This window comes from Mastigoproctus giganteus, chromosome 2, assembly GCF_048544385.1.
Source record: "Mastigoproctus giganteus isolate SK-2022 chromosome 2, ASM4854438v1, whole genome shotgun sequence".
Taxonomy (NCBI): Eukaryota; Metazoa; Arthropoda; class Arachnida; order Uropygi; family Thelyphonidae; genus Mastigoproctus; species Mastigoproctus giganteus.
Genome location: NC_143576.1, coordinates 105,747,461 through 105,819,549, shown reverse-complemented (window position 1 = coordinate 105,819,549; position 72,089 = coordinate 105,747,461). Strand labels below are relative to the sequence as shown.

Sequence of the window (72,089 nt, the reverse complement as noted above, 5' to 3'; positions counted from 1 at the left end):
TCATCATCTGGACTTGAAATGGGGTCTGGTTGGTAATCATATGGTTGTGTGATGTTGTCTTGGAATCTGGCTACATAGTTGATCCATTCAACTGGATTGAAATTGGAATCTGGTTCAGAGTTACGGGTATATGGCACTTTGCCTTTGGATAAGGTCTTGTCAGTGTATTCTTTAATGGCTTGCGATTTCAGTCTGTTAAACAGTGCTCTAGCTTTGGAGTACTGAGTTCGGTCATATGCTGTACCAGACTGTTTCCATTGTTTATGGAGGGACTGTTTGCACTTGAAACTGTAATTTAGCTCCGAAGACCACCAAGCATTAGTTCTAGCGGAGATACTGACCTGTTTAGCTGCTGAGAACATAGTAACAGTGTGCAACCATCTAGTTAATATGTCTAGAGCCAGTTCCGGATCTCCTGATTCGAGAACTTCCCAGGGAATTAATCTTGTTGCATAAAGGCATCTGTTCGGTTGTAGGAAGGTGGGAGAGGTGATGATCTTCCTTTTGACGTAGTGGGAGACATTAAAGTTGGGTGTTGGGAGCTGCAATAGGACTACGATGGGTTCATGATCTGATTCAAAGTGAGTTTCGGGTTTAATGTCGACGCTACATGAACCAGACGATAATATGAGATCCAGGCGATGAAGACCTCTAGTTGGGCCTTCGTTTATGATCCTGAGGCCACTAGGTGCAATCTTAGCCATAAGTGACTCATGAAGATGTTGGAGATTTGGTGGTAAGTTGAAATCTCCACAGATGAGGTGGATAGCAGATGTGTGAAGCGTATTTATTAGCCAGGATGCAATATCATTGATTGTCTGAGCATCGGGGGTTGGGGGTGTATATATTGCACCGAGATCTAATAAGCAAGAGTTGATCTTGACCGTTACTATCACTGCTTCGAATAGATTGGATTTGCTGGAGACTACATGTACGAACTCAAGTCTACTGGCATTTATGATAACAGCAACGCCCCCACCGCAGGTATGAGAGCGGGAGGTGAAGAAAGATTTGTAACCAGCAGCTTGGGCGGAGGCAATTGATTCTTGTTGTGGTTCCAGCCAGGTTTCAGACATGCAGATGACGTCAGCCATTTGGGACAGAAGCATCTGCTCAAGTGTCTCGAGCTTATTCCGAATACTACGAACATTTTGATAAAAAATCTTGAGTGTAAGGTGACACGAGACCTTCACGAGTGCTGATTCGAGGACATTATTTATTTTCTTTGTTGGCTTTTTAGCACGGTTGGTTATAATAGTTGGTATGAGCTGAGGGTGGATTTCATTGCAGCTGTGGTATTGCAGAGATTGATCAGAGGTTTTGTCATTGGGGTATGTATAGGGCTCATCATCATGTGACCCTGATTCCTGGTTTTGGGGCTTCTGAGAATAGGAATGCCTATCAAACCGTCACGCTTGGGAGCAGTCTTGGTGGGATAGCGCATTAGCCATGACTAGGCGTGGGGTGATATTGGATTTAGGTTCATAGTATGGCCTGAGTAGTGATCCAGACGGCCAGAGAGCAGTCGCTGATATGGAGCTGAAATTCTGTGCATCGCACTCAACTTTGAACGATGTATGCAGGGGTGTTTTCTTAAGAAGTGTGACGGACACAGTAAAGTGCAGCTCATGCATTATGTATGACTCGATATCATCGGGAGTTGTATTTGGGGCCAGTCGGGAAACGAATAGACTTCGTCGAAGACGGACAGTTGGTGGATTCATCGCCTGCAGCCTGGAGGTGGCCGAGGTGCCCATTTTAAATGATCGCCTTCTCTTTAGTACATTTGGGGTTCCCATTTGACCCTCTTCAGGGTGGCGAGGCTTACTGTAGTAACTCTGGGCCACAAGTGTACGAGGAGGTGCAGCTACAACTTCCGCCCGGGATGGTTGTAATGTTAGCAGTGGGGGGCCGCAATTGTGGATTTCGGGTTTCTTCGGCATTGTAGGTTGATACACTCGGCTTGAGTACGAGTAAGGCTCGACGATAGTTTCAGGATTGGGTTTCCATTGCAATGTAGTAGATGGCTTCTGTGATTTGTGGAGTGGGACACTAAGTGGTTTATCTGGATTAGCTGATTCTTCCGTAGGATTGGCAGGGTTTCTGGTCTGGTTTTCCTGGCAAGGAAGTTCTTTGGCTATCTGGATCTCGGGGCAATTTAGTGTTTGGCCTGAATTCAGTGCATTAGTGCTGTAGGATAAGTTATTGTGATCCTGATTAGTAGCGCAGGTCTGAGTCGTAGCGCATTTAATAGCTGGACCACCTTCATTACATGTACACAAACTTGGATCTTGAGAAAAGTTATCAGCTATGGCGGATACGTAGTTATTAGTAGTGCAGAGCATACGGTGTTTGATATCTTCAAGTATTGATGTTATAATAATTTCAAGTGATTTACGGTTCTTGAAGAGGCACGTGGAGTGGCTAGGAAACAAAGATTCAGCAAGCGAAAAATCAGTTTGTGTAGACACATTAGTAAACATGATAGAAGGTGGGGAGTTCCTTCTTTGGGGATCTGCATGCATTGTTGGCTGTGCATGCGGGATATTGGCGAAGTCTTCTGTTTGAGTTGCTACAGTGGCGACACTGCGATGGTGGGACTTATCCTTTGCATCTGTTATGTTAGAGAAGCTAGAGTCTTTATCATCAGGGTCAACCGAACAGGTTGCGGCGTTAGTGATATCACACTGGGAAATAAGCCGTTCCACGGATCCGGCCCTTATATCTGGGAAGCAGTCAGTTGGATGAGATGTATCAGCAGCTGAGGTGCTGGAAGTTGGTGATGTATCATTATCATCTGCTAATGGAACTGCGATCGCTTCACCAACTTGATTATCTGTGCAACTGGTAAACTGCTCGCAGGACCTAAATTTTTTCGGCTGGTTGTTCTTGCAAGGAACGCACGTGAAATTCTTGCGACGCGGGGCATTTAATTTATGTAGGGATTTTAGGCCCGAACATGATTCGCAAAGCAAGGCGAAACATAATTTACACGAGACCACTTCACTGACTTCTTTGTTGCAGCGGCTGCAAACGACAGTAGTCGTCTTTAGTTGATTTTTGGTGTTCCTGGTCGGCATTGCAGAATGACGGAAAGCAACAGTAATGATTTTAGTAGTTACCCTACCAGGGCGGAAAAACGAAGGCGAAGCAGAACACTTTTGACAATTGCTCTAAAGGGATTAGGCGGTGTTTGTGGTAGCACAACTCCCTAGTTTATTTCAGGCGAAGTCTTTAAAACAGCCGGAGGCAATGACCTAGATACCAAGAGGTGGGAGCACTCACAGTCGTCGAACACTGGTTGTCAATAGCCAACTGCTTTTGTTCTACAGTTGGACAATGGAAGTACTGTATCGTATTGATACAGTCAGTCAAGAAAATATATTAAAAAAACATTACCTGAGGAAGATGTAGGCGATTTGGCATCATTACCGGACAGATCATCACCAGAGGAATTCTTTAGAACATCTTTCTCGAAAATCAAAACAGTATAACCGCACAAATTACTAACTTTAATCGGAGCTTATTCGCATGCTGCCACACACTATACGCGCACGAGTGCCTGATCAAAATAGACTGCTGATTCGGCTGAGATAATTAAACGAAATACGTTCGGTGATTGATATGCAAATAAAACAGATTGAACGAAAATAGGGAAGTGGCAAAAAGTAATCATTCCAATAATGCACCTTAGTCGAAACGGTTTTATTAATTTTTTTTTCTGAGATCTTCTTCAAGAGTGCAATTTACTAAATGACTTATTTCCTGTCTTATAGATAAACACCCTCATAAAAACTGTAAACGATATATTGTATACGATGTATGCAAACAGATAGTCAAACATGTTTCGTTTCAATTGTTCTATTTCTGCCTGAATCAAAAGGATATTATAAAGAGTGATAACTCTTTATAATATATAAACAACCAAAAACTTGCCACTCACTACATACAAACATGTCTTGTCCCGATTCCCATGTATGCCTCGACGATCTGGTCCTCTGCTTCCCTCACTAACATCAAAAAATTCATGGGTATCGAGTACTGGATTTTAAGGTGGTTGAACCGTGTTAATGGCCACCCTTTCACCATCTCGAGATCAGTCATGTATGCTAACCTTGGTTGCACCCCTTGGAATCAGTTGCTCATCACAAGAAATCTGCGTAATCTCTGCCAACTCCTCACCGATCGCTTTGATGTTCCAAATGTCCATAATCTTGTTGCAGGCCCTAGGCTTTCCCGCGCCCTTTGCAATAGTGCTTGAATCCCTAAGAAGCTCATTACAGAATTTAACTATGCTTAGACGATGTTTTCCGTCAAACATCCTTGAAACGTACAACACCCTGAAGATTGATCCCCACAAGTTCTGTGATGAGAAAGCGTACAGATCTGAGAAGATACAGGACATGTACCACCACATACAACTGTAGAAGTTTCCTTATTATCTCCTTCAGGATGGAATCTCCCATGAACTCTACTTTACTGATGAATTCATTTGTTTTAAATCATTATGTGTTTTGTATGTATATGTATTAGCTGTAAATGCATATATTAGGACGCGTATGTTTTTATATGTCTCTATCTTTTGCTTGTGCCATTGTATATATTTATATCTGCTTCATTTGCTCACTTTAGATGTACGATTTCTATGTTTGCTCTCTAACTTATAATGTATAAATGTATATAGGCACCCTCCTAGCTGAAGGCTGTTCAGGGGTGAAGCATATGTAATAAAATGAATAAATAATAATAATAATAACTCTAATGGTTATCAAGCTGTAGAAAGATTGAACACTGCATAGGCGAACATAAATCCCAGACATCCTTGAAGTAAAGAGACCTTTCAGGAAGCATTGCCCGCTGAACATCTGGATCAAAGCAATGAAACGAAATCCTCTGTAGAAGTTGCTGTCTGTGGAATCCATGTTCAGAATAGATAATAACCTCCGTTCGCCTGTGACACTTCTCTACCAGAAGTTGATGTAAAATGAATGAAGTTTAAATTACTTGCTTTTTGGCCACGTGGCGTATCATCGATTTTTGTTATTATTTTTAATAACCGTACCAGGCGATTTTATTTTAATAGAAAGGAAGGGCGCCACAATGTTTACACGTATTTTTCCTTTCTTCTTTAGAATATAGTAGTGTGACAGCCTTTGTGATGTTAGAAGTCACTCTGTGTACATTTCTTTCATTCATGCTGATGGGCGGAAGTCAAATTTTTGGGTTAGTTGGAATTTCGAAATGACTCATAAAGGAAGGTAGCAGACGTTTTTAATTGTTGTATATGCAAGGAATAATTGAATACATCACTCTGTAAGGCAGAATATTTAATAGGCAAAATATTCCCATAGAGCTGAAAAACCACATAGAAATATGATGCATACATTTAAAGAGCGATGCTAAGTAAAATTGGTGCCATCACCTAATTTTAAAACAGTTACATCACAAGTGTTATTTTCAAATTATCATTGTGGATCACAAACATTATGATCGTAATGAAGAATTGCATTTTCAATTAATCAATTGAATTCACCTCTTCTGAACTTTTCAAACTGTGCTGTAACCTATTTATATTTTGTCTCTGACTTTTGGATAGTCCAACGATTAGAAGATCATGAATTGAGAAAAGTAACGAATCGATTTGATTCTCATTCAGCAGCGATCGAAAAACGCATCCTAAAAAAACTGTTGCTTAGAGGACGAAAATACAGAGTTCTGGTTTCCCATTTTGGATTAAAACGTTTGAACCAAAGTAACCACTTGCTAGAAGTTTAGGAGAATATCGTGCGGAAAATGAATTTTCGACAATGTTAATTAATCAGGCTATTTCTCTTTGGACCAGCTGAAACCTACTCAAACAATCAGGGATAATGCAAAAATTTTCGATGTAATTACAACATGAAATAACATGTTAAGAAAGCAATGGATATTTGTGACACTCATTTACCATTATCATGGAATGATGTTTAAACATACGGACTGCCAACCTTCCACATGTAAAAGTGCCATTTCATGGCACTTTTACATGTGGAAGGTTGGCAGTCCGTATGTTTTTACAAGTGAGATGTGATTTGCCTAATTTGTTTAACAAATGAGGATTTCGGATGAAAGCAAACCTTTCGTTCATAAGAGTAAACGAGTACTATTTTAATTATGTACATTAACGCATTCTTACTTATGGAGTTACGATAAAATAGTAAAAGATCCCAACATAGAATTGAATTTTTCAAATCACGTACTTCCGCACCAACAGATGGAAGCTCCCCACTTCAAGCCCCAGGTCGAGAATCGTATCTGTAAAAAGAGATCAGATTGGTAGAGCTTGTTGTGGTATTCTTCACCCCACTGCTGTTTAAACGAATTTCATTTTAAGCTAGCTGTCATTGTTTTCTGCAAGAATACTGCAGTTTTAATTTCGAAGGGTTATGTTAGATGGCCAACGTATAGGACGAAAAGACTACATTCAAACAAGCATACTGAGACGTGTTGGCAAGAAATAAGCGATATAAATTCATTGCCCACTGATATTTGAATTACTAAATACTTATATATACATTTTGTTCCCCGCCATATAATTTTCAATCATTTTCGTTATGACATCACTCACCTTGGAGCTCAATTTCCGCAAAATCAAAAAAGATTTATATATATATATATATATATATATATATATATATATATATATATATATATAAGTAAGAAAAGTTTAGAGTGAAGGAAAGAGAAATTAATCAAATACGTAGGAAAAAAAACTGTCTAGTGAAGAAAAAAATAGCATAAAAATTAGAAGAAAAATTATTATACATATAAAGAAATAAGACAATAATATATATTAAATATATACATGGTTATAAATAATTATATGTCGTATATCGCAAGATTCCGTTGTTTTCAAGTGTGAACCACCAGAAGTGCCCCACACAATTGGACGAAACAGTGTTTCAAGCAGGTTTATAATAGATTGTTTTTGTTATTGTAGATTGGTGATGCACTGAGGTATGGAGATGTGATGGCCTGTCACTGAAGTACTGGTCTATTATTTCAAGAAGTAATAGCTTTTCAACTATTTTCAGGAGAGAGCATCCGACGAATATTGGACGGAAATTAGGAAATCAGCCGGTAATTTTGGACATTTTTTTTTTCTTTTTGGAACCAGTTCGACGTAGTAAATCTTCCATAGAGTTGGGACAGTCCCAGTTTCCAATATGCGCTGGAAAATGTGTAACATGATTTCAACAATATAAATTGAGGATAATTTGGTGGCAAAAAGGTTGAAGCCATATCATGCCTCAAAGTAGCGTTATTTGGTAAGGTGTTGATAACATTAATTAACTGGTCTTTAAAAATGGTGATTTCCTTCATGGACCTCGGGAGGTAATGGTCCACATAAGGTAGGAGTCTGATAGTTAGTAATCCAAATTAGTAATCGCAGTGATTGAGAAATCTGCCTACAATATAACTGCTGAATCATTAGTAAATGCATAGTTTCATGAAATAGAAATCAAATTTACAGGACTTAGAAAACGGAAACGAAATAGAAGAACACAGGAAAAGCTGAAAACAAGAAAGCGAGGATATAATCTTCTGATGATGTTCCTTTATTGATATTTTTTTTATTGCACTCAGGGTGGAAAAGCGCTGGTTCGAATTCCACCAATGACGCGAGAATGTTTAGTGGACTTTTTTCGTTTTTTAATTTTTTTTTTATGAAAATTCAAGCACGAGGTTATTACACCTTAAAACACTTAGCACCCTACGTGGGTTGGAGGGCGAGAAGACGAAAGAATATACTTGTTGACATTAGACTTGAATTTCTTTAGATTAAAACTTTCAAGAAATACGTGTGAAGGGAGGTTGTTCCAGAAAACGGAAGTTGAAGGAATAACTGAAGAAGAAGAAAAGTTGATTCGAGAGTTTGAAGTTGGACATTAAAAGGATGTTGCCTGGTTGCAGCACGTGTTTGGACTGCTTTGAAAGAATCAGCTGGAATTATAGAAGTGATTTTAGAAGAACAGTGCCCGTGGAGTATCTATAGAAAAGACATGCAACAGAAACAGAACATCTATGAAATAGAGAGGGAAGAGACTCTGCTAGAGACGAGTCATTAATTTACCTAACTGCCCTCTTTTGAATGGAAACTAGAAGCCTGAGAGAGGTTTGGGAGTTCCCCCCCCCCAGATGTGGGAACAATATTCCACGGTAGGGTGGATTTTCTATTTGTACACAATGCACAGCTGTTTGGAAGAAAAGAAGTGCTGAGAACGATAGAGAAAACCCTGTTTTTTGAATGCAGATGAAGAAATATTTGTAACATGCTTATGCCAAGAGAGATTAGAAGTCAGCATAATCCCCAACAGAGATATATGTTATTGCCTAGAAATGGGAATGCAATCGAGATAAGCATAGGAGCAGAAGAATCCTTTTAGCGAGATATAAGTCAGGACCTAGTTTTAAAAGAATTGAAACTAAGTTATCTTTGCCCCATTGGAGAACTACCTGGAGATCAGCATTTAAGGAATTGGTAGTGGACATTCGAGAAGTTGAAGCTGTTTGTGCAGAGAAAGGTTTCTCAAACTGGAAAGTGGAATGCAATGTGCTTTCATCAGCAAAACTATGGATAGGATTTGGGGAACACCAGCATTAGTGGAGAAGTTAGAAGACAGAGAGCCCTCTATCATCACCCTCAGTGAGCGGTCAGAGAAAACTGGATAACCAATTACAAAAAACAGTTGGCAAACCGTAAGATCAAAGCATATTTAGAACCCCTTTATGCCAAACACGATCAAAAGCTTCTGAATTGTCAGGAGCCTTGAGTTTCATCAAACTTTTCCATTGAATTTGTCCATATGGATGGGTAACATAAGACAGAATATCACCAGTGACGACACTGACGGAATAAATCCATACTGGCAATCGTTGATCAATGGAAGGTTTCTAGATAGTTTAAAAGTGGGCAGTTAATTGATTTCTCTATTATTTTAGAAAGAGAAGAAGTAAGTACAATGGGACGATAATTTTATGGAAGGGATTTAACACCATTTTTAGGAATTGGCTGGATATTAGCAAATTTCCAATCAGAGGGAATGTGCTGGGAATGGTAGGAGTCTCATCAATAGGAGTTAGAAGAAAAGTAGGATGCTGGTAGGTCAGCTTTATTTTTAGCTGAGGTAGCAATATAATGAACCATCCGGTTTTGAAGAAGGTGAGAAACTCTAAGCCCATTGGGCGTAGAGTAGGAACTTGCTTCTTTTCCAAATTTTTTCACTGTTCACGGCTTCACTGTTCTAAATTTAATTGGAACTGGTTAATAATTGCTTTACAATTGTTTAGAGCCTTGGTGTTGGCAGAAAATGAACATGTAGATTTGAATGTAGGCATATTGAAATATACCACATTCTTATCTTGACAACCTTAGCACATTTACTGGAAAATCAAAGTTTAGTAAAGTTCAAACTTTTAACGTTGTAGCATGAAGGATTTCATCCATCCAAGAATAATTTGACTGTCACGAATGAGGAAACATTTACATCAGAAAATTTAATTCGTTCAAGGAAAAGAAGAAACGAAATTTCGCATATCATCCCATTCTCTGTGATTAAAAATCGGAATCCAGTTGGAGTTGTCAAAACAATAAAATCACTAAGGAAAAGAGAGAGAGAGAAAGGGAGGGAGGGAGGGAGGGAAAGAGAGAGAGAGAGAGAGAGAGAGAGAGAGAGAGAGAGAGAGAGAGAGAGAGAGAGAGAGAGACGATTAAAAAGAGGAGATTCCAAATTTCTAAGTCTCTTATAGGATATATCGGAGCAGATATATGCCAAAGTACCACTTTCAAACGAACAGAATCATACAGCGAATAATTTAGGGAAACTAAGATGGGCAGTGGTTCAATCAACCGATAATTGTGATGCTTTCAGAAAAACGATCTGATGTGGGGATTTGGCAGACTGTAAGTGGAAATGGACATCATTGAGATTGCAAGTGAGACCATGTATATTGGTGAAATGAACGAGGAAGTATTTGAGAGGTGTACATCTTTTCGCAGATCAGTTTGTTTATTAGGAAGGACATGTTGTATGAAGCAATGGAATTTTTGGATATGAGTACATACGAAAAGAATATACCCAGTTCCTTGACATAACATGGCCTCTACAATGCCCCGCCCATACAGACTACGAGGACTCCGTCCAGTAATGTTCTGACAGAGTAGAGCCAGTGGGATTATACACTAGCTGATCCAGAAGCCTCCTAGAGAGTTGCCAGTAGGTTCAGTCCGGTGGACTATCTGGTAGCCGGCTTGCGAAGACTGTTTTAGAGCTGTACCGTCGAAAGATCTCGCATGCAAAAAACATGCAGATAGAAAAATGAATTAAAACTAATAGAGTAGGAATAATAGAACCTGAACTCCATGAAGGATATAATTTATATCTTGCATTGTCTTTAAGCTGTCCTACACTTTTTGTTCTTATTTCTCCGAAATTATTAGGGTAATCCGAGGATGTAGGATAAACTACTTTTTATTTCTACTAGTATATTTCCGCCTTCATCGAGTTCAGGTTCTATTATTCCTACTCTATTAGTTTTTATTCATCTCACTATCTGCATGTTTCTCTTTGCGTTAACTTAATTTTAATTAATTATTTATTTTTACCATATCCATCACATAGGTGTCACCACATATATATTAACTCACTAGAGGGATTATTATTTCATGACGAATTATTATTTCATGACAACATTATACCGTATCCAGGATATAATTTTGTTACTACATTATGTCCTGGATACGGTAGATATGCTTTATACTTTACATTTATTCTTATTTTAACTATTAAATTACGTTTTCTGTCGGGTCAAAGATGTTCAATATATGCTTACATTTATACTATCCTTCTTTTGATTCTAAACATTTTTAACTATCTTTAAATGGTTTAGATTCAAATTACTTAATCTCTGAATTTATATATCTTAGCAGATATTGATCATTACAGAAACAGAGAACTCCTTGTCGTTCTTTGCCTTCCGTTGGGGGTGGTTGGACCCAGTTGAAGTCACCTTGATTGTGGGTAGACAGCGACAAGTTTTATGAATATATATATATATATATATATACTATCATTAAATGTTATTAAATAAAGTTAAATTATAATGAAATGAGTAAATAATTAAGCATTCATTAGAGGCAGCGACATGCAATTCCTCCATATGAAGCTGAAATACATCCAATATTTTAAATTAAATAAATATTTTTTATTTAAAAAATATTTTATAAAATAGCGGGGGTACCGCTGAATTAATAACTAATTGGCATTATCCTAAATTTTGTATAGTTTTTGTTAATTGGATTTAAAGATCGAAATTATATACTAGGGTTTCTGGGCTACTATTTATATCTATTCTTTCTTTATGTTTGATTGTTTATTTGGGTTATTTTTATGTTAATTTTCGCTCTACAGTTTTTGCCATACTACTGGCTTATGTTTTATTTTATTTAATTTAAAATATTGGATATATATATATATATATTTTTTTTTTTTTTATTATTATTATTTTTAAATATATTTATATACCATACCTTACTTTATCCCTTGCGTTTCTTTAAATCCATCTTGGTAGTGTCTGCTGGAATTATCTTCAATATTATACAACATATTATGGTCGTAATACATAATTGCTCTAGCAAGTGTATTGGCCCATAAGTACTAATTACGGTTTGTTCAATTTATTGACTTTCTTTCTTTATTTCTTAACATAATACTCATATAAATATATATAAGTATATATATATATATATATATATATATATATACTTATATATACATTTTTGAGACACCTGTATATATATATATATATACAGCGACAAGTTTTGAGACGCCCTTGTATATATACAAATTTGTATATATATATATATATATATATATATATATATATACAGGGTGTCTCAAAAATGTTGGTACAAACGTTTATGGGAGGTAGGTAACACCTAAAGGAATGTGAATAGCATAGGAACCCATAACCGGAAATGTCACCGTAAGTCGGTAGACGGCGCTGTTCATCAGTTCGCGAGAGGGAAAATTTCTGGTTTACTCATTCAAGCAGTAGTCGCCGCACGAAGAGTATGCATCGATATACGAACTGTGAGCTGGCAGACATGCACCTAGTGTATGGATTAGAAGAGGGCCCACACGGTGTGCCACCACATGCGGCACAACATCGCTTCGTAGCAAATGTTTGCGCAGGTATGGTCGGTGACTGCTTAGTCGCCCATACCTGTTACCATCCCGCATGAACTCCGCTAAATATTGGATCTTTCTTGAACAAGTTCTACCAGGGTTACTTGACGATGTTCCAGCAAACGTGAGACGCAACATTTGGTTTCAACATGAGGGGGGTTTGCCCATTATGAAAGGTGTGTTCGCGCCATTTGAACAGGCGTTTTGGGCGTCGATGGATTGGCCGTGGTGGGCCCCTTGCCTGGCCCCACGCTCACCTGATTTATCGACCCTTGGTTTCTTTATGTGGGGGGGCCCTCATTATCTATCGTTGACTCGCCTGTGGAGACGGAAATGGAGCTCGTGGCGAGACTCGTCTGCGCTGTTGCTACTGTCAAAGAAACTCCAGGTGTGTTCGACCGTGTCCGCCAATCCATGCTGCGTCAGTGTCACGCATGCATCGCGTCTCATGGTGGAACCTTCGAGCATCTGTTGTAACATCATGAAACGCATCCATCTCGTACTCCATTGTTAATATTATGTCAAATAAATGTTTGCCACTGATTACTGTCTTGTGTCATTTATGCTTCTTGTGCCTCTGCTACTACTTTCCCGTGACATTTCCGGTTATGGGTTCCTAAGCGATTCACATTCCTTTAGATGTTACCTACCTCCCCTAAACGTTTGTTCCAATATTTTTGAGACGCCCTGTATATACACAGGGTTATTCAAAATGAAGTCCGGGGTTTCAAACAATTCCTGTACACACATGAGCAGGCATAGGAAGAAAGAAATATTTCCAGAATGAAAGTATAGTAATGAAGTTTTTTTATATACCTCATAAATGTTCAGTATGAGAGCCTTTAGTGAAATCGAACTGAAATCGCCCAAAACCGCACATTCTGCTTATTCACTTTCCCCGACAAATGGAAGGTCGATTCATCAGAAAAAATCACTCTGTCCGAAAGTGGTGTTGCACAACGGTAACAGATTTACTTACATGAAACTCCAGGACAGTAAAAGCTTTCTCATTACATTCCGAAGCCGAGTCACAACAGAGCAGAACTAGCGTCACAGGCAAACGAACGACTGCACGTCGGTATGCGTCCAACGCCATCTGGTGGTTAGCCGTGCAGCATACCGAACATCGCGAGCGTGGGATCGAAACATAAGATATTATGCGTTCTTTCGCGATGGCTACAAATGATTATGACACATGCAATATCCAAAAAAAAAATTCTGAAACCCCGGACTTCATTTTGAATAACTCTGTATATTTCATTCTGTATCAGTAGTGGACAGCAAGGATTTTTCTCCAAGACACTGGATTTTCGTCAAGCAAAACAGGCAAGTTGACCAGAGAACACGCGTAATTTATGGGCATATTAATCATAGAGAGATGGATCTGTTCTCGGGTGACCTTAATGTTACAGTTTTATGTAGTAGTAGTGGCATGTGATGTAAGAAAGCAAGCGTATGAGCTTAAGCAGCATCAGCAAAAAAAAAAAAAAAAAAATTACAAAACAATCCCCTTTAAATATTTCTCCAGTTCCTCCTTAAATTTATTTAACCTATCAACTTCCACAACGACAGATGGAAGTTTGTTCCAGCAATTAATCACCCGCTGGCTAAAGGCAAATTTCCGCACAACTATTCTACATCTGTCCTTCCTCAATTTCAATTTATGCCCCTTTAGGCTCGTAATCTGAACAAGTGGAAGAATCCCATCAGAATTCAGCGTGCTCAACCCATTCAAGGTCTTATACACCTCAATCAGATCACCTCGCAGGTGCCTAGTCTCCAGCTGCTGCAATTTGCAGAACTTAGCCTTTCCTGGTAAGAGGATCCCTTCATTCCCCTCACCAATCTTGTTGCCCTTCTCTGTACACGCTTAACCAAATCTACATCCTTCCTAAAATGAGGCCTCCAGACCTGCACGCAGTACTCAAAGCGTGGCCTGACTATTGCCTTATACAGAGGGACAATCACCTCCTTTTCCCTGCTAGAAAAATTCCTGTATATCATTGACAACACCCCATTACCTGCCCTGGCAGCCTGTCTATATTGCTCAGAAAACTTCATATCTGACTGCACAATTACTCCCAGGTCTTTTTCATTTTCTACCACCTTAAGTGTAGTACCACACAGTTGGTACGTTTCTCTGGGGTTACTTCTACCTAAATCCAGTACTTTGCATTTGTCAAGGTTAAACTTCAATTGACACTTCTCAGCCCATCTGCCCAAATTTTTTAGATTCTGTTGCAGTAGCACTCTAACATTACTGTCATTAACAACCCTGTCAACCTTTGTATCATCTGCAAACTTCGATACTAAGCCTCATATACCTTCATCAATATCATTGATAAATATACAAAACAACAGAGGACCCAACCCCGAACCCTGTGGGACTCCACTAATAGCATTAGTCCACGAAGAGCAGCACCCATTGATTACCACCCTCTGTCTTCTCCCACTCAACCATCCTTTTATCCATTGTAGCAACTTACCCTTAATACCATTCTGCTGCAATTTGTACGGTAGTCTTCCATGCGCAACAGTGTCAAAAGCTTTCCTGAAATCAAAATATATGATATCAAAATTATTTTTTGCGTCCAGTTCCTTTGTAACCACATCATAATATCCTATCAAATTTGTCAGACAAGACTTTCCCTTAACAAACCCATGCTGTGTCTGAATCATTGCTGCAGTCTTGTCTAGATGATCCTGCAATGCATCTTTAACCAGTGACTTCATTATTTTACCCAGAACAGAAGTTAAACTAACTGGTCTGTAATTACTCGTGTCACCCTTCGATACCCCTTTGTGAATTGGGGACACATTTGCACATTTCCAGTCCGTGGGGAACTCCCCTGAGCCCAAGGATGCTCTCATAATTATGGCTAAGGGTGTGTTTACTTCCTTTCCCGCCTCCTTTAATATAACTGGATAGATTCCATCCACCCCAGGTGCCTTTCTTATGTTTAACTTCAACAATTTCTCCCCCACTTTGTTCTCAGTTGTTACAAAGTCATTAAGCGCCCTGTTACAATTGGTAACCTTGTGGCATTTTCAAACCTTAATAACTCCTCATGTGTGAATGTAGATGCAAAATACTCATTCAGTTTGTTTGCTATCTGAGCAGGATCATCAACAGTCGAACCAGCGATATCAAGTGGACCAATCAGATTCATCCCCTTCTTTTTAGTGTTTTTGTATAAGTAAAGAAATCCTTGCTGTTTTTCTTAGCATCATTTGCCAAAGATTTCTCGTAATGTGCCTTCGTCTGCCTAACCTCATAGTCTTAATCTGCCTTCGTCTGCCTGCATATATCATAGGCTTCTGTGTAGCCTGATAATTTATGTTCTTCTCTGCCACGAGTCTCATTAGTTCATTTGACAACTATTTGGCCTAAACCTTGAAGAATATTTCTTGATAGGTACGAAACGTTTAGTAGCTTCCTCGATTAATTCTTTGAATGCTTCTCACTTAGAATTTACTGTTGATAACATTATCAGTTGGTCCCACTGTACAGAATTTAAAAACTGTCTGAGACCACTGTAGTCACTTTTACGGAAGCAAAAACCCTTGATGGTAATTATATATATTTAAGTAAATCCCGCATGAGTACACTGTGATCACTGCCACCTAATGGTTCCTTTATCTGCAAATTCTTCATACACGAATGATCACTGCTGATAACCAGATCAACAGTATTACTCTCCCTGGTTGCCTCTGGAACATGCTGCTGAAGAAAACAATCATCCAATAAATCCACAAAAGTGTTACTACTATCTAATCCATAAGTTCCAGTCTATATCTGGGAAGTTAAAATCCCCCATTATAAGACATTCTGATTTACTAGTCCACTCTATTTCTCTGTTCAATTGTTCATTGTAGTCGTTCGAGTCATTAGGCCCATAACACACTCCTACTCTTATTTTTGCTTTCGCAGTGCTTATGTCACACCAAACTGACTCAAGTGCACTGTTCATTTATATCAACTGGATGCACTTCTTTTGATTTTATGTCTTTCTTAATTAACAGCATAACACCTCCTCCTTTCCTATCCTGTCTATCCTTTCTGTACACATTGAACTCCCTAAATTCCCGTTCTGCATTCCTATCTGTGTGACACCACGTCTCTGATATCCCAACAATATCCGCTTTTGATGTCTTGACCAACACTTCTTATTCATCAAATTTATTTACTATACTTCTAGCATTGGTATACATGCAACTATACATGTACCTATTCTTATTATTAGTTACCCTAACACATCCCATATACCCACCTGTTTCACGATGACTGCCATCAGTCCCTGAAACCCCCAACACCACTCGCTCCATGTCGCTGCTTATTCTAATAGAAGTTGTGCAAGAATTACCTTCACCTCTGCCTGCAGCTACTTTTAACCTTTTAGTCTGTGAATCCTCCCAAGGTAGCAGTTTTCCGACCCACCTAACACAGCCTCGATAGCATCAGCAAATTTTCTTGCACCCTTTCTATTTAAGTGTATCCCATCCCTGTAGAAGCACTCTCCTGTTAACAAGCACAAACCACGCTGAAAAAAAATTTACCCCTTGAGCCTTACACATTTCCTCCAGGGCCGAGTTGATTGACAAGGCTCTCGCCATGTACTCCCTCCTATCGTGTCTGGGCAGAATTGCAGACACTTTCAAATTTAACCCTAATTCACGACTTTTTTGCAACATTGACCTGTGCTTGTTAAGTAAATCTGCAGATCTCCTACTCTTAATGCCATTGGTGCCAACGTGTACAACAATATCACCGTTTGTGCCCTTGAAAGATGATATATGCTTTTCAATGTCATCATCTTTTGCCCCTGGTAGACATACCCTGGTCCTATTCCATCTATCCTTTTTACATTATATATATTCCCCGTCTCCCTGACAATAGAGTCACCGACGATGACTAACTCCTGTGGGACCAGCGCATTCTGCCTTGGAGGTTGCCGCTGTGATGCCTGATGCCAAGGAGTGAGCTTTGGCGTTCAGTTGGGCAGCTGAGAACTTGACAGGCCCCTCATATTAATTTCTTCGAGGGCATCTACCCTACACCTCAAGCTCTCATAGACGCCCATCAGAACGCTGGATGACGCCTAATTTCTAGACGGTCTCTGCACCTGGCACACACAAAGACATCGTCCTTGGCTAGATCATGTTCTGTTCCAGAGAGTCCAGCAAACATTTCACAAGTTGCACATTTCTTTAGGCTGTGATGCGTTGGAGAATCGCCCCCCTCAGTTCTCCCCCGAGTCACAGCACTCCTGCCACTTTGTGCCCGTTGCTTTTCTGCTCTAGTCTGGGGCATGGTATTTTAAATTAATAAGATCAATAAATTTAATTAATTAATTGTCAATACTACACTATCTAATAGAATACTAAATTCAGGGATGCGAATTACACTATATAATTTTACGTTAGAGCTACCTAGTTACCACAATTAAAAATTTGAATTCCCTACCACTCTATACAAAAACAATGGCTGCAAGATTCGAATGAAACAACGGTTTTACGTATATTAAGTAGTAATCTACAAAAACTCTTATCTAAATTAAAAATAACCAGCGTATCTAGAATTATATGGCTACTTATAAAGTTCAATTTAAAATAACAATTATGTAAATAAAAAGACAAACACATCGCTTTTTCGGAGCCTGTAATTCACAGCTGTAATTTTTGTGTCCTATGATTGAGAGAGAGAAAGATTTGCCTCGAAGTTGCTGGGGTTTATTACTCTGTCATGACCTCTTTTTACTTATTTATTTATTTATTGTACTAGGCGGTCCCAGTCAGCTTTTCTGGCGTCTCTGCCTCTAATCACAATACTGTACAGATAATTACAGACTTACAGCACTAATTCCCGTTCCATTACAAGATATTGAAGGTTCTGCGCTTCGTGGGTCCGCACCCTCATAAAACATTGAAGCGCTGCAGTTCATATAAAATGAATTTTGAGTTCCTGCCACGAAAAGTAGCTAATGAGAAATTTGTCAGTGCATAAAATTTCAAAGTAATGTCCAGTCTGAGAAAAAAAAATATTCTTATTAATAAATGAAATATAACTCGGAAAGCTGAATACCAGATCCTGGAAGTAAATTGCAGTATATTCTGCAAAGTAAATTATAGTCAGATCGCGGAAGTATTCTCATCATCAAATGGTAGTCAGAAGGTGAACACAGATCTGTTGCAAGTGCATCATTTTCATAAGCGTTGAAATATGCTTAGTTAGACGTTGACATTTACAATGGACTCGTCGAGAACACCTGCTTAAAAGACCAATCGGTGATGAAATGCACAACCTGAAGCACCTATCCTCGTCGAGTACTCAAAACTCGAAAGACCACTCAGGGGAGCACCTGTCCTACTCGAATACTATGCCTTGAAACAGCACTCAGTGATGAAATGTGGGCTAACTATGGATGAAGTGGCCTATTTGTACTAGTCCTCTGGAATCATTAGTGATTGTCTAGCAGCTGTTAAAGCTCGTGCCTGCAGGACCAGGAACCGCACAGCTTTCGCCCGCTGCACAAAGAACCGCCTTGCTATAATCTAAAGATCGCCAAATGAAGCAATTCTGAGCAGACTTACCTTAGGACATCGTGTTGTAGGAACTGGTGACGGCTTGGAATTACAATTTCAATATGATTTAGCCGGAGGATCAACTCATGCAGTAAGGATCATGTTGTTGGAGCTTTACTGTTTATTTTTGGTGCAGCACTGAAGAAATTCATAACATTACGTCACATATTCAGATGGATCTCTGTGCTACTATGGGAAGAAAGTGGCCAAGTAAAATGTTAACTCCGGCTTCCTTACCCGAAAGATGAAAGGAAGGGGACTTTTGCTCTGTCAGTCAAAAAAAAAAAAAAAAAAGTTCTTAATTGCAACCTGCATCTGCTCTTGATAATACTAAAGAAAGTATCGACCCAGTTGTTCCTCAAATTTTGCCCGCCAAAATTGTCTCCTAAGTGATTGAGATAGATCATTTGGAAAGAAGTTTATTCAGCAACAAGCTAGCAATCTGCTGTGGGAATTGTGACAAATGAATCAAAAGCTTTTTGTGTTGAAAGGGAGGAGAGAGAGAGATTTTCTTTCTTCTTTTCTTCCACTGAATTACAGGAGTATAAATAAAAAGCTCTAATGATAACGACGTTCTTGATAAAAGCATTTTAATACTTTATGACAGGTAATTTCAATTCACTCTCTCCTCACCTTCCGCCACAGTCAGCCTCTAAATAGTCTGATAATCGGAGGTTTTAGTAATTTGCAATTTTCTTTCCTCTGTGACCAATAGGTGGCGTGGTACGTCAGTCGGCATTCTGTTCTGTTGCAGTTCATACCCGGTCTGACTAAGTTCTGGTTTGTTAATTTGTGGTAACAGTAAATAACGAAATGTATTTCATGTTCATGAAGTTATAGTTTTATTAGTATTCTTCTGAACTACAATGACTGAACTCCAAGTGGACATGTTGCTCTGGCTACTCCACATTAGGAAGCTCCATATTATTTTCTTTTGGATTTGGTTTGGTCGAGCAGTGGTACCTCGGCTTTCAAGTAAGAGTTGTAATTTCATCTTTTATTGACACATTTCAGTTTTTGTGTTACATCTTGCTTGCTTTTTTCATTTGTGGTTTGAAGGTTTAAATTTCTGATGTGTGAACGGCTTTAGTAGACTGAGGGGAGAAAGGAAACATTTTTGAACCCTTTATTTATGTTAAAAATTTTTCTTTATGGTAATTTACTGGTTCTTCTACAACTTTAAATTCTTCAGTAATGTCCTCATTCAGGCCTTACCTAAGCGTGGATAAACAAAGAGTTGCTTTCAATATTAGGAGACCTGGAAACGAAATTGTAAAATGCTAAGGTTAAGTTGGCTGACGTAGCCTCATGAGAAAATTAATTCATAAAAACGTGATCTATGTAAATTAGCTACTGTCGATGATTTGCCTGCACTTCAACGTGCAAGCGAGTCTTCGTTGTTAGCTTCCTCCCCTTATTATAACAATTGGGAGTTTTATTTTTCTGAATTGGGATCGCTTTCTAGAAATTGTTCATTTATGATGATGAAGAATAAATGCACTTGTGGAATATGAGAAGAACTTTTTATGAACTGTCTGATTTGTTGTTTTGTATCTATCTTTCAATATATACTGTTGTTTTTTTTTAAATGCAGGCCACAAAAAATAAAATAATGACAAGGAGAGTAATTGTATCTTTTAATAGCCACTGACGCTATACTCCAGAACATGGTGCACCTTCAGCCTGCCATGGTCTTGGAGTGTTTATTCCCCTTCTTCCAGCTGTTTTAAAATAGGAAAACGAGTTCCCGATTTTAAAACAGCGGCAAGGGTGGGATAAACACCCTAACTAACGCTAACCATAGCAGGTTAGGCACGTGATTTTCAAAGGGGCACCGTGTTCTGGAGTTTTACCGAAACTGATTAATGTTGCTATGAAGGTCTTATATGCGAAATAGCTCATCTTAGATTTAAGAGTTATATAAAGCTTTAAACTGTTAGAAAAAAATTATTTAAAATCTGAATGAAGTTTTGCACTTCTTACGAAACAAACTGTGCCAGTGACAATTGGTGGTTTATTCATTATGATTAAAAGGAAGCAAAGAGGTCTTCTTGTTTGGGGATTCATTCTCGAAAACCGGTACTGTTTAATAAACGTATTGATGCAGCTGAGGTTAAGTTGGCTGACGCTAGTAAGTCAGTTTTTTTTTTTTTTTTTGTTTTATCGATTTGGTTAATACGTAGTAAAGAACAAAGCAGTGGTTACACGATTCTTCTCTGTTTAAATATCGCATGGATTCCCCAAGAATTCGAATTATTACGTCGTATGTTGATCATTGAGCGAATCGTTTTGTTTTGATAACTTAAACGTTATAGTGCGTAAAAAAGCCGATTTATTTTGCATACAAATGAGAATAATCCCGTAGAAGTCACCGGAAAATCTCTTTACACGATGGTGGGGATAAAATAATAGCGACCTTTACATGGGCAATTTTTCGGCGCCCAAGACTGAAACAGCGAGGCTTTGCTCGCAAGCAAGCCTACAATTTTGGACGCGGGTCGATTGAAAAGTAGCCACACTCTTGTGGGCATTCTTTCCTGCGGTTTTGAATGCGAGTTAAAACAGTTCCGTTTAAGAGCGTGGTAACCGTACTTCAGAAAGCGCGTGCGACTGGAGTGGAGATTCCGGCTTTTGTTCAAGAACGTGTAAATGCAAAACTGTACTTCGTAACATGCTCATTGAGAGGCATGTAGAGTGATTGAGTTTCTAAAAGTTCTGATGACACTCGAGAGATTTGAAGTGGACCAACCCTCTGTTTGCAATTATATTTATTGAGCCCAACGTATTCTGGTTTTCATTTTCAAGTAGGCAGTCACATAAGGCTGTTTACTTGAAAACGAAACTGAAATCATAAAAATGCCTGTTTTCCCTGAAAGCATCTTGCAGGGAAATCAGCTTGCAGAGAGAAACCAATTTGTCCTTGAAACCAAGTTTCATTACGAAAATTTTTTGTGATGTAAGTTTTACTTTCGACAAACACGGATTCTCTCGATAAATATTTATAAATTGTGCAACTAACTGCTTATTCCAGTAATGGGTGTCAGACATTGGGGACTGGCGTGAAGCGTTATTTCATCCAATTTCACTTTATTGAGAAGAAGGCAAGGGTGCACGCACGTGTGCATCCTTTTTTGTAGTTCTCCGTCGTCTTTACAAACACCATATTGCGCGTGCGCACACCTTTCAGGACACAAACTCCAGTGATTTGCATTCGCCTTTACACAGGGAATTACACTTGCGCGAAAGATCGCGTTCCAACCAATCCACCAAAGGCAGTACTACTGAGCTATTTCTAACTAGTGTCTCCTATCCCAACAAACAACAAAGATTTGGCTGATTCTTTCCTAATTTACACACTACCTTTCTTCTGTCAGGACATGGGTTATTCAAAAAGCGACTTTGGGCTTGTAAACCAAGCCCATTGTGTTTGTGAAGAACTGGAGGACTGGCACCATGTAATGCGCTCGTGTAACATCTACCTGGACCTACGTAATCAACTCTTACTGGATACAAATTTAACCACACTTATTCCGGAAAGCAAGCTGTTAAAATCAAAAGAAGCGTTTTTAGGTTTTAGCAGATATGCCTTAGCAGTCTTCAAAAGGCATTGGTATCATCTCTCCACGTGTTATCCCACAACATAGACATCTAGACCAGACGTTCCTGAAACGGCTGCGATCTCTCCCCGCACCTGCTCTTCCCTCATCACCGGCCACTATCAGAATTGAATGAACACCCAACTGGACATCTTCCTCGTAGGAATGACTGCACTGCACTGAACTGATAGCAATCAAACTCAGACACTTCCCATTATACCTACCCAACTTTCCAGACCTCCCTTGTTCTGTAAGCTGTCTTCCTTCCCACCTCTTCTTTTCGCCGGAGGAAACCTTCTTTCTTCATCCTCCTCCTCCTTTTACTTTTACGTACTTTGACTACGCCACTTGTACTTTCTTCCCCACTCTCTTCCTTCCTTTTTTTTTGGTCTTCGTCCAGAAAGCTCAGGCGACCCTGGCGGAGATCAGTCAGAGTATGAAGGCAGCTTACTTCACCTCCCAATGGTGATGGACGGGCAACGTAGGGTTCCACTAGGGGCCCTGCGCCAAAGTAGTCAGAGCCACAAAAACAAAATAATAACACAATTATGCATAGACCAGACACTACACTTTTTTCTGGCTTATGCAGTAGTTCTGCATTCCATCACAGAGTACATATGGCGCAGATATGGCAAACCATAGGTGGCGCCTAACCCTAAATACTAAATACTATGCCACACCTTGACCACAGTTGAAGAGTGGAAAACGTACTCTAGACGCATGAATCTAAATTTGAAATTTTTGGATCCAGTGTAGAGTTTATCTGAGGCGATCAACTGAATAAAAAATGGGTGCCACATTGTTTAGTGCCAACAGTTCAGTACAGTGGTGGTTCTATCATGATCTGGGGTTGCTTCTATTTTTCTGGAGTGAGTGAGATTCAGAATTGAAGGATTTTAAGAAAAGAAAGCTATAAAAACATTGTTGAATATAATGCAATATACTGTGGACTTCGACTTTGTGAAATAAATTGTATATTATAACAAAACAATGACCAGAAGCACAGTTCTAAACTAAACAGCTAACCAACAGGAGGAATATTGCAAATTATGTAGCCACCACAATCACCTCTAAACCCAGTAGAGCTTTTTATGGGATCATCTAGTACGTCAAGTATGTCGAATTTGCCCATCTTCACAAATTTTATGGGGAATCCTGCAGATCGCTTGGAATAATGTTAGTGAAGACACGATTATAAAATAAATCGCCAGAATTCCAAGCTTGTGTCGGGCAGTGATACAATCTTGTGGAGGATATTTTGATGAAAAATCAGTGTAGTTGTTAATATTTTAATGCTTTAAATTTTTCACTGCTTAATAATTTAAAGTTGTTGTTTTATATTATATCTCACATTGTCATATCTAATTTCAAAAAAAAAAAAAAAAGCGAAAACTGTTGTCATACGCTGCAATTCCAAACGTTTATGTGGGAATATATATACAGAGAGAAAAGAGACTTAAAAGTATGCAGGATTGACTCATAAATATCATGCAGCTGAAATTAAACAGAACGGCAGAGTTCAGAGATCGAAAAAACTATCGAGTTTTATTAAGTATTCTGTAAAGTTATAATCATAGTAATTAATTTATAAGGCGATAACTATTTTCTTTTCACTATTAATCGGTCAAAAGTAATGAAAAAAAAAAAAAAAAACTCAAACGCGCTTTGAAATTCGCCCCTTGAGCGAATCGAAAAAATTTCGTTCCTGTGCATCAGTTACGTTGTCCTGTCATTCCTTCACGCATCAGATGGAAAAAAAACGAAGCCTATATTTGATATCTATATGAACAACTAAATAATAATTGCCCAATTTTCAGTTGATCCCATTTCAATTAAATTCCGGAGGAATCGACAAATTCTAAAGAGAGAGATATAAAATTTTAGGAAAATCCATTCTCTGAGAGTCGAGTTATTGAGTGCGGACTGATAGACGAAGAAATAATAATTGTCGGATTTATATTGGTCTGATTTTATTTTAATTTTGAATGGCTTTTGACAAATCTTTCTAACAGGCCCAAATAAATAACTCATGAAAACCCGTCCAGTGGGAGTCGAGTTGTTACTTGCGGACGGAGGACATGGTGCATATATGCTAAATAGCCTTAAAACAGCAGAAGGAGGAACAGAGACTTGTAATTATTAACCTTGGCTTCTTTGATATACTGAATAGAATTTTGATGTAAAGACTTCTTTAAGCACTATCTCAACTGCATTCAGTTCACTGACACAACAGGAACAACAACTGACGATGCAAGACGAACGACCCTTCACCCCTCATCACAGAAGAGACAACACTCTTTATCGGTTTGTATTTTGTTTATTTATGAGTCCAGATTTGCTTTATAGAGTAATTCGAGATATATGAATTGAACTGGAGCGATACAGAGAGCTGAAAAATATCTCACCAATATCGGAAAGGGACATCCTGGAGGGAGGTCGGGAAAATGAATAGGTTTTGGCACTCATCGCTTACAGTAGCGGGAACAACTAGTACAGTATATATTTTGAAGAAGAAAGGGGTATTTGTAGAAATGTATTCTATCTAATATCGGTATTATTTGTACGCTGCCCACTCTATACCGATAATGAAAAGTACTGTGGGAGAAGAGTGGTGAGCAACACCATTTTACGATTTTAAACCGAAAGAACTCGGTTTCAACTCCATGAACTTAGAAGTGCTCTCGTAGACAGTTGGTATTTGCCTGGGGAATTAATTCTTCATAGTTCTTCATCAAGATGCTGCATTACTATGAGAACTGTATAGCGACGAGAGGATATTATACCTCCTCCATATCCATATTCTCCTTTATAAGCGATCAACAGGTCGCGCTTAATATATGTACATATTCATTTATTATTTTACCATTAATTGTAATTTTCTGTTTAACAGTCTATATTAGTAATCAGAGATAATTTTAATGCAAATTTTCAGTCAGATATTGACGTTTTTTTGGTCTGTTCAATTTTGTGATAATTAGTTTGCAGATAGCTGGGTATATGTCATAAGGTGTGACATATATTATATTCTTTTAGGAAAACCGCGACCTCGATGTGATATATATCTGCTGTAAGAACAAGAATGTTTCATAATGTTTTCATTCTGGAATGTTGTAATAAGCACTGCTTAGTTTTAAATGCACATTTATGGTAAAAAAAAGAATAATTACGATAATTCAGTTGCACTTACCTCTTCCTTTGCACTGTGCATGTAGCTAGCTACCCACGTCATGAGGCAAAATACATACACCACAAAAAACGCAAATTTCTCTCTTTCAATAAAATATGGATGATTGTCCAAAATTTGGAAGCCCATGAAGCAACACAATGCTGTGTTCATGGCAAACGAAAAAAAAAGGCTACCAGAAAACAGATTGTTTGCTTCCTTAAAGATACTGCTGCAATTCACGTAAAGCATTCTGATCTCCTCCAGTTTCTCATTTTTCTTTAAGAAAAAATTTTCTCTCCTCTCCTCTAATACTCGATTCAAGATAGAAAAAGATTGCCTGCAAAATTCCGAAAAATAAGACATCCAAGTAATCACAACAGTTGGTGCGACTTCGTAAACATATGATAAAAATCCATCAGTTACTGCGAATAGCGCACATTGCATTGACCCAGCAGCTGGGAAAATTAAACGACACGATGATATGACATCTGAACTAAAAAAATATGGAAGTGAAAAGCAAAAACACAACATAAACAAGTGAAGGGAAGTAATCGCTCCGATGATGTTCCTTAATTTGTACGGATCTGAGAATTTTGCTTTCAGGGTTGCTTCGAGATTGCAGCAGTTTTCCACGAGAGTAATCAGTTTCTTTTTTGTCTTGAACATAAAGACGGGCATAAATATGGCGAATGAAAAACAGTACAAGTAAATCGCATTCTGGGTGTAATCGTTATATTTTTTCCAATATTCGATAGCATTTCCTGCCGTCAGGGAAAAATGTGCAATCATAACACCAATGATCAGCAAGCGGTAGAAAGATTGAGGACTGCATGTGCGAGCGTAAACCCGAGAAATCCTCGATGTAAAGAGACCTTTCAAGAAGCAATGCCCACTAAATATGTGGATTAAAGCAACGAAACGAAATCCTCTGTAGAAGTTGCTGTCTTTCAAATCCATTTTGACAACTGAAACCGAGTCTTTCTGTTGCGATATTGTTCTCTCTACTTAAACGAGAAGGAAAATAACGATTTTCTGGTGGTGTTCGGCGGCGCATTTGAAATCGATTTTCTTGCACTATAACCAATAGAGGAGTTGATATTAGCTTTATGTTTTTATTTATGAAAATGCTTTTCTGCGTGCTATTGCTGTAAAAACGACCTTAAATAATTTTCAAATTCTGTTGCTAGAACTGTCAAACAGAGAGACTGGTAAATCTCACTGTAATGTAAATAGTGTAATCAATGTTAACAGTTTATTTCCTTGTTAATGCTAAACTTAATAGGATAACTGATATATAATGCTCCTGATAACTGCAGGTCTCTTTAAAAATGTTTGTCTTGGCTGTGTGACTTCAATGGGTTTTTGGAGCTCCAGCCTTTTTTTTTTTTTTTGCGGGCTCTAGGCCTGGGCAGCCTATGAGCGGGCGGGCACCCACTGGTATTGCACTACCTCCAGTGGGTGCGGGATTTCGTGCACTTTGGCATGTAAAAGGTTTAAAAAAAAACAAAAAAACCCAAGCCTGGCTACTCGCGCCTATGGACAGGCACCAGACAGCAGCTGCACAGGTGTTGGCTGCTCCTTTGCAGAGGTCCTACATTCAATACAGATCCACTAGGTGGAGATGGGCTATGCCTAGGGGCCACCCTTAATACCAGGACACACACACGTGTTTTGTACTGTGTTTCCTCAACTGTATTGTGAACAATATATATATATATATATATATATATATATATATGCTAGGGTAATTATATATATGAGAATGAAAATGTACATAAAATTGTATATAGATTATTGTTTATGTTTCTTGAAATTGTACATAATATTTGGGTGTGTAAATAAATGAAAAAATAAAAAAAAATGCGCGCTATTGCAATTTTAGTGTGCCTTTTGTAATGATAGAATTTCAATATTTTACCAAGGCTTTGGAGATTTAAATATTTTTGCAAGGCTGTGGAGAACAGATATGAAAGAAAAGAGTTTGGAGCTGTTTCTGTTACATGTGACTTTTTAATGCTTAAAGGCGTTTAAACACTTGGAGGCCTTTGGATGGAAAATCACACGGAAAGTTTTAAATTTTCTTCTATAAGTGGACCCTAGGATAAAACACACTGTTGAAAGTTTTGTCCGTTGAAATCAAGCATAACTCAAGCTATTCTAAGGAGGACTGTACGAAAAATAAGACATCAGAGTTCAATCAAACCTAGAATTTCCCCTATTTCAACCCGTTCTAGGCGCCGGAAATTGAAGAAATTCAGTATTGACAATCGACTGCCTCTTCAGATGCCACATATTTCAAGAAAACAGAAAAATCTACTTTGCAATGGTGCCAAGAACGTCGTGATTAGACAGCGGAACAATGGAAGAAAGACATGTAGGCAGACAAAGCACGATGCACTTTGTGTTGCACTGATGGTAGGCAGAGAGTGTTTCGATAAACTCAAGAAGCAATGGACCTGCTTGCCTTGTTAAGACAAATCAAGCATCTGAAGGTAGTATCATGGTATTGGGAATGTGTAATGTTTGTTGGCACGGATTCGTGTTAATTCGTGTGGAAGGACGAATGTCATACAGGGTGTACCTGAATTTTGTATCTGATATACTTCAGTCTTATATTTTACGCTTTCATGCAGGAGATGATGGCCACATTTTGGATGAAATGCAACAACACATTATGCCACAATGGTTCTGAGAACATGCCAGCGATTTTCGCCATCTTACCTGGCCCTCACATTTACCTCATCTCAGTTCTATGGAGAATGTTTGGGACATGCTGGGTCAGTTTTTATCGAAATCCTTAAAACCAATAAAGATACATCGTATCGTGACAGCATCTCATATTAATGCATAGGGAGCAATGTTTGGATCAACACACCTTGGTTAATTTCGGTTATTTGTTTACAAAAGCTGATCAAATTAATTGAACTTACGCTGCTACACTAGAAAACTCTTAGTTTTTATCAAAATCCTTGAAACTAGTAGAGATGTATATCGTATCGTGACAGGTTCCCCTAGTAAAGCATAGGGAACAAAATTAAACCGAACGGTTTGATTAATACCGTTCGGTTAATTTTGGGAATTTCTTTAAAAAAACTGATGATATCAGCTTTTTTAAAGAAATTCCCAAAATTAACCGAACGATATTGATCAAAACATTGTTCCCTATGCTTTACTATGGAAACCTGTTGCGACATGATATATGTCTACTAGTTTCAAGGATTTTGATAAAAACTAAGAGTTTTATAGTACAGTAGAGCAATTAGGCAACGAAGTTCTCTTTCTTCAAATTTGTCGTAGTTGCGCGATGTTTTTCTGTAAGAATGGTTAGAATTAGACCAACACCTTACGGCATCAATGCTTCATTGCACACTTCCTTTTATTTGAATCAAAGGCGGCCCGATTCGATACTGAATAAAAGTTAGCATTCTTTTGGCCAATGTGTGTGTATTAGTAGTAGAAATTGATGCAAGAACACCAATTTATAAAAACGGAGGCAAACTTATAAAGGATCAACAAACAAAAAAAAAGAAAAAAAGAAAAACACAGAAACCTACATATTTCAACCATGCATACTTCCCAATATTTTTCTGGTTCTTAATTGAATTTTATTGAAACCACCCACTTCCACAAGAGTTGCAAATTTGCTCCAACAATCAACCACCTGGCTGAAGGCAGATTTCCGCGCATTTTTTTGGCAACTATCCTTCCTCAATTTGAATTTATGCAGCTTCATGTGTGCAGTCGCAGCAAGAGTAAGAATGCTATCAACATTTAGCTTAATCAATGCATTCAAGGTCTCAAACACGACATCAGATCTATAGACATTTCACTTTGCGGAACTGGGGCTTTCTTTCTATGAGCACCCTTTTGTTCCCTTCACCAATCTGGTTGATCTTCTATGTGCCCATTGCAGCAGATCTGTATCCTTCCTAAAGTGAGGCCTCCGGGCCTGTATACAGTACTCAAGGTGCGGCCTAATCATGGCCTTGTACAAAAAGATAATCACCTCATTATCGCTGCTATCAAAGTCTCTGTACAAAACTCCATTAGCGGAAAACTTCATATCTGACTACATGAAAAATTTTCAGGGCTTTTTCATTTTCCACTAATATGAGTGTAGCAGCATAAAGTTGATACGTTAATCTGGGATTATTTCAACCCATATGCAGTATATTGCATTTGTCAATGTCAAACTTCAACTGTCATTTGCCATCCCGTCGGCCTAATTTTTCTAGATCTTGTAACAGTAGCTCACCTGATTACTGTCATTAACCACTCTGACAACCTCTGTATCATCTCCAAATTTAGACATTAAACCTGATCTATCGCAGGCTTAATGGATACGTTCGACATCAAATCTGAGGAAATTCACTAACATTAGGCCACGAAGAACAGTGCACATCGATAACCATTATCTGTCTTCTTCCGCTTAACCATCCCTCTATCCATAGCAATAACTTTTCTCAATTAATACGTTGCTCCAGATTGTATAGCAGTCTTTTATATGTAACAGTACCAAGAGTCTACCTGAAATCCAAGTATATGATGTCAAATTTTTTTTTTGCATCCAGTTTCTTGGTCACTACATCATAGTAATTTATGAGATTGGTTAGAGAAGACTGGTCCTTAGCAAATCCATGCTGCGATTGCAGTATAATTACATTACTGCCTAGATGGTCTTTTATTACCTCTGTAGCTCCATTATTTTATCGGGAACAGACGTTAAGCTAACAGGTCTATATTTACTCCAATCTTCTGAAAGATTGGTTAGAGAAGACCGGTCCTTAGCAAATCCATGCTGCGATTGCAGTATAATTACATTACTGCTTAGATGGTCTTTTATTATCTCTGTAACTCCATTATTTTATCCGGAACAGACGTTAAGCTAACAGGTCTATATTTATTCATGTCTTCTGAAAACCTTTTGATCCTTCTTTATGAATTGTTGATAATTTGCACTTCTCCAGTCCATAGCGACCTCTCCTAAATCAAAGAGTGTGCTCTAATAATTATGGATAAGGGTTTGCTGTCCTCCTTTTTGCCTCCCTTAATATAACTGTATAGGTTTCATCCACCTTAGGCGCCTTTTTTATCATTGTTTTCAACAATTTCTCTTCCACTCTCCTCTCAGTAATCACAAAATCATTTAGTTCCCCCGTTAAAGTTTGATAAACTTATGGCATCCCGTTCCTTAAAGAATTCGTCATGTGTGAATATAAATGTAAAATACCTATTTGGTTTGTCAACAACCTAAGCAGGGTGATCAACAGTTAACCATTTACATCGTGGCCTAATGTGATTCAACCCTTTCCTTCTATTGTTAATATAAGCAAACCATCTTTGCTGCTTTCTTTGCATTCGTTGTCAGAGGCGTCTCATAACTTGCCTTAGCTTGCCAAATAAATAAATAAATATTCATTTATTGCAAATAAAGCAAGCCCATCACAGAACTAGGCTAAGGGCATAAATTCAGTACAAAGGAGCAAGATATAAAAAAAAATACATAGGATATTCTATATGTACATTAACAACGAATATGAATTATAATGATCAAAAATATATATTGCAGAACATCACATTTGGCTCTCGGGTGCTGTTACTGTGTTGCAGGTAGGCAACTGTATTTATTTCTCATTATTTGATTGGAAGTGAAACTCCTGTAGGCTTCAGAGTTGAGCAACCTCTTACAATCAATGCTGTGATAATTTATGAGGTGAAGGGATGCATTGGGGAACATCCTGTCCATTTGTTTTAGTATGGAGTGTTGGATTTGAATTGTTGTTGGTTTCTTGAATTTTCTCTGTTGGTGGAAGCTATTATGTTGGCTAAGTTTGGTGAATCTGTTACAGAGGTAATTAACTTTGCAAGAAGCATGATTCCAGACTCGTTGATCATCTGTAGCAGAGGCTTTGTTTTTAAGTTTTTATAAAGCTGTTGCCTGGATATTGTACGGGGAAAACGAAGTTTATTGTTGAGCCATCTAAGAACCCAATACTCTAGGGCAAGGAATTTTTTTACTGTAACTTGAGGAGCGCCAGACCAGATTTCGGAGGCATAACAGAGAATTGGGAAAAATACATCTCTGAACATGGTTTATGACTCTTTCTCTATCTTGAATGGCTGTTGTTTCTTGCTTGATCAGCCAGTTTGCTTTCTGAATTTTTTTAGCAACATATACCTAGTGAGAATTAAAGGAAATATTTATGTCAAAACAACTCCCAGGTGTTTGTGAGCATATACGTTGGGAATTGAAACATTTGCAGTTTTAATTTCTATGTGGTTTCGTTGTTTCTGTAAGGAATAAGTTATTTGAGCAGATTTATTTGTATTTATAGTCCGATTGAGATTCTTCAAATGATTCCGCACATCTGTAAATTCGCATCATGACTGACCTTGGAAACGTCATCACAGGATTTGGAAATAATAAACAACTTTAAATCATCGGCATAAGCCAGCAGATTTGGATTTTATTGTAGAAGTGGTTGTAGAAATGCTGAAAGTATAGTACTGGAGAGAACACCTCATTAAGGAATGCCTGTTGTGGTTGTGACGAGAATATTATCAGTATTAGTGGGGAAGATGAGATTTCTGTGATTGAGGCTGTACTGAAGATAGGATATAACCATTGTATCAATGGGGAAATGATTTTTTAGTTTTAGTACTTCAATTGCTTTCTTGTGATCAATGTTGTCGAAAGTACCTTTGATGTCTAAGTAAAAGACATCGCATTGTGCTTTATCCTGAAACGCAGTTTTGATGCGCACAATGGTGTCAGCTATGCTTGTTGATGTGGAGCACCCTCTAGGACCGAAATGCATGGTAATAGGTGCATTAGCGAAGATCGCATCCTGAAGATATGGCAGCATGATCTTATCAATAATTTTAGCGATTATTGACGATACAGGAATTGGACGATAGCTTATATGTTTATTACTACTAGCCTGTTTTGGAATCTAGGTAATTTCAATTCGTAATTGGTTAATAATTTTCTGAATTGTATTCTTGTTTACAAGTTGATTGATTAGCAGGGCTTGACTAGGAAGCATTTCATGTTGCACGCCATTTGTGTGTTTATAAGAATTGAATTCTTTAAATCTGCTTTGCATATCTTCAGTGCAGATGTCAAAATTGCAGGTTTCCATATTGAATTTTATCCATTCCAAAGTCTGGGCATGCTGCAAGGTAGCTCTTGGTTTTGAAGTAATCCCCTTTGTGACTTTATTACAGACTAATTTATATATACCATAAGCTTATGTATCACCTGATAATTTATTTGTATCCCACGCGTTTTTCTTCTCTGCCATAAATCTCATCAGTTCATCTGACTTCCATCTAGGACTGAGCCGTGTACAGTATTCCTTAGTTGGTACGAAAAGCCTAGTAGTTTATATGATAAATTCCCCGAATGCTTCCAATTTAGAATTTACTGTTGGTAACAACACCAGTTCCTGTCAGTGACAGCACACAACTGCACAGAATTTAAAAACTGTGTGTGTTTAAACACTGGATGTTACAGCATCCCACAACAGAGAATTTAAAATTTAAAAACTATAGCTATCCTTACAAAAACAAAAGCCTTTCCTTTTATCCTTGACCGTAGTTTTGTCTTAATGATTGAAGAATCGCTGTTGATAACAGATGAAGAGTGTTGCTTCTTCTCTAACGTGTTGCTGTAGAAAACAGTCATCCAACAAATCTACAAAATTCTTGCTAGCGTGTGAGTGACAAAAGTTAATGTCCCCCTTATAAGGAATCCTGATTTACTGGTTCATTGAATTTCCCTGTAGAATTGTTTGGTATACTCGCTTTTCTGGACAATTGGACAATCTGGAAATGATGAATCTCAGTTCCACTTGTTCTGTACTGACAGAGTTATGAAGTTAGCATGAATTTATGGACTCATCGATTTAGGTGTCAACATTGCAGGATGGTCAGGGAAGTGGAAAAATTGTATGGCGAGTGTTTTCATGGTACACGTTAGATTCCCAGCTATCGGTGAACAAATGTGCGAATGCAACAGCCTACTTGAACATATTTACTGCTCGGATGCGTCCCTTCAAGCTAAATTTATCCATTTGGAAATAGTTAGGGGCAATAGGGTAATATCTTATGTCACATGGCACGGGTCGTTCAAGAATGGTTCCAGGGTATGAGGGTTTTACTTTATTGTATTAATTTGTCTGCCTGTTCAGTGAGGAGGCATTTGATTTTTCCGGAATCCCGCGAATGATCACTTATCATAAACTGAGGCAACTGCTGAATGTGATCGAGTCTGAATGGACCATTACTGTGGAATATTTTTGGCTTCTCATGGAGTCTAGCCCAGACGATTTGAGGCTGTTCTACAAACTATGTAAGTGTACTTAATAGACAAATCATATGGAAAATACCCTTACAATAAGTACGTAAATATAAAAAAAATTGTTTATACTCTGCTGGAAAACACACCTTTTAGAGGATTTTACAACTTTATCGCAACTGTCTTAATAGATGCAACAATTTAATAATAGACCGCGAAGTTTTGTTGACTCGATTCCACATTGTGCGTGCCACCATCCGCTTACCTAACCTAAAATGGCAAGCAGAACTAGCAGATACGTTGGCTTAGTGTTGATAACCAGTGTACATGATTTTCACCTATGCTGTTCGTACTCTTTACTTGTATGCTCGTCAACGCTTTCCCCTCTAGTTGTGTTTTGTAATTATTAGTTTCTGCTGCTGCCAATCATCAGAAGCAGAAGAAAGGGACGCTAAGAGCCCAACAAAGTTCGAGCCAAAGACCCTAGCCAAAAATTGTTAAAAAAAAAAGGGGGAGAGGGTATCTTAACAACTATACAAAAATTAAACACTGTACACAAGATTAACCTCAACATATTGAGGTAATCCAATGGTACATTGAGATTTTCAAAGTAAACAAAGCAAGTAATCTCGTTAAATTTTAAAAATTAACAACATAAATATCAAAAATTAAAGGTTATATACAAGATCAAAGAAAATAATCAAGGATAATAATCTCCAACCTAAAGTTGAAGCAAAAAAAACCCTAACCCTATAAACAGATTAGGTTAAATGTGACATCCGGTATGTTCTGCAATCATCAGTAGTAAATTCTCAGTCAGTCAATCACCAATAACAAAGTCACAGTCAGTTAACAGCCAGAGCAATTTCAGGAGCACAGGAATTTTCATCGTTAAACAGAGTTGTACAAGGTTTAACGTAAAAAAAAAACAAAATAAATAAAAAAATAAAACACAGCACAAGTCCAAAATTGTAGATCTTGTTGAGAAAATGGACGTCATTGAAAAGTCTTCAGCTCAATTTGAAACATTCGAAGGCGCATTTATTGCAGAAAGAATTGCTAGCCTTTTTTTATTGAAGGCTGCCTTAGTAAAATCCTGTAGAGCATGGTAACTGGTGGCATTTGATACAAAATTATGTTCCAACCCTGATGAATATTATTATTATTTTAGGGTTACCCGTAATTAAATACATTAACCCGTATTTGTGTCTGTAAATTGCGTATGTTCTATGGTTGATTTTCCTGTTTTGCTGGACGAAAAAACCCCAGCAACTGGGGAGAAAAACCTTGCTATCTACACCTGAGACCAACTAACTCAGCCACGGAGTGAAAAAGGTCCATTAAAGTTCCTCACGTCATCGACGGGATTCGAACCCAGGCCTTTTCCACCCGGTGTGGGGAGGATGGTGACGATACCACTGTGCTACCCGCGCAGACAACCCTGATGAAAAGTTGGGAATTGCATTTTGCAGAGTTACTCGAAATTCGTTGTATGAGGGAAAAGAGTACAACACGTACTACCAATCTGCCGCAATGACAGAGTTCCGTAGGAGACAAGCGAAATTTAAACAGTTTCTGATTTAATGATGCATGTCCTGATAACAGATAAGAGGTAAACAAGTCAAGAGTAAACCAGACTGTAGCTTTTTAATCAATAAGAGTGTCAACTTTAGAAAAAAACTTACGTGTTCCACTGTTTAGTGTTGTGCTATCTCACTTACTTCTTCTTCAAGAGGAGTGTTTCCATTTACAGTGGGTTGTCTTAGCCTACAAGTTATTTTTGGTAGGAATTTTTCTCGCCATAGAGTGCGGTCCAAAGTGTCTTGGTCTGTTAAACCTCCGGCTGTCATGCAATCCCGTACTTCATCCATCCATATCTTCCTAGATCTTCCTCTTCTCCTTCTTCCAGGAGGTACCCATTCCAGGATAGCCTTTGGATATCTGGTTTCTTGCACCGTTTTACATGCCCATACCATGTTAAACGGTTTTCTTTGATAGTATCAATAATATTCTTTTTCACTTCCATTTTCTCTCTTATGTCTTCATTCCGTTTTCTGTGTCTTCTAGAAGTTCCTGCTGGGCGTCTCCAAAAATTCATTTCTGTGGAGAACAATTTGTTTTCCCCTCGCCTATTCCACGTCCAGGTTTCCGTTCCATACAATAAAAGACTTTGTAAAATTGTTTGAAATATACGTTTCTTTGTTTTATTTAGAATATTTCTGCTCCACTGAACAGAATTTAACATGCCAATAGCTTTTCTGTCGTCTGCAATTCTCTTATTGATCTCTGCTTGGAATGATCCATCACTTTGTAAGATTGATCCCAAATATTTCAATTTATTGACTTGTTTGATTTTAAACTCTTCAATATTTAGAATGAGTCCTGATTCTGACGACATTTCAGTCTTGCTAAAATTGATTTTTAGACGGCATGCATGATCTGCATCTTCTAAGTCTTGTACTGTCACCACCTGATCGGCTGCAAAATGTGAATTGTTAATATAGATGTTCTTAATGATCGGCAATTCCATTTTGTTGACCAGGATCTTAGGCAGATATAAATATAAATTTTGAAAAATATTGGTCACATGCAACAGCTTTATAATAAGCCTTTTGAAGTGTGGAATTCAGGTAACAAAGCTGATCCCACTTTCTGCCACAAACTGATCAACTCTTGCCAAATTCTTTGTCGTTCAGCTTTAACATCGACTTGAGTGTTCATTTTTAATTCATGTAATTATTATACAATATTAATTTCCTTCAGATTATGATTCCTTATGTTTGTTTGATGTATTCTGTGACTTTTGTATGATCTTTTTCCTTATTTCAGTGAGTTATTTACACGCCATCAAGGCTCTCTTTGAGAATTTAGAAGCCTTAAGAAGCCAAACTTGTCTATCATTAACTGTCACATCTTCGATCTTTCATCACATTCGAACGAAATGACTTCCCCAACAATATGATCAAAAATTTACACCTCAATGGACTAACGAAAAACTCTCCAGCTGAAAGCGAACATTGATTGTCATCTGTATATAATACTAAAAGAGTTGCATTGGTGGTCACACGTAGTCCACGCGTCATTTACCAACAATTCTTTTTATTTTATTTTATTAACAACAAGATACACAACAGGTAATAATCATTAACAGCGTATCTGAGAGCAGAACGATGAACACAATTGATAACAATAATATGAAATCCAACAAGAAGATAAACATTGATATAGATTTAAAAATTAAAATAATGTGCACAAAAGAGGATTGCATTAAGTTAAGTTACAGGTAAAATAAATAATAAATTAATTAGTTAGAGAAAAAAAATCGTAATAAAGTACAATAATTAGATGAGAGCTAGAAACTTTGTAGTTTAAGAGAAGAGGCAAACTTGTGGATGGAGTTCATCAGTGATTGGGAGTTGTCAACGAAGTCAATGAGAGAGTTATTTGCTGATGTGCAGATTCTGTTCAATGGACTGAACTTCATAAAGTCCGTCTTCGTCAAATCCCATCAATGTATGCCTAACCTTGTAAAGAACTATACGAATATGTTGATATTCGACCTGATGTTTTTATCACTAACAGACTCAGTGAAATGACCAATCTTTAATCCCTCTCTTTCTGCAAACACGGAACCCTAAGATGGCGAGTTGGCATTAGTATTCGTACCTAACGGATATTTTGATGAGGAGATAAGGTATGTACCTTACTACATACTAAAATATAGACTATACTCAATGTATATTCTTAATCACTAGTTGTAGCATCTCTGTATTGACAGTATAAACTTAGCAAATAGAAAATCCTAAAATTTCCTTTTTCCGCACATATCCCATATGCGAAGGAAAAGGACACCAATTATTGCAACCATCAGATCTCTGTTTCTTACCGTTATAGCTGCTTGATCATTATATGTATACAGTACTGTATAATTCAAAAATTTAAGGGAAGAGCCGTTACCTGATCAATGAAAACGTACGGTTCTTGTAAATGTTATATATATCAATGCTTTCATCCTGTATTAATTTTGTCTGTTGAAGATAAATACATTTTGCACGTCTTTTATATCTTTGTATTATACTCAATTTATATTCTTCATTCATAAGACTACCCATTGCCCTTTTACTAACGCTAATGCTTCTTTCAGCTCAGAACAACAGTTATCTCTAACTGAATGATTGTATGGTTTCTGTTTAAATTTAAAATTGCTGCATTTGGGGGAATTACTTTCTGTAGCCGAGGTCAGGAGTGAGGAGTGCAGTAACACATTTTGCGTGTTACTGCAACGGCCCCCAGAACGGAACCCTTGGGGAAACCCCTGCAGACACTGCGGTTTAACCTACCATAGTGTGCCACGACCCTAATACTCCTGTCGGTAAGGTAAGAGTTGATAGTGAGCTACAAGTTGTAGGGAAGATTGGCCCGCCTTAGTCTTGCCAGGAAACTCGGCCACAAAATTGTGTCGAAAGCCCCGGCAAAATCTATGGAGATGATTAGGTAGTATTTACTGTTGGAACTGGCCACACCGTGCAGCAGATGTCTAAGTGCCTCTACTGTCGAAGACTCGGGCTTAAAGCCGAACTCGGTAGACATGTGCAGTTCGGCACTCTTGTAATGTGTGTTAATTCGGGCATATAGCATTCTCTCAAATAGTTTGCTCATCACTGGTAGCAAAGCTATCGGTCTGTAGGTGGTTGGCTGTTGTGGAGGCTTCGTGGATGTTTTTGGGATCAGCTTCAGTCCCGCAGTCTTCCAGTTCCTTGGGAAGATGCCTTGATCCAAACAGTTATTGAACAGATTTATGAGGAGTTCGGGAGTCAGGTCCGTTACTTTTTTTGATAATTTCCCGCTCGAGATAATCGAGGACAGGGCACTTATTATTTCTTACGTGATTTGCCGCGGATTTGATGTCATCTAGCGTGAACTGTGGTTCACGGGAATCAGTGGTGTACATGTCATTTTCTTGGCATATTCTATGCTGTTCAGGTGAAGTAGGCATGGCAGTCTCCGGGAAAATAGTGCCCAGAATATTTGTGATTGACTGTTGCCATGTGGTGGTTTGGCTCCCCTGTGGTGTCAATGTGGTAGAAATAACTGTTTGTGATTATCCTATAGACTACCCCCATGGCTCATTATTTCCTGTTATGCCTGCCAAGTTTTTCCAGGCTCTTTGTTTGTTCTTGTTTATCGCATCCGTATATCTGTTTCTTGCTTCTCTATAGCGCTCCTTTAGTATCTGGACCTCAGCAGCAGGCCATGTCCGTCTTGCCCGTTGAAAGAGTTTTCTTCTTCTCATGGTCTCTCTTCTGAGTTTCTGGATTTCGTGAGTCCACCACGGGACTGCTCCCGGTTTGGGATTTCTTCTCTTCATTGATGCTTCACTCACCGCAAGTATTATTTCCGTTACCCTCTTTTGATTCTCGTCTGGGTTCCCATTCCGGTTTGTTGTTTCCTGGTGTTGGGCCATAGCGGGCATTAAGACCTCTCTGAACTTTTCCCAGTTCGCCCGGCGGATGGCGAAGCGATTCAGTGTTTGTTTAGGTATCAGTAGCCTGTTTAATGATCTTCTGATTTGGCAGGTAACCACCCTATGTTCGGAAGTCGTCCATGAGTCTCTGACGATCCAATCCTCAATATACCCTGCAAGGTTTCCCGTGGACAATGTGACATCAATAGTCACCTCCCTCAGGGTATTACAAAATGTAGGCATCTGGTGTGGTCTGTTGAGGATAGTGAACTGGGAGTTCGAGAGAAAGTCCTCTAAAATCTGTCCATTTCTGGTACCTCTCCTGTCTGGGATCAGACTGTGCCAGGCTAGGGAGCGGCAGTTCACATCTGCCCCAATTATGATCCTTTGATCAGGGAGCATGTCGGTCAAGGCCTGCAAGTACCTGGTGATGGGTGTGATGTCCTCGCCCGGCCTGCTGTAAAGGGCCACAGCATAGATTTGGCCCAGTGGCGTTAAGATGTGGGCACACGTCGCCCAGGGTGCACAAAGCTGTGTTACTTTAGTCACAGTATAATTGGGATTGCGGACCACAACCGAAGCCCAAGTGGTGTCACTCTCGTTATGGATTATTTTGTATGCAGCCGGATATCTGCACACTTGTTTTGAGTGGGTATATGGTTCCTGTAGTAGTAGGACGTCAGCTGCTTCCTCGTCCGCTATGACCCCAAGTTGCTGGGCCACTGCTCTAGTTCTCTTCGCGTTATGCTGTATTATTGCAATTTTGGATCTGATGTACTCTTTAGGGCGTCTCTCTATAATCGGTTCGTGAGTGGTATAACCCTTTTACTTTAAGGTAAACTGGACAGTTCGGGTCTCTTATAGAATGCGAATGGTCCATTTTCCCTGCCTTACAGTTTGTCAGATTGGATCTTGCTCCTTGTTTGGACATGTTTTATATTCTGGCAGGGGTGCCAGAGCAGTGACCGCAGGTTGATTCTGTTTGTGTACACGTATGGGCTGTGTGGCCGTATTTACAACACCGGAAGCATTTCGGGATTGTCCCAGGCTCCTGGAATCGGTGGGATTCCCATTCAATGTAGATTCTCTCTTGATTCTTTAGTTGCTGCCAGACAGTCGGGGCCTGCTCTAGAACCCAGTTCTGTTTGGTCCTGCCCTAGATCTGATGGAGTACCTGGGCTGCACCAGGGTTCGCTGTTCCTGTAGTTGCTGGGGCGTCGGTCTCAGATTTCTGCTTATGATCTCTGTGGCTAACTGTTCCGTGGTTAGGTCTTTATCTATGTCAAAGACAATGATAGCAGGCCCTCTCTTTTTTGGCAATTCTGCAGTCAAACCCAAGGTGGCAATTTTTGGGTTATCCATTATCGTCCTGTACGTCTTCGTTTCTCCCGGTTTCAATAACGAGTCCTACATTCCTCGTTTTCCGGATGGACTTTATCTTAGTAGCTTTGAGGTTATCCTTTAGTTCCTTCTTCACAGTGGTCTTTATTTCTTCACTAGTTCTCTTTTCCTGGGACCATCTGTGGCCACAGATCTAAGCACAACCAAGTTGGGTGTCATCAAGTCAGGTTGCTTCCGTTTTTGGGGCCCGCTCTGAGTTTGTTTTCCCTGAATTTGGTTATTCCTCAGCATTTCGGCATATGTGGGAGCACGTTGTTTCATTTGATTTGCCCCACAGTCTTTATAGGCCTGCAGCCTCGCGGTGACCTTTTCATTTTCAACATAGGTCTTGAAAAGGATAGTCTCCATCTTGTTAAAGATTGTGACGATTTGTGACCTCACAAAGGTGGTTATCCTGTTATTCGGGTCTTTAAATATTGATTCCAGTGTTGTTTTGAGTGCCAGTGACTTTTCATAGACAGTGCCCACCGGTAGGGAGGGATCCATGGGGAGTTTCCTGCTGCTTTTCGTTGTTTGTTTCTTTGTTCGCATTGACATTTTCCTGAGTGTCCTTATTCTCAGTTTGGGAGCGTGTTCCCCGCTCTATTTTCGCTCTTAACAGTTTTTTGTTTTTGCGCTTGCTTTCCATTGGGGAGGTCCCTGGACAGGCGTCTTCTGTGTCCTCCTGTTGTTCTTTGGGGGAGGGGGGGGGGGGTTATCTCGTCGTCCTGCCCTTTTGACTGAATTTCTCTCAGTTTGTGATTTCTGCTATCCATATCAGCAAAGGTTCCGGATAATCGGATGTGCGGATTATCGGGGTTGTCAATCCTTTTATCAGTTTATGGCTGATAAAAGGTGAACAATACCTGCTACCCATACTGGTGTTTAAAGTACAAATTTAGAGTTTAAGGGTCGGAGAGGCTTTAAACATGTTTATACACTGGCGCATGTTTAGACACTGGTAAAACCTCTAGTATGTGTCTTATTACGCCTCTGAGTGGTTCCTTTAATAGAGGGATCCATCATTTTTTTAATGATATGTGTTGAATCAAGATCCGATGGCGATTTTCCCCTTTAAAGGTTTGACGAAATCTCTCGTTTTTGTGGTTTGGACAGCTCTAGACGTAATTACGACTCCGTAGCCCCAGGGCTTTTCCAATTTCTGTAAATATTTCATATTATACTGAACAAGCGGTTTATGCAAGTATTCCTGCGTCTTCATGCATTCAGTATCAGTTTTAGTTGGCAATTGTTTTCAGCTAGCATGCGATATTAAACAGCTTTGAAGCAATTCACTCGTTACCAATCCCAGATGGCGGCCAATATGGCGTCGCTATTGTTACGATAATAAGGAATCGGGAACGCGAGAAATATCTCTAGACTAGGTAAAAATATCGTTTTTTTACAGGTAATAACTAAAGAATCTTATAGGGCAAAGAGAGATTATTTTTTGTTTTTAGGGCTTCCAAAGTTTGGTCCGCTCTAATCAAAACGATTATTCTAAACATATGCTGCCAGAATACATAGGAAAATTTCTTAAAAACGTTCATATCTCCAAAAATAGTTGACGAAAAGTCACAAAAGATTTCCTCTTTCTTCCAACACCATCTGCGATCAGAAATTCGATGTTTTTCACAATAAAAATAACTTTTTCCACGGAGCTCACTATTCGCCTGACTACACTGGTCAGGGTATTCAGCGCCCTTCGCTACCCAAAAGTAAAGTGTAAAGTGTGTTTAGGGTCAAACGGCACCACGGGTTTCCCCCATCTCCGCGTAGTTTACATTGTGGTGTGATACAGTTCACTGTAAAGGCCAGAGATTTAAAAGTATATGGATCTTGAGGTGTGTGATGTTGTGTACCGTTGTTCTTCTGGCCATTTAGCCGCCGGACCCCAGCTGAGGCCCGACGTTGCCCACACTTCGCCCCGTGGAGGCAGACCAGGTACACTAGTATTACAGTTATTTACTCTGGCAGGCCCTGCCACCTAGTTTCCTGAGATTTCAGTGGCAAGGACCGTAAAAAAAAAAAAAAAAAAAAACACGTTTGCGTGGGTTGATCGCTAGATTGAAAGACCGAAATGTGAGCGAAATTAATTTGGAACTATTAAATTTTGACCTGTGGGATATACGCTGGCGAGCAGTTAGAGAGGGAGAGGAGACTGAAGACTTGGGGGAGAAAGACAGAAGAAATGGGATCAATAGAGGAGGCGACCCCATGCCTGGTGGGGCATGCCCATGCCCCACCAGGAGGAAAACTGGTTTGGCGAGTAGGGGAGGAGGCAGGAGGGGTAACCTCCTGTCTCCTCCCCCACCGCCGAGGGAGGGGGAAAGAAAGATGGGTCCAGCAAGAGCGCCGGCACCGATTGCCACTATAGCTGGCATATGCAGAAAGCTCTGCGGTCTCATTGGGCTGGTTGGAATTCAGCTGAATAGAAAGTCACTCATGAGGCTGTGTCCCGTCTGGAGGAGTAACGGGTTCGAATCCCGCCTCGGGCTTGGATCAGAGCAGCGCAAAAAACCTTGGGGGGGATCCATTATGGCCAGAGAAGCCGATGCGCCAAAAACTAACAAAATAAAAAAAAAAAAAAAAAAGCTTACCAGCCCAACGTTGTAATGGGATTGGTAAAACTCAAATTTAAAAAATCGTAAACAGAAAGTGGTCATTGTTTATTGTGATTATAATATCCAAATATTCAATTACGGGGTGCTTTGGCAATATGTCAATAAAGCGATCAATCAAAAAACAAAATTTCATTTAAAAATCATCTCCGGCTAAAATAATATTAAAAAACATAAAATTAACAAGTGGCTCGTGCGAGCCCCCTCAAGCACCCTCAACTTCGCACAGAAGTGTGAGAAGTTGATCACACTTCTGTGTGATCAACTTCTCAATTAGAATTTCAAAAAATTTCTTCAATTTTATCTTTCATAATTCGAAATCGAACAATTGAGGCCAACAGGTGCGATCAATCTCTCCTCCGATTTCCAAGGCTCTTTTGGTGCTGCCATCTATTATTAAGTATCTGAACTATTCCTTGGAAACACTGACACAGAATGCTGAAAGATTTTCAAGAGATTTCGTATATACACTGAGTGATCACTGAATTATGACGACATACCTAATACTTCGTAAGTCCTTCTTTTGCCCTCAGTACAGCAGCTATCCGACGTGGCATCGATTCAACAAGATATCGGAATCGTTCTGGAATTATGGCCCACCAAGCTGTGTGTAATGCGATCAACAATGCAGGTATGGAGGTGATTGGTGCATCCAGACGCCTGATATGCCTTTCCATAGTGTCCCACAAGTGCTCTATGGGATTGATATCGGTGCAATTCTGAGGCCAATCGATATGCTGGAAGTCAGAACTGTGTTCCTCAAACCATTCCTGCACAAAAAGTTCTCGATGGCTCGGCGCATTATCACCTTGGAAGACACCATCGCCATTCGGGGAAATGTGTAACATAACGGGGTGTACACAGTCAGAAAGCATTTGACGATAGCGGAGACCACTGATACCTTGTTCCACATGCACCAGGAGTCCAAGTTCCTGCCAGTGAAACATGCCCCACGCCATACAATCACCTTCACCGGCCTGCACTTTTGATACCATGCATGATGAATGAAGAGCCTCACGTTGTTGATTCCAAATCCATACACCACCATCCACGGTGTGGAGTAAATAACGTGACTTATCCGACCAGCACGCCTTCTTCCAGTGATCTAACATCCAACTGGCATGCTCTTTTCAACAGGCGTCTCTTTTACGCTGATGAACCATGGTTAGGAGAAGATGCTGTAGGGATCGTCTGCTGGTATAGCCCATACGTGAGAGCGTGCAATGCATGATGGTCATGCCAGATATTGTTCCGGGTTGGCCCATTTTGTAGTGGGTAGTCAACTCTTGAACAGTGCTGCGCTTGTACGAGTCATCGGACCCGTCGCTCACCTCTAACATTAACCTTTCGCTGACCTTTGCAGTTTTGCCGTCGGGTCGTTGTTTGACCATTTTGAAGCCAGTCCTGGTACACTTTAACAACAGCGGCTCTCGAAAACCCCACCCGTTCAGCCGTATGGGAAATCGAGGCACCAGCTCGTCGAGCACCCACAATCTGTCCTTTATCAAAGTCCGATAAATCCTTCCTTTTATCCACCACACTCCGAATTTTACTACTTACTGAGCCACTGACATCTTATCTATGCTACGTAAGTCGACTAACTGCGCACTGTCGTACGTTGTCAACGGGTCGCATTCAGTTTTCGTAGGGGTGGTCATAATTCATTGATCACTCAGTGTAAATCATAAAGGTTGGAAACTGTGGAGTAAAATCGTTTATAATAATGGATGTCTCTCTGTCGCGCGCCTCAGTAGCCAGGTGGGAAGGAGCAGTGGTGCGTAGCACACTCTTCTTGATTAGACCGGGGTTCGAGCCCGTCAGCACCAAATACGGAGGATGCAGAAAGATCAGGGAATGACCACCGCATGTCCTCCGAGCAATATGGCCTTGGTTGCTAATACTCCTTAAAACCAAATAACAACGTCTCTCTCTTTCTCTCTGTGTACGTTAACTGCAATGAAATAATTCCAGATAAATAATTCGTGAAATAATAAAATTTAGTGCCAAAGTCTCACGCCATGGAATTTACTAGACATACAAATTAGCGCAAAAAAATGACTTGTTTTATTTTATTTTCATCTTTAACCATTTTATACCGTTTGGCATCTCTCGTACTGTGGAATTAACGTCGTGTCTGGGTTGTCATTCATCATACCACTGGGCATCTACCCAGCCACCAATAAGGGCCAAATAGCCTTGAAACGGCCGTTTTGGTGGTATCCATTGGGACTGGGAATCTTCAATAATAATTTATTGATTTATTACTGAACAGTAATCTTCTTTATTGCGGAAGCGTTACTTATTCGAGGTATAAATGAGTGAGTGTAAGTAAAATGGATGTGGCGCCCTTTCCTTTCTTTGAGAGTAAACTTTGGTCTCATACCGTCCTTCTTTCCGCTAACTGTTAAGGTTTTATTCAACTTTTAGAGCCTGCAGGTTAAAGAGCATTACATCCCTACATACTGCTCTGAAAAGGCCTTCTGGGTGGTGGTGTCCACTGAGAATAACCGACAATATTCTTCTCTAATGGCGAAGCGTTACTTATTCGAAGTAGTATAATGACAGGCAACTCATTGTGAAGGCGTTCATAATATGAGATGTAATGAAAAGGGTGCCATTTCACCAAATTCGGTGATTTACTACCAACAGAACCGATGCAGTGCTGCAACTTGTATGTCTGGAATGAATTTTTAGTCCCCCCCTCTCGAACACTACTCAAACATCGTAGACCAAGGAAAAATTGCAAGTTTTAAATTCGGTTACTCAACCGAGAGGTTGCTAATCGAATTAGAGGGGTTTACCTCCGAATCGGAACAATAGTTCAGAACTAACTGAAGGTTGATGCGAAGATGGCGATTGGGTTCGTGTCCATGCATTCGTGATGAGATTCTACTAACGCGTAAAAGTGTACTGGGAAAGATAGTTTTGTCGCGATTGGAATTGGAAAAGTAGTTTTGGTGATGCGGATATAGAAAAGCTGTAAGATGAAGTGATCCGTCGCGACATCACTGGGGTGCAGTCGTGAAGGGGCGCTTTTGTACCGCAGTTGACACCTTGTTTATAAGCCAAAATTAACAGATGCCGAAATCTAGAAAAAAACAAATGTCTTAGTGAAGGCGAATTGTCAGAAATAATAGCAGATGAGGTTTTGTTTTCCTGTGCTTTTTCCTGCTTAGATAAAGAAAAAAAAAAGAAAGGGTGTTTTTTGTTTTTTTTTCTTGTTAACACAAGGAATATATCGTCGGCTTACTATCAAAACCTCCAAAATCTGAATTTTATGACTTTATTATCGAAATGACTTAGGAGGTTTTGATAGTAAACCGAGACGATGTAACGCATAAAAATGGATTCTCTAAAAAATTGATTGTAAGAAGCACTGAAAAAAAAAAGGACACAAACAAACAAAACAACAATGTTATTTAGGTGAACCAATTAGATGATGTAAATATGCGAGTCTGTACATGTTAATTATGTTTTCTACATTCCACCTTTTGTTTACGCTTTGCTATCGTTTTTTTTAATGTAATACTGCATTATATAATACATCCAGCGCAAATTATAATATACTATTCAGACAAAGCATCCCACAGAACCTATAAATGACGTAACCGACCAGCGCAGCATATATAGTGACGGCATGTATAGTGCCTGTCAATTCATCAGTACGAAGCGCGTACAATGGAGAAAGGGAAAGGCCTGATGGAGTTTGAACTGGATAGCGTCTCAGGCGTTGTTGGCTGTTCGACGGCCGCCATAGTGAAGGTGTGTTTGGAATGGTCTGAAAAGGGACACACCAACCCAACATGCCTGGACCTGGCAGCCACCACTAGGTGACAGTGGGGGTGGCGAATGACGGTTGGTACGTGCTGTCCGGCACAAAACATTTCAAACTAAACGTTTTAAAAATATTTTTAAGAAGTACTCAGCATGAATTGTTGAGGAGGTTTCCATCCTGCAGTGGGTTGATAATGGCTGCACTTTACCTTTTACTCTCGTAAAAGTTAGTGCAATTGCATCATTTCTGTACGTAGCCAACTACTTAAGTAGTTATAAACACAATGAGTTGCAATATCGTGGCAATTCTTTGTGAAGGTATTCACAATATGAGATACACTTAATAATGCTAATTTATAACTACTTAAGTAAATAAAATAAATAAATAAATAAATATTCATTTATTGCAAATACAGCAAAGCCCATCACAGCACATGGCTAGGGGCAGGTAAAAATACAACGGGAATGAATAAAATAATCGAGTATATGTACATAGCAGATTTTATATAGATATTAATAATGCCTAGGAATTTTAGTTATGAATTTAAAAATTGCAGAACAGTTATGAATTTAAAAAAAATTGCAGAACAGGACATTTGGCTTTCAGTTGCAATTACTGGGTTGGATTATTTTTTTTTTTCATTTTATCGGAGATCTGACTCCTGTAGGCTTCAGAGTTGAGCAACCTCTTACAATCAATGTTGTGATGATTTATGAGGTGAAGAGATGCATTGGGAAACATTCTGTCCATTTGTTTGAGCCTGGAGAGGTTGGATTTGAATTGCTGGTTTCTTGAATTTTCCCTGTTGGGGACAGCTATTATATTGGCTAAGTTTGGTGATGAATCGCATGCAGAGGTGATTAACTTTGCAAGAAGCATGACTCCAGACTCGTTGATCATCTGTTGCAGAGGCTTTGTTTTTAGGTTTTTATAAAGCTGTTGCCTGGATATTGTATGGCGAAAACGAAGCTTACTATCGAGCCATCTAAGAACCCAATATTCTAGGGCAAGGAATTTCTTGACGGTTACTTGAGGAGCACCAGACCAGATTTCGGAAGCATAGGACAGAATGGAAAAGATGCATCTTTGAACATGCTTAATGACTGTTTTTCTGTCTTGAATCGCTGCTGTTTCTTGTTTGATTAACCATTTTGCTTTTTGAATTTTTTGAGCAACATATAAATAGTGGGCATTAAAGGAGAGATTTTTATCAAAAACAACTCCAAGGTCTTTGTGAGCGTAAACATTTGGGATTGGGACATCTACAATTTTTATTTCTATTTGGTTGGGTTGTTTCTGAAGGGAATAAGTAATTTGAGCAGATTTGCTCGCATTTATATTTATTCAGATTGAGATCTCCATGATTTCACAAATCTGTGAATTCGCATCATTGATAACTTTGCGAATATCATCACTGGCTTTGGAGATTATAGTTGGCTACGTACAGAAATGATGCAATTGCGCTAACTTGTAGACTAGATGTTCTGCTTTATTATTACAGTTAACTGATTACAGGGATTTAACGATAAAATAAGCAGATAAAATTTATTCATTACATAATTCATTACAGGTAATCTTAAAATGTGTGGTATCAGAAGACCGATGAACACAAAGGGGTCAATGTGAATAGCAACCATAAGTATACTGCAGTTACAACTTATTTTATTCACGAACTTCAGAGCGCGTAGTAAGACATTTCTACTGTGACAGTTTTTCCTTATAATTACATCCATTAAGATAATTTTTGGTAATAAAAGGACGAGGGAGCAAATTGCATGGTGAAAAATGAAATAAAATAATGTAAACAAAGTTAGAGGTCACTTTATCGAGCAAAAGGACAAAGAATAAAATATAGACAGAAAAACACGCAGCATTACATCGATATATATGTATATATACACAATTTTATTGGGTTATACATTAATTTTTCTTAAAATATACATTAATTTTTCTTAAAATATACATTTTATAGTGTTTATGACACACTTGGTACAACGGGTTGAGACATGACTTCTGTAAAAGGTTACGTTTGTGAGGAACTCTTTAAGAGGGTGCTGTAATATTTCACTGTGTTCGTTGGGAGCGCAATTTCCAGTCTTTCTAAATAAAAGACTAATTAGTTTTCATGTGCTTTCTCTCTCAGAAAGACGAAAACTCAATTATTACGGTAAATGTACATTCATTTTTCTATTTTCATACACTGCCCGCTTAAATAGTAAAAAATTCATTCTCAATAACGCAGATAACTCACCTATGCTCGTGAGGCAACTCAGATATGGCTTTCAGTGCCCCCCTTATCAAATCATAATTTCATACTGTTCATCGGTTACTATTATTGTATTATTATTCCTCTATTTACTATTATTCCTCTGAATAATATTCGTAGCCGATTTAAATAATAGAGACATACAAAGCAAAATGAAGCTGCAGCTACCACTCTAAGAGAAAATGCACGGATGTTTCATTATGCCCTCCTTAACTCTGCTTCCTCCTGTAACAGAAGGTCTGAAGGACGGTTGCTAAAAGGCTCGGACCAATTAGGAAATTATACAGAACTGATGCAAAGATTTCCCCTTGCCTTTCTCACCTGCGTCTGTTGTTTATTTTGTCTGGTTCCGTTTGTGTTCAGAGGATCTATTTCTTTAACATTAAAGGAAACTAGAGGGATGAAAAAGTCTCAGAGTATAATGAGCAGACTACTCTCTTTCCAGTAAGATATTGGCTGCACGAAATTAGCACTTCCAGAGGCTTGGGTAGGCTGCAATGCGTTGTAGCTTCCTCAGCACCCACATATATTTTTAAATAAATTCTGTATTGCTGCACAAGACAACTCATAAAATTATCCCTCACTGGTCTAAAATCGGCATTAACAATCTTATCGGAAATGCCCCCTGTAATGCCCGGGTACCTGCTATAAAGGTTATTTAATTGAGCATTATTGTATAGTAAGCAGATACACTTATCTTATACAGTAAGTAGACAATTACGGTATAAAGTAAATAGAAAGAAATGAATATACAAGTATAAATAAATAAATACGCATTGTATAAAGAAAATGCAGCGCTCTCATAGTGCGTGCAGCTTTTCAGTATTATTATTACAGAATGAACTTTATCATATCAGCAGAGAAACAACTTCACGTGCAGATATATAGGGGTTGATATAAGCAGCTGAGCAAATGACACTCATTTGTTTCTAAATAATGCCAGAGTTATTTGGATCTCTGTATTCGAGATGAACAGTCACAGCGCAGAGTGAGAAAAGTCTGAAGAGGAGTGCGGATATTACATCTAAGACTGTGGGGAATTACTATATTATGTTTGTATTTGTATATTCTTCATCAGTTTGCTGGTTGAAAAACATAATGACCGTCTCCCAACACCGTCAAAATCAGATAAATTGTGAATAAAATTTTATCATTTAAAGTTTTAAATTATAATTTAAATCTAATCAACGAGACCAAAATTTCTGGCCTCATTGGTTAGATTTAAATTCAGGCCTTTTCCACCTGGTGTTATTAGGGCAATGAAGCTAATGCCCCCTCACACTTGGACATGCTGCATCATGGCGTTAGACGCCCATGCGCCATAAAAACCAAACCAAACCCCCATCACAAAGAATAGTCATGATATGGTTATTTAATCCGGGGGATACCACACCGGAAGGAACAAGCATGGGTTTTAATCCACACTTTTTCCATCTCGTTTGGGAAGGAATTTTTCAACTACTCGAGGATTTTTGTGGGCTTTTTTGACAAAGTGGTGGCTGGCTGAATCGACTGAGACGATGTTTGTGCTTGGTCCTTTCTTCCAGAATCTCTGGTTCTTAGTCCAGAAAACAGGCAAATCGATATGCCGATGCCTCATAGTCTTTGTTGCTTTGGTCTTTAACACATACATACACATGGTGATACGACGGAACTTGGAGTCAAATTCCGTTCTCAGATGAATGTGGTTTTACTCAGTAGGGAATTAAGTGTCCCCAACTGAATATACATTTCCAAAGAGACGTTTTCAGGAGAAAACAGTGTGGACGGATTTGGTAGGCTGATCTGAAGCTTCAAAAAATAAAGATGCTTTTGGAGATCAGCAAGATTTTTATTGGCTCGCTGATCTTCAAAATCACTTTACTGCTTTAAATTGATGTTCGATGAGTTTTGGATGATGTTATTGGTGAAGCTATGTTGACCAAGCCAAACAAGGCTATCCCCATTATTATTGGTGATTTTAATATTTCCAGTGCCTTTATATTCTAAACTGTAACGTACGTCGACTGCTACTCAGTTTCTCAATACGGTGTTTGGCTCAGCAATAACTTAACAGAAATTTGTCCACCAGGAATCGCATATCGAGTTCATCGAACAGATGTAGAAGGCTCTTTGGAGCATCAGCGACTTAGGCTATATGACGCCGTATATAATATGTCTCTATATTGCGTGTGTTCTGCGGTCGATTTACTGTTTGCTGCACGAAAAACCATGCCATCCTCGCTGATACCGACTACCTCATTCACGTTGCAAAAAAAAACCATAAAAATTCCTCGCGTCTCGATAAACTGCTTCAATTAATCAATTATTCGAAATCCATGCGTTTATTATGGACATTCAGTGGCGGAATAATTTAATACCTCAGTTGTGCAGTTGTTATAATAATAGTAGTTGTTGATTACGGGTTGTGGTTGGTTGACATTTAGCGACTGAACGAGGATGATGGTGTAGGTGATAATGGTCCCCAGGATCTGAAATAAAAAGAATGGAAGGAAATTACTAAATGAAAATATCACGAAGAAATACTACGTACAAATTTAGCAAAGTTACACAATTTTACAAATATCTTATCATTACTGGTAGAGATTTCAATGAAATTGTTTGTATAAATCTATAAGTAAATCACTCATGGAAATCATTCAAATCCAATGCTTTTATGAAGAAGGGTTATACACCCACTGACCAAAAAATACGAACCTTCCTTAAGAATCGAATTGGGCCGACTTTGTTTCGAATAACAGCAAGTATGCAGCGCGGCATAGGTTCTATAAGGCGTTTTCTGGAAGATTTTAACCATTCTTCCAGCAAAATATCGCGTAGCTGCCGAAAAATCAAAAGAAGAGGACTTTATTCCCGTATAGCTCTCAGCAACATATCTACACATTCTCAGTAGGATTGAGATTAGGTGAATGTGAAATTGCAGAAGCAGTGGACCATACTACGGAGTTAAAATTGACGGGTTTGGATGTGATAGAAGTTGTAGTGCTTAAAAGGACATATAGATCGAGGCCCGTGTTATATTTCAAAATGTATAATAATTGTTTGGCTGACGGTGTCATTCCCAGATTCACTACTCCAATCCCTGAATATTTCGGCATTGTTAAATTCACCAACTAATTGAGCCCTACGGGGAAGAGCATTAACATATTCACTTATTTTTTATACGAGATAACCCACAAAAAGTAAGTGAAGATAAATGCAACCTGGAAAAGTATCACATAATACTATAATTCTAATATTTTTATATTTGTATATCGTCGATATCGAAATCAAGATTCAACCCTCACAGACATGATAAGGCAGAAAGATATCCGGCTATTAATGATGATGCACTCTCATGCCACTATTTCTCTACCATAAAAACGGTTCTTTTCCTATATGTTGGGGGGGGGGGGTTGCTCATATCACGCTTCACTTTCTTTCCGAATGTAATGTTTCTTGATGTATAGTCAAATTACATTTGAAAAATTAAAATGAGAAGAAAAATTACATTAAACAAGCTGAATGTTAACTCATCAGATAACATAATTTAATTCTATTAATCTGTCTTTTCTAAGCAGAGGTGGTAAAGAGCTCATCCACGGAATATCCAGAAAAGTTACTTCCTTCTGTGCTTATATTAGTCGGTGCTGCTCCTTCTCTGATCCCACGGTACATTTCAGAGGAAAAACAAAATCTTATAAGAAAGGCTAAATATAATACAAGAATAAACACCAGACAGGAGGTTAAAGTTGCAGTTGAGAAAAAGAAAAACTTACTGATTCTCAAAGCAACAGAGGACTCCCATAATACTATTAATATGAACTCAGAGAACATAACACAAAGGTGCAGAATAGGAATGAAAACCAAAGCTTTGAGAATACTTAAAAATAAAGGGATAATTATCCAAGCTAATAATAGGCATGATGTTATAAAATTAACTTTTACTTTACTTGCGGAAGTTGGAATTATTTATGAAGCACCTAAATAGTTTGAACCCTCAATATTCGTTTTTGATTTTAATAAAAACATATCTAAGCAAGCTCTGAAGGGTAAGACCTTGAGGTCTTACCCTTTGGTCCTTGAGGTTGTCACAGACATTCTCTCAGATATGCCAGACAAGCTATACTTGCTATCTGGAAGTCTAAAACGCTGATGAAACTGATATTCGGGTGACACTCAAGTCAAGTGGACCCAATTTCGGCAAAGTCCGGAAGGTCTGTGACAGCCAAATCCTTTGCTTGCACCTTCACGATGGTGGGACTGTTAGTAATCCTGGGTATAACCTCCATGCACAAGTACATGGTGGGTGACCACCCAGGTGTGAACCAACGTAAGCAGGGGTCGAGGTGTGGCGCCCACACCACATGGAGGAACGCCGCCCCTCTATGTTACCAGGCAGTACTAGGTGGTAGATGACTCTCATCAACCGGTGAAATACCACCACTTTGCTTATTGGAGGCTTGAAATGGTGGAACCCATGTTTAGTTTCTAGAGCTAAGTTCCGGTCAACCTTTCCCTATCTCTTCCATCATGCAGTATGATTGAGGACTTTTGAGGTTATGATAAACGTCGTGGCGAGATCCAATATTCCTTACATTTCGAGGGTACAGCTCTAAAACGGTGTTCGCAGTCCGGCCGCTAGTTAGTACACTGGACTGAACCTATTGGTAACTCTCTAGGAAGCTTCCGGATCAGCTAGTGTATAATCTTGCTGCCTCTACTCTGCCAGATAGTGACTGGAGGGAGTCCGAGTAGTGTGTATGCGGGGAGCATTGTCGAGGCCACTTTATGTCGAGGAACTGGGTATATTCTTACCACATGTACGCCATATCCAAAAATTTCATTACTTCATACAGCATGTCCCACCTACTTTTCCTTACTATTGAATACACCATGAACTGTCAAACTAATAGAGCAAGCTTACCTGCGAAAAGATCTAAACCTCCCAAGGACTTCCTAATTCATTTCACAAATATACGTGGTCTCAATTCTAATCTCAACGATGTCCATTTCCACTTGCAGTCTGCCAAACCCCATGTACTTTTTCTGACAGAATCTCAGTTATCGGTTGATTCATCTACTGCTCATCTCAGATGCCCAAATTATTCGCTGTATGATTCCTTTCGGCTCAAAGGTGGTACTTGTGCATATGTCCGTTCTGATATTCCCTGTCAGAGACTTGGCAATTTGGAATCTCCTCTCTTTGATCTTCTCTGGCTTAAAATCTCTCTACCTCATTGTGCAAATTCATCTGTTGTCTCTACCGTTCTCCCAACTCCACTAATCACTTGGAGCTCTTCGACTTCCTCTCTTTGCAACTTGACTTTCTCCAGTCCAACTTTCCTAACAGTGAAGTAATTTTCCTTGGTGATTTTAATGTTCACAACTCCAGCTGGCTTCCGTTTTCTAGTCACACCGACCCAGCAGGTCGAGATGCTGAGGCTTTTGCAATTACTAATGACCTAGCACAGATTGTTCATTTACCTACAAGAATACCGGACAATCCTAATCATACAGCCAATACGCTTGATCTTTTTCTCACAAACAACCCTTCTAAGTACACAGTCGAAGTGAGAGGTCCTTTAGGCACTTCAGATCACAACTTGGTTGTCTCTTCTCCAATGGAACCTTTATCTCATGGCTATTCCCAACCATGTGTTGTTTGGCATTACAAGAATGCAAAATGGGATGACCTGAGAGACGTCTTTTCTTCTTTTCCTTTGTCGGATTACTGTTTCAAAACTTCTGATGTCAACGTTTGCTCAGATCGTGTCAGTGAAATTATTCTTGCAGGAATGGAATCCTTTATCCCACACTCCACTTTAAAATCTCGTCCTTTATCTAAACCTTGGTTTTCCAATAAATGTGCTAAGGCTGTCCAAGAGAAGAATGTTGCATATCGTAATTGGCTTGTTTCTAATTCTTCAGTTTCATTTTCTGCCTACACCAAAGCTCGCAACAGTTGTAAAGCAGTTATTAACCAGTCCAAACTAGAGTTTGAACAGGCTAAGAGTAGAAAACTTGCTTCTTGCCCTAATGGTAGCCGAGTATTCTGGTCTCTTGCCAAAGCTATTGGCCGCAACTTTTGCCCATCTTTACTCCCACCTCTGTCCAAACCAGATGGTTCTGTTGCCACTTCAGCCAAGGATAAAGCTGACCTTTTAGCATCCCATTTTTCTTCCAGCTCATGTATTAATGATCTTGGTAAAACACCTCCCACCATTCCCAACACGCTCCATTCAATGCCTCCTGTGGTCTTCCGTCAAAAGGATATCAGAAGGATTTTGATGAATCTTGATGCTAAGAAACCTCCAGGTCCTGATGGTATTTCTCCACTTGTTCTCAAAACCTGTGCTCCTGAACTTACTCCTATTCTTTGCCGCCTTTTTTCACTTTCTTATTCCAAAGGTGTTTTTCCTTCTGCTTGGAAATTTGCTCATATCCAGCCAGTTCCTAAAAAGGGTGACAAAAACCTCCCATCCAATTATCGTCCCATTGCAATTACTTCTACTCTTTCTAAAGTAATGGAGAAATCAATTAACCGCCAACTCTTAAACTACCTAGAAACCTTCCGTCTGATCAACGATCACCAGTATGGATTCCGTCAGTGTCGATCCACTGGAGATATTCTGGCTTATGTTACCCATTTATGGACTAATTCAATGGAAAGGTTCGGTGAAACACAAGTAGTTGCTCTTGACATCTCAAAGGCTTTTGATCGTGTTTGGCATAAAGGTCTTCTAAACAAGCTTCCATCTTATGGTTTGCCAACTGTTTTTAGTAATTGGTTATCCAGTTTTCTCTCTGATCGCTCACTGAGGGTGATGGTAGATGGCTCTCTGTCTTCTAACTTCTCCACTAATGCCGGTGTCCCCCAAGGTTCAGTTCTTTCCTCCACTCTTTTCCTCTTGTATATCAATGACCTTCTTCCATTGACTGGAAATCCTATCCATAGTTTTGCTGATGATAGCACATTGCATTCAACTTTCCATTTTGAGAAACCTTGTCCTGCTCAATCAGCTTCAACGTCTCGAAAATCTGCTACCAATTCCTTAAATGCCGATCTTCAGGTAATTCTCCAGTGGGGCAAAGACAACTTAGTTGATTTCAACCATTCTAAAACTCAGTCTTGTCTTATATCTCGCAAAAAGGATTCTTCTACTCCTATGCTTATCTTTAGTGACACTCCGATTTCTAGGCAAAATGATATATCTCTTTTGGGGATTACCCTGACTTCTAATCTCTCTTGGCACAAGCACATTACAAATATTGCTTCCTCTGCCTCTAAAGAACTTGGTTTTCTCTTTCGCTGTCGGCGTTACTTTTCTTCCAAACAGCTGCTCACTCTGTATAAATCGCAAATTCGCCCTGCCATGGAATATTGTTCCCATATCTGGGGTGGTGCCCCCAAAACCTCTCTCCGGCTTCTTGATTCCATTCAGAAGAGGGCAGTTAGGTTAATTAATGATTCAACTCTAACAGAGTCTCTCCACTCGCTTTCTCATAGACGCACTGTTTCTGCTGCATGCCTCTTCTACAGATATTTCCATGGGCACTGTTCTTCTGAATTGGCTTCTATAATTCCTGCTCTCTCTTTCAAAACAGTCCGAACACGGGCCGCCACCAGCCAACATCCATTTACTGTCCAACTTCAAACCCACAGAACCAACTTTTCATCTTCCTCATTTATTCATTCAACTGCCGTTTTCTGGAACAACCTTCCTTCATACATATTTCCTGAAAATTACAATCTACAGAAGTTCAAGTCCAATGTCAACAAATATCTTCTTTCGTCTTCTTAACCTCAAACCCAAGCATGGTACTAAGTACTATAGGTCCTAATAGCTCTCGTGTTTGGGGTTCACATAGAAAAAAAAAAAAAAAAGACAGTTGATACAATCATAGTCCTCCCGCACACCTGGTGGAAAAGATCTGAGTTTTAAATCCCTCAATGACACGTGGAATTGTTATGGTCCTCTCTCACAGCGGGATTGAATTAGCTGATCTCGAGAGAGATAGCACGGTTTTTTTCCCGAAACTCCGGTTTTTCATCAGCATATCGACCAAAGAACACTCGAAATTTACAAACATATATTCGGTGCAATATAGCCTAAGTTGCTGAAGTTCCTAAAACCCAACAATAACGTTTAAACAGGAAATATTGAAAGATATGTATTGTAAAAATTTTAAAGGTTTCTGGAAGAAGAAATTATTGAAGCTACAAAATTGCGTTCTGACAACTTTTCCAACTGGGTTCTTGAAATTTAACTAGAGTTCATATGCCGTTTATCTACTGACAAGTTGTATATTCTTTGAAATTGAACAAACTCAGGCCATTCACAATAGCTACCAAATGGTTCTGTTTCCTTGGATATGGTTATACTTCATTTAATTTTTGAGTCAGACGTTCCTTCCTGTGATTACTATGCCAAATCGGGGCGCGCATTTGCCGAACGTCCTGCTAAATACAGCTTCTTACTTGTGTAAAATGCAAGCACAGGATAAAAAGGACAACAATGAGGGATGTCAACTGCCATAGATATCTCTGTGCCACTGAACTACAACGTAGCAGAATCATTCAATCGTAGAAATCTCGATTCGATATATCTATTCTGAGGTATATACATATTAGGTCAAATTTAAAATTAGTTTAACTGCTGTTTGAATCGCGAATGTTGAACTTGTAATGCATATTTCTAATGCAGGTTAGTTGGTTAATGAAGGGTTTTAGGCGCATCAACAACTTAGTCCATATTGAGTTGTTACTAATACGTCTGTGGTCGATTTGCTGTTTGTGTAATTAAAATCTCGAGTTTTCGGAGAAAAACTCTGCTACCTCGCCTGAGACCGACTACTCAGCAACTTTGTGGAAAATACCCATAAAAATTCCTCGCATCATTGACGGGATTCGAACTCGGATCTTTCCCACCTGGTGTGGAAAGGACGGTGATTATATCAATTGTGCTACCCACGCAGGACGCGAAAGAAAATAATCAAACTAAAATTACTTACAGAGGTCATCAGTGTCAAATCCACATTGAAGAAGCCCCATGCTGAGAAGGTTGGCTTTTCATCTTGACAAGTCATCAAGAACATTGCGATCTGAAACAACAAGAAATCATGTGACGGATTTTCACTTTTCAAAACGTACAGATACTACTGTTAGCTTATTTTTTGCAAATGAAGCACATCGCATGAATAAGTACTGATATGTTGCATAGATTGTGATCGCTCGATGTTCATAATTCATTCACCTTGATATGTGTTGAAAGATATTTAATATGACCTAACATTAAACGTACGAAATTTCAGACGTTTCTTTAAACCTTTTAACTTTTTCCTTTTTTCTCTCGGGAGGTGGAGCGTATTCATAAACTATCAATATAAGATACCTCCAGAAGAGAACATTTGGATCGTTTAAAATTTACGCCAAAGCATCGAGGGCTGTGAAGCTTGAGTAGGTAATAACGCCTGTGAATTGCGTGCATTCTCTGTCGGTTTGCCTGTTTTCGAAATGAAAAGCCGAAGTTTGCGATAGAAAACTTACTTTACGAAAGGCATTTCTCGATTTCGTTCGGTCACTGGAATCGAACCATGCATTTTCCACATGGCATGAGAGCCCAATGACGCTATTCAATGCGCCAACGGACTCTAAAAGAGGGGAGCGTTAGAGAACTTCACGACCATCTCGCATTCCTACAACCAGTGCTGTAGTGGAGGGTATACTCCGTATACCCTCTGGATTTTTTTAGGTGAATAGCTTATACCTTCTAAGACCTTATACTTCTCCTTCAACCCATGCACGGTACTAAGTACTATAGGTTTTGATACCTTTCGTGTTGGGGTTTTCATAAAAAAAAAAAAAAAAAAAAAAAAAGAACAAATATTATTAAAATATTTAACATTATTAAAATATTTAACATTATAACATTCATTAATAACATTGATAGAGTATACCTTCTGCTAAATTTACCACTACAGCACTGTCTACAAACCTCACATGGGCTTCGTAGCAGAGGTGTTTGTGAAATACAATACATAAATAAATCTTTTTTGTGAAGTACACAATTACAACGCAATATCCCATCACGGCGGCGAGCGCAAGGGATTTACAAGCTTCAGAAAAACAGAATAAAATACAAATATATAAACATGATACAAAATACAGCATCCTAAATACAAAAACAGGATTCAATACAGCATACAGATACAAAATACAGCATACAGAAGAAAATACAAATACAGAATACAGAAGAGAATACAAATACAGAATACAGAAGAGAATACAAATACAGAATACAACTTAGAACGCTTCTAGAGAATATTTCCATCCAACACAGTTGGCGGGAGCACTTCTGCAGAGAGCCGCAACGCTACAGCCTACAGAACCGAAAAAAAAAAGTAGAGCTGTACGTTGTAGAACCGCATCGCTACAGCGTACCCGGCTACCGAAGTACGATCTTTGACGTCAGGGGATTTTCTCGAACAACGTGGCATGGACCATCCAGCTAACGATTGCCATCTTCGTCAGACACGGATTGTGTATGGCCGTCCATAATGGACAAATTCTTATGGCAATAGTAAACGGTTATGTGTGCATTTTGTCTGTACAAATGTGTGTTTAATTGAGGATTTGCATGTTGTGCAAGCGGAAAACTCCAGAGTAACTAATTTTACTCTGAGGTTAGCTGACTATTGTACGTATTTAGCATTAGTAAGGAATATGATGCAAGAAAGCAAACTTATAACAGCATCAGCCAAAAAAAAAAAAAAAAAAAACACCTCATTTCACCCATCCACTCGCTCCAAATGTTTGTCTAATTCAGCCTTGAATCTGTTTAAGCTATCAACTTCTACCACGACAGATCGAAGTTTGTTCCAGCAATCAACCACCCGCTGGCTAAATGCAAAATTCCCCACATCTATCCTACAACTGTCTTTCCTCAATTTGAATTTATGCCCTATCAGGTGATTATTCTGAGCAAGAAGAAGAATCCCACCAGCATTCAAAACCGTCCAGGAATTCTTTCGGTATCCGATGGGATTGGAACCCAGGCCTATCTGAATATGGAAAGTGTTGAATCGATCGTAACTTTGGTTGGCAGTAAATGATTTTATATACCCACACAGAGTCGTCGTGGAGGACAGCGCTCTCCGACAAGTAGCTCACATCTCTACTTTGTGCTATTAGGAGGAAGAGAGTTGTTGATTCAAATGTTTGCTCTTTCTGTGCCGTTTAAAATGATACGTGGCAATAGATGTTTGTTTGTTTTGTTTGTTACCTAAGTTGAAAATGTGTCACTGGATCTTCATCCTCTTTCATTGAAAAAGTTAATAGGATGTCAACAGAAATTGCTGATTGTGATGTTTAATCTGCTGTAATCAAGTAATTATTTTATCAACAGTTGCCAGCATGTACTCTGCTTAGCATTATCGCCTAATGACCTTAATATATATGTGACATATAGCTGTGTGTTGTTAATTGATTAACAAGGCTTTTACAACACGCTGCTGGCTATCTGAGACCAAACAACACTTTACTAACCTTCATCAAACGATCAAAATCTAACGACGCGCAAGAACTTGAATCCGAGGCCACAACTTTTGCCTGTTCTTCAAAAAAGACATAGTACTTATGCACTTGATTCACAAAATTCAGAATATTCCAGCAGTGTCATGTAATTATCAGAATGCAGGTTATTTTCCTCATTTCGTGATCCTCTGAAAGTGTTCAAAGGAAAACATTAATAATCCTCAATAGCCTTTCTCTCTACTCATCCATCTCCTATCGGTCAAAAGTGATATACGGAAGAAACTGCTTGTATTTTACAACATAAACACAGTGGTGGCCACAAAGACAAATAGCTGTTCAAACTTATCTTCACTTTTAATGAAATGTATTTTCTAGCCATCCCAATCCCTCCATTTTAAATTCATTATCATCGAAAAGACTTTCCATAATAAATTTAAGACGGTTCCGCTGAAAAATGAAACGTACAAAGTATTTCAAAATATATATGCACGGAGAATAGTTAATACAAATAAATAGGAATATATTATAACTTAACGAGTAGGACATTTGGTAGGTTGGTTTAATTTTTTTATGGCACATTGGCGGCTTAGGCCATAATGCGTCAAGTCAAAGGATATTTGGCATCCTATTTAGCCCTCCATTAACCGTAGGACAGGGCCATCCTACTGAAAGTAGAACTGCTGGCAACTTTAATTGAATTGCTAATTTATAGAAATCTAATTATATAGTTGAATTGTACTACTAATATCTGTTAATTGGCAGCTCTCTTTTTAAAATTAAATATGGTTTGTTTTGATGTCCTGGTTTCATCTAGCATATTGTCATAACAGTGCTGAAAGTAGATTTTTATTCTTACCGATATGCTTCTAGTTTTTCTGTGTAGCCTCAAATTGTTTCAACTGCTTGACATTATTAATTTTCGACGTTAACTTAAGAGAAAACTTGTGGTTCCATAATAATTAAAATACACTTTAAGATATTATTTAAACAGTTTTATGTTGTATGTTACACTAAACATTTTGTTCTAAACAATCTGAACATTATTCGAATCATAATTTGGTCATACACTCAGTGGTCGTGCGTCATTAAGTAATGCAGTGATCTCGAGAGGTGTTATGTAACCCTCTGCCTATAGAAAGGTAAAGATGAGCCCCTAATTGAAACGTGTTTATAAAATGTTATAAGTAATATTCTTAACGTAAATTAGAACCAAGAAGTATACAAGGATTTTTCTCATTCAGCTTCTGCGCAATGAAGACCCGCAGCAAGTCACTGTGGTGTGATTGTGGGATATGCTGTAGGCGCATAATAGGCAACATCTTCCAAAGTGTTTTGTAATCTCATTTTACGTCATCTTTGCATGATGCATGGACGTTCGTTTTGGCCAGTTCGTCGTATTTGAATAGCTACGAATGTATTTGAGCAATTAACCACAGCAGACAACCAGCAGAAATCTTATTATCAGTATACCCTAAACTATACATTCTTAACATTCACTAACATACTTCTTAACATTCACTGTTCTTGAAACTTTAGTTGTTAATAGTATTTTATAACTATAAAAAAGAAATGTTTTTTTTATACTATTAGGTTGTTAAATTTAATACCAATCCTACTCTTAATTTTCCATTAGTTTTGTAATTTTTTTCTATCTCCATTCTTACAAGAATAGAGGCAGTGGGTTGCTAATTTAACCCCCGATTATCAGTGGTGAATGATTGATGATACAGGAGAACTTTAGGTAACTTTCATATTTATAAATTAAAGCGAAGTACGAGTATATTGCGTACTTACATCATTCTGTTCCTTCAGTGGCAAAGATCCGATAGGGAACTGCTTCAAAATGAATTGAGTCTCCTCTGCCTTAAAGATAAATGCAGTCATTATTAAAGTAATACGACATTATGCATATGACAATATAATATAACATTATGAAAATTTGTAAGGGTCGTTATTGCTTTGTTTTTATTTTGCGACAAGGCAACTAAGACAATGACACGCTGTGCTATATAGTCAGTTTCCAGAATGAAACATCCGTTTTCCTTGAGGGGGGAAAAACATGCAGTTCACTGTCGAGAGCTATTGCGGATACCACAATGAATATAGGGCATATCGCGAACTAAAAAAATTGCGAACTAAAAAAATCTTTTAATCCTTTGAAGTATTTAGGATTCTCTAATCCTATATGTAAATTGAGAACTGAATAACCAGCGGCCTATCGGACAAAAGTACAGTACAGGAAATTGCGACCTGCAGTCGAAGGTCACAGGTGCCACGAAATATCTCTGGTGCAAAGTTGGTTTTTCAGCCAGCGACTTTAACAAGTATCAGTGTCACTAAGACATTTGAAGCAATAAGTTCTACAATTGAAGTAACTTCGATCAGCGTCCGAAAGGAATACAGATTTACTGCTAGTAGAGGGTTTACATATTGAAAAAATTAAAATGCTAAAAAGTCACCAGTGTTTTTTAATGTGCCAGAGCCAAAGTTTTTACGTTGGGCGATGGGGTGTAATTATTCAAAGTGACACCCAACAGAGCCATAAAAAATGAAAAACAGTACAAAGAAAACTGATACGTAACTTTGCCACGAGAAAAGCAGAAGTGACCATCGAAAATTATGAAAGCAACTAATGAAGAAAATGTAAACTCTGGAAAACATCACAGAAAATGATATTACTTGTTCGTCGAAAGAAAGAAACAAACAACCCTCATTATCCAACAGTCTGGATAAGTCCTTTGGTAATTTTGGATGAACTGAACTTAGTGACACTGAAAGATGAACCATTTGTACTAATATCTGAGAAAAAAAATCAAATATTCAGTTTTGTGGAAACATATCAAGATTTATATGAATGGAATATTCCAGTATTGCACGAAGTTTTGGGTACAGATGGTTGCTCTGCACGTTCTTGAAAATGGACATTACATCCTCATAGTGTCTTGTTTGTTACCTGAAAAAAAAGAGAAGAAACATACAGAAAGTTGTTTGCGCTTCTCAAAGATAAGTGTTCTGAGTTTGCCTTTTAGCTGCAGATGATTATTAAGGTCTTCGCATGAGAAGAACCCACAATGCTATATGTTCTGTTTGGCCAAACACAGAATTGCGTCCATGCAGATTCATTTGGTGCAAGCGTGGTATCGAAAAATATATAAACAAACGTTTGGGTTAACAAAGAGAATATAAGGATAAAAACAGAGAAATACGCCCGTGGTTGCAATATTTAATCGGTTTATCATTTATGGAACTAGAAGTAGGAGGTAAATGTTTCACAATCGATTTGGGGGAATTTCAACCGCTACATGCAGAAGTCAACAAACTAAACTGCTTGACAAAAATAACAGAATAAGTAGAAAAACCGATAACTCTTGCAGCTTGAAGTTGGATAAAAATTGATTGGTATGGCGGTGTACCATAGAATAACGATGAAATGAGGAGACAGCTAAAAACTTCGGACAGGTATTAGAATCATTATAGGGGTTGTAAAACAATTACTAAAAAAGCCCACTTACAAAGGTCGATATAATGTGATCACCTGACATCGGTACGGCGTATGATCCCTCCGAAGGCTAAACAGGCCGGATAGCGGTGACCCATGCTCGATATAGGGGTGTCTATAAGATTCGGTGGCAACAAATCCCATTCTTCTACTAGCGCAGACTTTGGCCCACCAAGTGACCGAGAAGTTGGCTCTCAGCGTGCATGCGACATCCAAAGGCGCCCCACACATGTTCGATTGGATTTAAGTCTGCTGACGTGCTGGCCACGGGCAGTCATTGGATATTTTCAGTTTCCAGATATTCCTCCACCACTTGATATTATTTTTTAAAATCATCATTATTATTATTATTATTATTATTATTATTATATATATATATATATATATTATTATTATTTTTTAATATTATTATTTATTATTTTATATATTTATTTTAAAAAAAAGTTCTCATTTTTTATTTATTTTTGATTTATCTGGTGGTACCACCGGTTTGGGCTAGCAATGGTATGGGATTTTTTTTCTCCTGTGGATGCGGTATTCTTACCTTCTCACTATCGTTTGACAATAGGAGTATTGTTGCGGCCCGCCTCCTTATGGCGTGGACGGGTACTAGGGTGTAGCCATCCTGGTGATCGCTGCTCCCTAGTTAAGTGGCCAGATACAACAAAACAGCACACACACACTTCGCAAATATAACATCATACTTGTATCTGGCCATTTCACAGATCTCTGTAGTCATTACAGTGTACCATGGCGGGGTTGAACTAACGTTTAGGCGCCGCCGCCGTACATAGGACACAACACATGTCTACATGTCCACCACTTGATATATATGTGCAGTGGCGTTGTCGTGAATGAAAAGAAATCTGCGCCGACCGCGCCCCTAAAATGTCGCACATAGGGTTCGAGGATTTATTCTCGGTAACTCTGCGCAGTTACGGCATACCTATCAAAAACATTAAGGAGATTGCTGCGACCATTGATCATTATTCCGCTCCACGCAAGAACACTGCATCCACAGTAAGCGTCCCTTTCCCTGATGTTGGAGTGATGGTACTACATTCCTCGTTGTATCCAGTTGAAATAACGTCCAGAAGCTGTTTGTAGGTTAAAACAGACTCATCAGAACAGAACGGTACCCCATTTGACAGGGCTCCAAGTCACATGTTGAATGCACCAGTTTCGACGAGCTCTGCGTTAAGTTGGGATTAATGGGATCTAATTATTATATTTAGTGCCACCCTTAATTTCTTACATATACTTTTATACATCATGTCTGTAAATTGCGTGTATTGTCTGGTCGATTTGCCTGTTTTCCTGGAAGAAAAAAAAAAATCCTAGTTTCTGAGTGAAAACGTTGCTATCTACGCCACTAACTCAGCCACGGAGTGAAAAAATCCCATGAAATTTCCTCGCGTAATCGAACCCGGGCCTTTGCCACCAGGTCTGGGGAGGACTATGACGATACCACTGTGCTACCCGCGCAGACGGGGTTAATAGGATATTAACCACTGGCTTCCTTGTGTAGAGCCCACTTGAATTGAGCCTTCTTAACACTGTCCTGTTGGAAATGTTTTCACCTGTGGCCACAGCGTCATCAAGAGACAGTTGATGATGGGTTATCTTAGGGCTGTTAGAGCGTCTTGAGTGTTAGAGCCGTATTTTTTTCCATCTTGCTGTTAGAGCGAGATAGCGGTCTGTTCTGGTTGAGGTAGCTATTGGGCGACCTTGGGCAGCTCTTCTTGTAATGGTTCCTCTCTCCTGTAGGTGCTTCGATAGTGCTGAGACGATACTGCGTTACACAAAAGCCAATTTTCACACATTAGTTTCCTGAACAGCTTTAAGCTGTATATCGGGTCATCTGCGTGTTGTAATATAAAATTTTTATCCCAAAGTCGACGTCCAGGGATATTGCATTATGTTCAAGAATGTTTTTATAGCCTATTAGTCTTAAAATTCCTTCAAATTTTACGATCACCTACTCCAGAAAAAAAAGAGGAAACACCATATCATGATGGAACCCCAACCGTGCTGGCAGTAGACACTGTACAATGTGACAGTATTTTTTCTTCAGTTGTCTCACACAGACTCTATGCTTGGATTCATATATTTAAAAGTTGGGTTCATCCTCCACAGTACATTTTTCAACTCTTCAATTATCCAAAGTTGATGGCACAGCGCAAGCTTACCGTTTCTGTGAATTTTCCGGTTTAAATATGGGTTTATTTATTTTTATACCGCTACAAGATCATGAAGTCCTGCTTGTTTAAGACAAAATTTTACAGTGGATAAATTTTAAAACTTTTAAACTACAGGTTCTGTTGCGATTGAACTCAGTTCGGATTTCAGGTGCAGTAAGTTTTGACTGCGTTTAGAAATCAGTGTTCTGGTCTTATCTTGCGCTTTCTTTGTTATTCGCAATAGTCGTGATCGTGGTTTGTCATTTAAACTGCCACTCTCCTTGAATCGTGGAATGGCAATTTATACTCCTTTAAATGAAACATCTAGTTTTTTTGCCATTACTTCTCATTGAATAACTTTCTTTATACAGAGTTATAATAGCGCTTTTCAACACTTAATTCCTTATTTATTTCCACGTTTAACACGAAACACACAAAACGTATACCAAACACGCTTTCCCAATCACAGAACGCGTGTTTATACTGTATTTTCTAAGTTACAGTCCTTATTCCTCACTTTATGTTTTGAAAATCACTCTAGATTCATCTATACTATTTTATAATATCGAGACAATATTTTCATAATCTAGAATATTCTAAAATTATCTACAGTACAATTTTTTGGGCCACGTTCGGGGATCTTCTGCAGTGTTCTACCACATTTAGGAACATTTCGCACCTTTCTGGAATATTTTCGAATATTCTAGAAATTTGTTAGATATTTCTTACACATTATTTCAGTTTTTGTTTTTGATTTTAATATATAATAGAAAATATTTTAATAAAAACTGATGAACAAGTTGGTCCTATTTTAATAAAAACTTTTGAAAATTAACACAATAAGAAATGTAATACCAAAATTTAGGTGTGAGTATATATGTTTTTCAGGGGAAGAAAAGAGTGTACGTGGAAATGTATTAATTTATATGAGTATCATCTGTATGTTGCCCACTCCTTACCGAAACCAAATAGCACTGTCGGTGTGGAGTGGGCAGCTCCATTTCACGCCTTCAAACCGAAAGGCATATGTATATGATATGTATTGCAATTCCTTCCAACTATCAGCAAAATCTATCCAAGACTTTAGACGTGCTCTCGTAACTAGTCGGCATTTTCCCAGGATATTATTTCTTGACAGTCTCATCAAGATGCTGCTTTCTTAGGGGTACTGTATTGTGCCAGGGATAATAAACCTCCTCCACGTATTCTTCTTTACTCCTGACCAACACTTCGTCCTTAATATGTGCAAATTCATTCATTATTTTACAATTAATTGTAATTTTATTTTCAACGATCTATTTTGGTGATTACAGATAGTTTTCTTGGAATGTTGCAATCAAATATTCACACATGTGTCGACATATTCCGTTTTGTGGCAACTAATTTTCAGAAATTAGGATATATAACATAAGGATATATGACATAAGGATATATGACATAAGGATAAATGTTTCGTAATAGTATTCCTCAGTTTTAACCACATGTTTTGAAATATACATTTTATGGTAACAAAAAAATAATTACGATAATTCAGTTGCACTTACCTCTTGCTTTGCACTGTGCATGTAGCTAGCTACCCACGTCATGAGACAAAATACATAAATCACAGAAAAGGCAAACGTCCCTCTTGCAAGTATCGACGCAACATTATAGAAAACTTGGTAGCCCATGAAGCAACACAATGCTGTGTCCATGGCAAACGTAAAAAAAAGGCTACCAGAAAATAGTTTGTTTGCTTCCTTAAAGACACTGCAGCAATTCACGTAAAGCATTCTGATCTCCTCCAGTTTCTCATTTTTCTTTAAGAAAAAATTTCCTTTTTTCTTCCCTTCTAATATTTTATTCAGGACTGAAAAAGAATGCCTGGAAAATTCCGCAAAATACAACATCCAAGTAATCACAACGGTTCCTGAGACTTCATACACATAACTTAAAGATCCATGAATTATTACAAATAGCACACATTGCTCTGTCTCAGCAGCTGGAAAAATTAACCGACACGAGGATCTATAATAATATGCAAATGAAAAAGTAAAACACGAGATAAACTAGTGAAGGGAAGTAATCACTCCGATGATGTTCCTCAATTTGTACGGATTTGAGAATTTTGCTTTCAGGGTTGCTTCGAGATTGCAGTAGTTTTTCATGAGAGTAATCAGTTTCTTTTTTGTCTTGAACATAAAGACGGGCACACATATGGCGAATGAAAAACAGTACAAGTGGATCGCAATCTGGGTGTAATCTTTATATTGTTTCCAATTCTCGATGATATTTCTGGTTATGAGGTAATAATAGGCAGTCATAGCACCAATGATTAGCAAGCTGTAGAAAGACTGAACACTGCATGCGCGAGTGTAAACCCCAGAAATCCTTGATGTAAAGAGACCTTTCAAGAAGCAATGTCCACTAAACATGTGGATTAAAGCGACGAAACGAAATCCTCTGTAGAAGTTGCTGTCTTTCAAATCCATTTTGACAACTGAAGCCGAATCTGTGCAGTGATAGCGTTGTTTGCACTAAGTCAGCGCACTGGAAATAATGATTTTCAGGAGATTTCTGTAAGCGCAGTTTGAAATCGATTTTATCTAGCACCATAAATAATGTAGCAGTTGTTCTTTTTAGCTATTAGAGTATCTTCATTGCTCCAAACATTATTATACATATAGCTCTACTGCATGTTATTGCAATATTAATTCATCTTTTCGAGGGTTTAGTGTCAGACAACGCTATCTACAAAATCATTGTGTAGTTGATGTTTTGCAATTAACCAAAAAAAAGTCATTTCACTTTCTTAATTTACCGGAAATTTGCTTTCAGTCCCAGCTAACCTTAAAATACTAGAGTGATGGAGTTCTATGAAAGGGTATGCATTGTTATTTGTGTAAAGTTAAACTAAAGTCATCTCAAATAAAAAAAAATACAATTTTGCGGTTAATAGTAAACCCTCGTTTTGTAATGATGGAATTTAAATATTTGAGAAAGCAACGTCTGTAGAGAATAGCGATGAAAAATGAAAGAAAGAGTTTGGAGTCATTTGAAGACCCGTTTTGGATGGAAAATCATTCGAAAAATGAAAGGTTTAAAATTTATTCCCTAAATGGACGACAGGTTAAAACATCATCATCAGCTTTGAGCACGTAGAATGCATCTACCCATTTGTCTTCTTCGATAACTGCAAAGTAAGCATTTAAGAAGCAGCACTTTGCGAAGTTGAATGCAGTTCCATTAGGTGCATCCGTTCGGAATAATTCTATCGATTAAATGCTTTATCGCATTGTGGCTGTTCGATCCAAATAAGAAGGGCTTCTTAATTTTTCACGAAATTAAGTTCCAATTTTTATTCTCGTGTTAAAAGAATCCACTGAGTCCACTTTAAAGTTATTAATGGAAAATTGAGTTTTCTAAAATTTTATTGAGACTCAGAAACGAAAATTTTGAGTAGTCTGACGTAGTGAGGTTCTGTTCTAAGCTCTATCTGTACACATCGGGTTTAATTCAACATGCTTATTCGAAACGTCGAATACGCCAAAATGACGAAATTTAAAATTGCGCCTGGTCAAAATGTCACTTAGAAATGCCAAAGTTTCAACGTGCCAACTATGTCAGACCCCGACAAGTGCAAAATTACGAGAATTCAAAACGCCGATAGGATTAAAATGCTGACAGTTTATAATAGGTTATAAATACCAAACGATTGCATTGTAAAATATGTTATTAATGATTTCAGCAAACTTTGAGGCAGGAAAATGTTTTGATGAATTTCGTGACTTTTCACCATGTTAAAAATCCCAGTTTTCACAATGAGAAAATTTGATGTTCTTCCAACTTTGTGGTTCTTTATTGTGCTAATGCAATTAACTTGCGGGTAATCGAGATATATTACCAGTGCCTGTCTGCTGAAGGTGGTGGAAGGACTCTCCGAATTTGAGTAAAGGATTTATCCACTGGCGTAATCTTGAGCTTGGATCCAGGTGAATGGTAATTGTTTTATATAGCTTTCGGTTGCTCTCCCCTCTGTAGACAGCGCTGCAGTGGAGATGCACCATCTGTTCCATAACAATACACCAGGGATGTTTTTTTTATTAGTAATTTAATGAATTTTGTTCCTAAAAATTATTTTTCACCAGAGCCTGGCTAACCTGGGCACACCCCCCCTCTCAAAAAAGTAACGTAAAAAAATATACAACCGATATACACTTTAAATTCATCTTTTACTTCCAGAAATTAAGACCGCTTTTTTCAATATGCTTTGTAGACGATAGTAGGAAACATGAAGTTAGTTCTCGATGTAATATAAACGCACTGGCCAAAATAATACGAACCTTTGTATTAAGACAATCACAGACAGAAGAAATGCGAATAAATGTAAATAGAATTATAGAAAATTGTAATGTGGGGTGATGATGTGTTGCCTCGTTGAGTATAAAGACTGCACAAGCTGTTCGACAGTAGTAATCTGAAGCCAGATTGAGGAAAACGCGTGATCTCTTAGACTTTGAAAAACGGTCTTATCGTGAGTGCACGTTCAGCAGGAGCCACGATTTAAGAAACGAAAGACACGACTGGTTTCTCAAAAGCGTACATCTTAAAAGTTTTTAATGACTGAAAAACAAGCGGTTCTTGCACATCTCAAAGGCATAAATATGACAGAAAAACAATACTTCAAGAGCGAAGCTATCCTACTCTAAGTACGAAAAAATAGGACATCCAGTGTCCAGCAAATAACATATCAATTTAACTAAGCTCAGAATTGTCATATTTCAATCCGTACCACGCACATGAAATTGAATATATTGGCAGTCACCTCCCTATTCAGAAGCTACTTATTTCAGAGAAAAAACCGATTGAAGTGGAACCGAGAACGTTGTGATCGGACAATGGAAGAAATTCATGTGGTTAGGAGAACGAAAATACACTTCGTTTTCCACTGAAGGTTGGCAAAGGGTTTTCAGAGAATCTCACGAAGCGATGAATCCTGCTTGCCTTCTTAAGTCAAACCAAGCATCTTGAGGTGATATCTTCTTATGGAAAATGCTTGTTGGCACGGGCTGAGTCGGTTGATACCGGTGGAAGGTCATCCAGGGAATACTGAATTTGTACTAGATTTACTGCAGTCTGCAGTGTTACACTTTTATTCTGAAGGCGATGGCCACTTTATGGATGATAATGCAACAGCGCATCGTGCCAGAATGGTTCGGAGAGCATTACGCGGATTTACACCGTCTCCCCTGACCCTACATTCACTTGATCACAATCATATTGAGAGTGTGTAGGATATGATGGGGAGAGCTTTTCGGTAACGAAGTCCTCTTCCTTCAAACTTGGAGATGCACGATATTTTGTTGGAAGAATGGTTATAATTAGTTCAAAACGCACTAAAACGTCTTATAGAATCCGTGCCGCACACTCGCTGTTATTGGAAACAAAGGCGGTCCAATTCGATACTGAATAAAGAAAGGGTCTTGAAAAATTCAAATTTCGCAAATTTCACTAAAATCAGGATAATTGACATATCAGTT

The 72,089-nt window shown here is 38.6% G+C and overlaps 1 protein-coding gene across 1 annotated transcript; it reads right to left on the bottom strand.

Moving 5' to 3' along the window:
- Window positions 1-25,123: 25,123 nt before the first annotated feature.
- Window positions 25,124-62,748, bottom strand: LOC150089479 (uncharacterized). Its single transcript, XM_090389999.1, has 4 exons — window positions 62,686-62,748; window positions 58,371-58,460; window positions 51,737-51,847; window positions 25,124-25,234 (listed from the first exon to the last, which is right to left on the bottom strand). The coding sequence occupies exons 2-4, from the start codon at window positions 58,452-58,454 to the stop codon at window positions 25,124-25,126; spliced, it is 306 nt and encodes a 101-aa protein (XP_090246125.1). The 5' UTR covers window positions 58,455-58,460; window positions 62,686-62,748.
- Window positions 62,749-72,089: the final 9,341 nt, after the last annotated feature.

Coding starts and splice junctions, on each gene's coding strand:
- LOC150089479 (XM_090389999.1), bottom strand. CDS start 58,454: ATGTTCTTGATGACTTGTCAAGATGAAAAGCCAACCTTCTCAGCATGG. Junction 51,848..58,370: donor ATTTGACACTGATGACCTCT/GTAAGTAATTTT, acceptor TTTTTATTTCAG/ATCCTGGGGACCATTATCAC. Junction 25,235..51,736: donor ATAACAACTGCACAACTGAG/GTATTAAATTAT, acceptor ACATATATTAAG/CGCGACCTGTTGATCGCTTA.